Here is a 70,201-nt window from a genome sequence, read left to right as displayed (position 1 = left end):
TATATCTTGAAAATTTCTTAGAATTTTCCGTAGCAAAACTAAGTCTTCCACAATTGAGCTTGTTATGTTGGGCGACGGTTAAAGTCGGCTAAATGGATCCCGCATGACCTCATTTCCCGTATTATTGGTATCATGTGAGAAATGGGAATAAAATCATATTAGTAAATGTGGTATCGGGACTTTTGTCCCGAAATCATCCGGAAAATGGGACGAAACTGGGATCCCATTTAGTACCTTTTTTAAGTTGTATTTTTTAAATTGTAAATAAGAGAAATTTTTTTTTCAATGGCATTCACGATCAAAGTAAAAGATATGGAAAATATGAGAATCCCAAAACCGCAATTCTCGATACCATGGAAAATAGTTCCGAGATTTTCCGGTACCGTTTTTTACGATTTCGAGAGTCCAATTTCCCGCAAAATGTGGGACGTGACCAGAGGATCCTATTTCTCAGGTTCCACATGACCAGCTTTAGCGACGGTCGACCCGCAACAGTTTTATAATTAAGAGTCCACTAGGAAAATAGCCAACTTAAACGTTTGATACTGATAAATAGCCAACGTTTGGTAAATCTTGGGTAAATAGTCATTTTCATGTATTTACATACGTAAATCTTAGATAAATAGCCACCTCCATATATTAGGCAACGTCATTATTTACGGCTATTTACTTAAGATTTATCAAACGTTGGCTATTTAGCAATATCAAACGTTTAAGTTGGCTGTTTTTCTAATAATTTAATTTATCTCTTGTTTTTATTAAATGTAAAAAAAAAACCATAGTATATGCAATAGTGATTAGGGTTGTACAAAACCGAATAAAATCAATAACCGAAACGATCTAAAATCGTACATCGGTGCCACGTTATATAACCAAAATTTGGATTCAGATAACCGATCCATTTTAAAAAACTATACCAGATATTGATTAAATTTTAAAAAAAATTGATTGGATATTTAACCAATTATTTGTTATTAAAAAATAATATAAAAATAAATAATCACGCTAGGATTGTATGATTCATTTTACTCAGATTTTGATCATTGTAATAATTTTATAATAGGGTATGGATTTAAAAACCAGTTCTAAAGTGATTATGAATTTTAAGAAATGGATAACCGGTTTCTTTAAACCAATTTTAAAATTAGATCCGGATTTAGAACCGGATAACCAAATTTTGAAAATCGGATGTTAAAACTGGATATTGGATTTAAGAAACTGGGTAACCGAATGTCGGTTTTGGACTAGCTTGGAACGATTATTGGACCAAACTTTTTAAAACCGAAAATTTTGATTCGGATATGAAAAATTGTGAAAGCTAAACCAAATCGATTCATTTACAGCCCCATGATATTCATCAATGACAATAACGATATCGAAAATCGCCATAGTTTGTGACTATTTGGTCTATATAATATAAATCATTATCATTTAACATGTTGGATTATTAAAGGCTAATTTTCGTTGATGTCTCACACACGTGGGATCCACTCATGTGAGACCGCTTATGAAAATAAGTATTATAGATTATTAAAAATCGAGTAGGACGGATTTTTTATTTGTTTGAACAAGGCAGGCTAATATTGCAAGTCAAATAAATTTATCACCTTGTAGGATATTATGACTTAGCTTGAGTGATAAGACATATTTCCTCTAAGTGATTTATTTTGAGCGACCGAAAATGTAAACTCTATCGAATGTAAAAGGGAGTGTTTGCACGATAAAGAACCCTGAAGACAAAGCATCAATGCTTACCCCCATGATATTCATCAATGACAATAACGATATCGAAAATCGCCATAGTTTGTGACTATTTGGTCTATATAATATAAATCATTATCATTTAACATGTTGGATTATTAAAGGCTAATTTTCGTTGATGCCTCACACACGTGGGATCCACTCATGTGAGACCGCTTATGAAAATAAGTATTGTAGATTATTAAAAATCGAGTAGGACGGATTTTTTATTTGTTTGAACAAGGCAGGCTAATATTGCAAGTCAAATAAATTTATCACCTTGTAGGATATTATGACTTAGCTTGAGTGATAAGACATATTTCCTCTAAGTGATTTATTTTGAGCGACCGAAAATGTAAACTCTATCGAATGTAAAAGGGAGTGTTTGCACGATAAAGAACCCTGAAGACAAAGCATCAATGCTTACCCCCACCTAGGCGCCTACACATAAAATCACTATAATTGTAGCGAAGTCGAATAGAGCACACACAAAGTTGCACGATTTCTCACAAGCAAGCCAGTAGGCAGCCTCATAGATCTTCGCATCGCACCCTCTTTTTCACTACATCGAGATCAGAAAAATCATCGTCGTAATGTCAGTCGTGTCGAACAATCAACTTGTACACGCCGCCCGAAGCCCTGTCCGCCCGAAGCCCTGTATGAATATGAGTGAAAAGTGGCATAGAGATTTCAAACAGAGGCATGTCTGTATCATCACCCTATGTTCAAGATCTATTTTTCCACATTTGTTCATATAACTCCAATGGAAATAGAGTTAAGGAATAATGTGCTCGGTATATTATCTATTTTGAAAAATGTGACTTGCGTAAATTTAAAAAACAAAAAATTGGTTACGTAACCATCTTAAACGCTAGCAATTTGGTTTTAGCCAACCATTAGTTAATTCCCCGTAAATAGTCATCTTGCTTACGTGGGATCTAATTAATTGAATTAGTTTTACACATTTGCCCTTATTTATTTCGGCCGCCATTTTTAATTAGACAGTTTTTTTCTTTAAATTTTGAATCAAATATTGAAACCAAATAGGGAAGTTTTCAAATTTGAAATTTGAATTTTCCAGCAGATTTTGAAAGTTTCCAGCGCATTTATATTGTTGATTTGTTTTCTAATTTCGGTAAATAACATTAAATTACAATTTGAGAATATTTTCCATTTATTGAAAATCTGTTATTTATTTTGACTAGATCTTTCTTGATCCAATTTTACATTCAAAATTTATTCTTTCTTAACGTGTTTTTTAATTCTAGGTCCAAATTTCTTTTCTCAATCAATTGTTTCAGTAAATAACTCGTATTTATATCTTGTTAACATAAAGAAATCTATTTCTTAAATGTAAATAACTCTCTTATTTACATGACGACCAAACAACAATATTCTTATTTACATGATAAATGAATCAATTTACATTACTCTTATTTACATGATAAATGAATCATATTCTTTTCTATAAACAAACAAACAATTAATTGCTTCTAAAAAATATTAATATTGTGACGACCCGGCTTTCCGGACCGTTTTACTTATCTTACTTTTAAACTTTAGAAAAATTGAGATAATTTTTTTAAAACATAACTTGAGATGCAAATTTGAAAACTCACAACTTAAGAATAAAACGCTTAATTCATAACTCGATAAAATAAATAACTCAAACGTAGCAATTGCATAAACAAGAATTTAAACTCAAAATACGATTGTAGATAACCCCATAAATAAAATTGTAACCTTTTTCGAAATTGAAAGGATCTTAAAATACGTAATTTAAAACGATATAAATAAAACCTTGGGTTTATAATATAAAATTGAAAGCTAAGCGGAAGTCTTTTATTTTTGTGAATGGCATGTTGTCAATGGTTCCCACAAGAAGAGTTGTAGTCTCTATTTATGTACATTTGATGTAATATCGTCTTACGAAGACCCTTGCCTGTAACTGCTTATTCATTAATAAAAGTTGAAACGTTCATTCATTCTTCCTTGTCTGTTTGAAGCTTTATGGTAATCTATAGTCTTTAGTCCTTAAACAAACCTAACAACACATGAAGAGACAAATGTAGATTTGCATGAAGAAACTCTTCATGTTTTGCTTAAAACAATATATTCGCAATCTAAGGATCAAATGACTATTGATCTCTGTACGATTGTTAGGAAAATCTATGATGTCTGGTTATGGGACATTGAGAGTTTGAGACTCTATAGTTCTTCTAGGTATCTTCTGAAGGTACTGAATTGACCAGTGCATTCTAGAGACAGATTAAGAACAAACCATTTAACCTCTTATGTCTCGAAGTCACTATGTATGAATTGCATCATGCTTACCTCAATCCTGAAATGAGACATGTCATTTAATAGCTTACGTATTCTCATTTGAGAAAGTCAGAGTTCGGACTCACTATGTGATTCTGAACAAGACCTAATGGTGAAGTACTAAGTTATGAAGATGTCATGAGTAACTTTGTGAAGATCTCATAGATATGCAATTCATGTACAAGATTGCTGAAATGCAATGTATATCACCTCATGCTTTGTTCCTTGGAATGTGAATAAATGAACTGGCCAGTGTCTAAATTGAGTCATGACTCTTTTGGATGAATCAATGTGACTTGTTAGCTCCTCGTCAATACATTGCTTCTAACTCATCACAATTAAGTTGAATTCTTGAGTAGAAAATAAATTCATTTGAACTGAGAGATTCTCAGTGTCAACTCTTTAGTGGAGTCAGTTGACATTAAGCTAAACTTGGAAAAGGTTTGTGAAATTTTGAGTCCAAGTATTTTAGCTCAAGCTTTGTTCATTTGAATCCATGAGGTCACTGTCACAAATCATATCGAGTAGGAATAGTTAAACTAGAAGCTAAGTCAAAACAAGAACGAGACAAGTTTTACGAAAATTGTCTAAATGGTATTTTTGTCTTTTTGGAAATAGGACGAAATGAATGTCAATAAATTTTTTTTTTTTTTCTGACATTGTCATATGATGACAAATGATTTAAACCACTCGGCCATATTGATGAATTTGGGCATTGAGGCTTAATTTCATTTCATAGAATTTTACTTGAAAATTCTTAATGGGCTTTTCTTATGTTGTCATGAACAAATGAAGAAAAATCTAGAAACCCCTTCTAGAAGCCAAACCATTCATACCATAGAGAGAATGCGAGATTTATTTTGTGCATCGATGTATGAAGATACTTGCCAGAAGAAAAAGAGGAAACAAATTTCCTTTAGAAGGAAAGCTAATTTGGGCCAATACAAGGCAAGGGAGAAGCAAACAAAAGATGAAACAAATCCAAGGTGTCATGAACACTCCTTGGCCGTGTGACTAAGGAAATAAGGGGAATATTGGTCATGAATATGTGATATTCTATAGAAGAGGAAACTACCTTGTTGAAGGTAAATCCTCTCCTATAAATAGAGTCCTCATTCCTCTCATTTTATTCATTCCACATAAGTTATAGATTGAGAGCTTCTCTCTCTAGACCTTGTGGCCGCCAACTTCACTAAGTTCTTTTCGTTTTTGTTTTGGCACCTAGGTCCACATTTGACCTAGTGTTTTAGCTCTTCGACTCTTAGACTTGTTCTTGAGTCGTCGTGTTTAAAAGTGTCCACACACTAATTCCTTTCTTTCTCGAGTGATTCTTGTGATAGAAACTTTCGTGGTTGCTCGAGTTCTCGATGAAAGAAGAAAGACGAACTGCGTGGGGAGACGAACGTTTCAACCTTACAAAGGCTTCTCAACGTTCAAGCTACACAAATGTTCGTAAATGAGTAATGCTTTTAATAGTTTTAAATTAACATGTACTTGCTCTTTGTCTAGGTCACTAAAATCGCTTTACTTGTTTAAAAGAAATTTTTTAAATTCCGCTGCTTGCTCGAAGTGTTAAATCTTTCTTAACCCTAGATCAATTCCAACATGGCAACCATAACCCAACCCTCTCACTATCGCCGCCGCTGGTCTTCCCTTCTCATTTGTTCAAATATTGTTTACCTAGAATGAGCTAATGCTCAGCGAGAATAACTATAACTCACAAAACATAAGCAGATACACACACACACACACACACACACACACACATATATATATATATATATAATGAGCTAATTCCAGCAAGTATAACTATAACTCACAACACACAAGCAAATATACAAAGAATGAGCTAACTTCAGCGAGCATAACTATAACTCACAAAACACAAGCAAATATACAAATAATGAGCTAACTTCAGCGATCATAACTATAACTCACAAAATATAAACAATAAAAATGCATGAATCGGTTTTTAGTGTTTTAAGCTAAACCGTGACATAAGATACCCTATTATAAGTCTATCATATTTTAATTCGGGGGTCCCCTACACTACTACAAATAAGCCTTTCTGGTGCGGAAAGGTATTAGGTGCGACTTGTCGCACCTAAAAGTCGCATCTAATTGGGCATCAGGTGCGACTTGTCGCACCCAAAGGGCTCCAGAAAAGAAAAAAAAATTCGCTGATTTTAAGTGGTATTGGGTGCGACTAGTCGCACCCAATAGTTTTGAAAACTTTCAGGAGCGACTAGTCACACCTGAAAGTCTAAAAAAAATTAGCCGCTCAACTTCTCCCACTCATTTTTTTCATTTGTCTGACGTGGAATTAATTTTTAGATTTTTTTTTTACTTTCAGGTGCGACTAGTCACACCTATTAATTTTTTAGGTGCGACTAGTCGCACCTATTTGAGTATCAGGTGCGACTTGTCGCACCTGATTACTAGGGTTAGTTTATAAACTCAGCTTCGTCTTCTTCATCTTCTTCACTTCTTCACAGCCTCTCTCTCTCAAACTCTGACTCTCCCTGTTGGAATCGATCTAGGGTTTAAGAAAATAATTAACGCTTCGGTAAGCGGCGGAATTTTAAAAATTTTCTTTTACAAGTAAAACCAGTTTTTACTAACCTAGACAAAAGAGCAAGCACACGTAATTAAAAACTATTATGAGCTAAGAAGTTTACTAACCTTTCTTGAAGCTTGATCTTTGAGAAGCTCTTAGAAAGTTGCAACGCTCGTCTCCCCTCGCAGCACGTCCCTCTTTCTTTCCTCGGCACCTCGAGCAACCACGAAAGTTTCTATCACTAAATCACTCGAGAGAAAAGGAATTAGTGAGTGGGCACTTTTAAACACTACGACTTAAGAACAAGTCTTGAAGTCGCAGAGCTAAACTGAAGGTCAAATGAGGACCTAGGTGCCAAGACAAAAATCGAAAATAAACTAGAGAGAGAGAGAGAGAGGAGTTCGGCCAAAGTTCTAGAGAGAGAGTCTCTCAAATCTCTTAAACTTGGATGAATGAAAAGTGTGGAATGAGGCTCCTATTTATAGGAGAGGTCTTACCTTCAATAAGGTAGTTTCCTCTTCTATAGAATATCACATATTAATGAGCCAATTTCCCCTTTTCTTCTATGAGGCACACGGCCAAGACTTGCCAAGCAAGTCTTTGGATTTGTTTCCTCTTTTATTTGCTTCTCTCTTGACCTTATTTGGGCGCCCACATGTTTCCTCTTAGGGGAAATTTGTTTCCTCTTTTTCTTTTGGCAAGTATCTTCATACATTCATGCACAAAATATTCTCTCTTTTCCTTGGGTATTTGGGCGCCTATCCTCATCTAGAAGGGGCTTCTAGAAGCTTCTTCATTTGTTCATGACAACATGAGAAAAGCCCATTAAGAATTTTCAATAAAATTCTTATGAAATGAAATTAATCCACAAGGCCCAATAATCAAGTTATGGCCGAGTGACATTAAGTCATCAAATGAACTTGTCAAAAAATTTATTGGCATTCATTTCATCCTTTGTCTCAAAAGATAAAAATACCCTTTTGACTATTTTCGTTTTTGTTTTGACTTAGCTTCCAGTTTAACTATTCCTAATCGATGTGATTCGTGACAGTGACCTCAATAGTCCTTTGACCTTAAGATTGCGAATATATCGTTTTAAGCAAACTACGAAGAGTTTGTTCATGCAAATCTACATTTGTCTCTTCGTAAGTTGTTAAGTTTGTTTATGGACTAAAAGACTAAGGTTTTATCATAAAGCTTCAAACAAAAAAAGAATGAATGAACGTTTCAACTTTATTATTAAATGAATAGGCAATTACAAGCAAGAGTCTTCATGAGACTTTATTACATCAAATGTACAAAATAAAGACTACAACTCTTCTTGTGGGCACCATTGACAACACTCCCTCCCTCTCTCCCTCCCTCTGCGAGCCACCACCATATATCTCACTCCCTCTCTCTTTTCCGAGCCACCACCATCTCCCTCCCTCTCTCTTCTCTGAGCCACCGCCATCTCCTCCCTCTCTCTTCTCCGAGCCACCACTGGGAGTTTTTCGAGCCTTCTCCGACGTCCAAGTCCGCGCGCCGCTCCTCCTCAGACCGGTCTTCTCCTCCTCCGTTGGTTATTTCCTCCGCAGCCGGTCCTTCGCGCCGGTCCTCCGCGCCGATCCTCCGCAGCCGCTCCTCCGCACCGGTCCTCTCCTCCGCCTAAGGTTATTTTTTTTTGTGTATATATATTAATAATTAGTATTATATATATATATGAAGAAAAAAAAACTTTAAATGGTTTAGTATGTTTTAATTAGTAATTTAGTATGTTTTAATTAGCATATATAATTAGTATTAATAATTATTAATTAGTTTTAATTAGTAATTTAGTATGTTTAGTTTCAAATTCTATATGTGTTTAGTATGTTTAGTAGTTTACTATTTACGTTTCAAATCAAATAAATTGTTAGTATGTTTAGTTTGATTTTGATTGTTAACATGTATTAATTAATGTAATTATAGTTGTTAATATATATAGTATTTATAATTAGTTTAGTAACATGTATTAATTAATGTAATTATAATTGTCAATATATATAGTGTTTATAATTAGTTTAGTAATATGCTTAGGTTAATTTTTAGTTGAAATCAACGTAATTGTAAAAGTTTAGATTAAATATTATTTTGAAATTGAAATTGTAATGGAAATCAAATTGGTTAATAAGTTGTTAGTTAGTTAACTAATTAATTTGTAGTTTAATTGTTAACACTTTGTACTTAATAATGAAATTGGTTATGTAACTAATTTTAAATTTTAAATGTTAGTTTAATTAAGATTGAAATTGGTTAATTGTTTAAACTATTCTATTAGATTAGTTGTTTATGATATTGTAATTAATTAATTACTGAGTGATTGTTTTATAGTTTTCATTGATAAAATGTTGTGACCGAGCCACGGAGGCTCGGTTTAGGACTTAGTTAATTAATATGATAGTTTCTGGATGAATTTTAAATGTTTTTAAATTAGTTTTAAAATCGTATTAGCTGCGGACTTTTAGGTGCGACGTTTGCCGCACCTGATGCCCATATTTGTAGTAGTGCTAGAGTAGTCGTACCATTTTCAGTGCGCACTTTGGATACGAAGATATGGGGTTACAAGGTCCCATACTTTGCTCCATCATTTAAACTTATAACATATGAGAAATTTTTCCATTTGGGCCCGTAAGTCGGCTCGAGAAATTCTCTGTAAGACCTCCATAGCTCGAGGCGGTACGACTCTCTTAATTATCTTTTAACTTGATTATTTTCATTACATATATGAATGACATATAAAATAAACATACATAATAAACATATATGATAACATAGCTAGAAATAAGAACATGTTATAAATATTCTAATTTACAACGTATCATCACATAACACAATATAACATATCATATCACCAACTCGACATATCATAACATTTCACATACTAAACTCTTATATCGTATCATATCATAACATTTAACATACTAGACTCTCATATCGTATCATATCATAACATTTCACATACCATGACTAACAGACATGTCCAAACAAATAGACATATCTAAACAAACATATCCGAACAAATCACACAAATAAAACACACACTCTATCTAATTCAGATCATATAGTCAGAGTATTTATTTTCGAACAAATCCGTGTTGCAGTGAGATTATTCTCACCTTCGTTTCGGAAGGTACGACCGTTGGTCGTGGACGGCTCGGGAAAACTAGACGGCTCGGAAAAGCTAAGCGGCTCGGAACCTAATCGACAAAAGAGATTTTCGAGAATCAGCTTAGAAACGGATTTCAAGACATACTTTAGATTCTGGAAATTTTCATAAACGAAATTCAACGTGAAATTACTAAAATACCCTCGGCTACTAGGGTTCCGGGGGAAAAATAAAACTCTGTAAAAACTTCTGTAAAAAAAAGCTAATATAAAACATAAATTTGAGCACTTTTTGTAAAGGCATCACGGCCAAAAACATCATTTAACTATTTTTTAAAAATAAAACAAGTATAACATGTTACTTTAAAATCTTGTGAAAAACTGGTATGCGGACCGATCGTAAAACAATTAGAAAATATTATGTATAGCATGAAAATATTTTTTGATTACTTTTTTAAAAATAAAACATGTAAAAATAGCGTTTCCAAAAAGAATTAACGCAAAATAATAATTTTTGAATCCACAGTAAACGTTTTAAGTCTGAAAATCGGAAATAGGTCATACTAGTGAATCAAGTCTGCGCACTGATTTGAAAATAATCTGAAAATATTCTGTATTTCATAAAAATATTTTTCGATTATGATTTAGATAGAAGACAATTGAACCTAACATTTCCAAAAAGAATCGATACAAAATAACGATTTTTGAAACCACAGTAAGCGTTGTAAGAAACGATCTTTATTGAATCCGAACCAAATAAAAGAAATACATACATTTTTTTTAAATGATTGAGATTCCTAACTAGAGCTACAAATTTTGAGAGAAAAAGAGGAACGGAAGAGAGATGATTTAGAGAAAGCGTTAAAAAAAAGGTCGGATGTTATATATAAGGCTTGATTAAACCTTAAAAGCTCAAACCCTAAAAGCCCAAAATTAATCCTACTTCTATTTTTAAAAAAAATTAATTATTATTATATAAGCATATACACATGCGCTACATGTGCTGATGTAATGTACATATTACTAATATTATGTTATATTATATTATATAAGATAATGGAATATATATATATATATATATATATATATATATATATATATATTACTTACGTACATATACATTACCCTTAATTTATAATAATATATATGCTTATAATATATGTAAAGTATATATATATATACACAAATAACTTATTTATAATACAAAAAATTGGCTACGTAAGTCACTTAAACTATAGGAATTGTAAATTAGTCAATCTTTGGTAAATACTTTGTAAATAGCCAATTTGCATACGTGGCAGCCTATTAACTACCTAAAATATATGTTTTGTTGTGTTAAATAAGGCTTTTATTGATCTGTTAATAAGTTTACTTGGCTATTTACAAGAAATTAACCAAATGTGGGCTATATCTCAATCCACTATATCCGTGTGACTATATAACTTAATAACCCTTTATAATATATAACTTATATATATTATATCCATATTTTCTCATCTAAAGAGCATATTAAAATTCAAAAACACTCTAAAACACACATAAAAAAAAAATTCAAAAACTATCACGTAAATAAATTATTCACTACTACTTTACTTAAAAAATAATAATAACGTCACTCGAACACAAATATTTTAGCCTTTTAATTAAGCTTAAAAATTTTGAGATTTCACAAACATTAATCGCTTCTCAAACAAATCGAACTAAATCTGCCTTCCTCAGCACCGACACACGACGTCCCAGACCTCGGCGTTGTCGGCCCGACTTCGATTGTTGGCGAGAACCCAAGACCGGCGTCAGATCCCGATCCTCCTTCGCTCAGTGCTCGGCATAACGTTTGAAATTGCTATATAGTCAACGTTTCGTAAATCTTAGGTAAATAGTCATAAGTATGATGCGACATTCTTAGTTTGCCCTTTCATTGAAATAAAAGAGTGGAGTATTTATGTCAATTTATCTAAGATTTACGAAACGTTGACTATATAACAATGTGAAATTGTAAATATGATTATATATCTCATAGACCCATATATATATATATATATATATATATATATATATATATATATATATATATATATATATATATTGTTGATATGTAATTCTTACTGATTTTTACCGATCGAGAAGTAAATTTTATCTCTATGTCGCTTCCATACGAAGATATGCTAATTATATTTGAATTATGGTTGTATGTGACTAACTCGTTCTTTTTAACCACTGATATGATACAGTTAGTTCATAGCTCAATCAATACTCATAATTTAACGAGGATAAATTTCTCGCGATCCAAGCAGCATTCTTTCTCCCTACTTGATCAGATTCTCGGTTCTATAATATCACTAATTAATGTGTATTTCTTTGCACTAGCATACTAAATAATATGTAAATGATTATTCGTCGTTATCTTTTGTAATATTTCGCGGCGCCCTAATCAAAATATCAAATATGTATTTAACAAGAATGTTCAAATAGGCAGATTCTTCTGTCCTGTGGAGAACAAGCAAAAATTGTGAGTGATTAATGCCGACAATGTGGACCTTACATTGAAAAGTATGGCGTTGTACAAGTTCAATAACGTGCACAAATAAATTGAAATATTGAGAATGTAGAACTAAAATTAATTGTTATGGTTGTGCTTGTATAGTATAATACAATGGCTACAGGCATATGTCAACATCCCCTTTACTCTCCCAAAGTCCCAAACATATGAACTAACCTACTCCTCTTTATTTTCTTCAAAGCTTTAATTAACCACAATATGCATATCGAAACCGTTTTCTTTTTTTATTAAACAAATAAATAAATTTTAGACCCCCTAAAAACTTAATTTGGGTGACAGGACTTCTATGTGAAGTGACATGTAAGAAGACAAGAATTCAATTCCTAGGAAATATAATATTGACATTTGAAGAATAAATCTTATAATTTGTGCTTAAATATTCAATATAATTGATGATATGATATGTGATATAAAATTAGAAAACAAATGTAATACTCGCTCCTTTATTAAAGTTATCACGATAACTTATATAAGCATGTATTTAGACATTCAAAATCAATTATTTCTTGTAAGCAATATTTAAACATGATCATTTTTTAAGAAATTCTCAAATGTATACTTACAATTAGTGTTAATCTCCAACAAAAATAGTGCAGTTTTTGCACCAGTTTAAAAATCTGCTCCAATGCCATTGGAGTGGCTTTTTCGCCAAATGAATTATCACACATATACGATTATACGATTAGTATAATTTTTCATTGTAAATAGAATTTTATAACTAAGTCTAATTAAATTTTAGAATTTTAATGTGGCCTACGTTTCAAATTTTTATGATATCTAGTCATTATGTTGACATGACATTGATTAATATTGGTTGAAAGTTCCATTATATCATTGTTTAATGTTACGGTTTTATTGGTACCTAGGATAGCCTAGTGGTAATTTCACACCACCTCCTGTGTGGAGGTCGTGGGTTCAATCCCAAAAATATATTACGGTTTTATTTTGAAATTAAAATAAACCTTATTTTATATTCAAAATTACTTAATTGTAAGATCTCTCTCTCTCTCTCTCTCTCTCTCTCTCTCTCTCTCTCTCTCTCTCTCTCTCTCTCTCTCTCTTCAAATTTGAATCTCAAAACAAGCCATATTCCAAAACGATTTAAAAAACATAAAAAATCCAATCGGACCAAAGTGGTGGCAGCGATGCCAAAAATCTCAAGGCTAAGCTCGGACAAGGTCTACGTGACAATGGTGGCTCCATCATTAGCGGAGCACTCACTGGTGATGAATCATCAGCTTTTGGTTCTGGAGGCCGGATTTTTTAAGAGAGGCGAGTTGAAGTGCGACAACACGGTGGAGATTGAGGAGCCGGAGACATCATAGCTGACTACGTCGGGATATTATTTTATTTTTTTGGTCGTCTGTGGTGTTCCATCCAGAGGGCTCTGGGTCCACTTCCCTTAGCATTGCTTGCAAATTTCTTAGCTCGTTTGAATGCCATCTTTTCATTTTTCATCTTTTTAGTCTACATTTTTTCGCTGGTCCAGATTCATTAATTAACAAATCTTGATTTGTACGATTTTTAAGTTAATGTTCTATTATTGTTCATTTCGGGGTTTTTTCTTCAAATATGGACAGTTCATAATTAATAATAATTGTGATTAATATACTTATTTTTTAGGATTCTATGTTTTCGCACTGTTAATATTCCTTAATTATTATCAATTGGCAGTTGTTCATCTTCTTCTTCAGTTATGGATTTATGAACAATTAATTATCATAAATTATTGGTAATACGTGACCCGTTCATCTTCTTTAGAAAAACAAATTATGCGTTTTTTTATTTGGATAGAAAATAATTATTTAGCTGATTTGTTGCTTTGTTTAATGGGTCCTTATTATTAACATTTATTTTTATTATTCATTGTCTTATTTCAAGCAAGAATATTGTGTGAATGGGCTCGAATATTTATAAGGGAAACTTTGTCTTTTTCTGTTGGATAATAATGGTTGTTGGCTAATTAATAAAAAAATTATCTAAACAATGGCTACTTTGTAATTTTAAGTTTTAGAATGGTCAATTAATTGAACTGCCCTTATAAATAAGGCACTTCAGCTAATTTTTAAATCAAACATATGTTTGCAAAATAGTGTCCCTTTTGTATACATAAAAATAAAATAGCCATTAACAATTTTAAACTACTTTGGAAAGACATAATTACCTCTCTTTCCGAAATAAAGCAATAAAAAACAATAGCAAATTACTTTAAAATAAGAAAAATTTGTTGCAACTAGTTATTCCACTAACTCATTTTAATTGAATTAATTTTTTAGTTAATTTAATTTACTGTAGACTGGTTGATTAATATTTAATAAAATAAAATTTGAGTTACATTTTTTTAAAAGAAAATAAAATATTGAATTAATGATTTTATTGCCCTTAAAAATAGCCATAAAACATTGCACAGTCGTGAGTCTACGTGTGTTTTTTTTTTTTTTTGTCTCACTCCCCTTGCCCCCCGCCCAAAAAAAAAATATATAGAAAACACAAAAATATTGTCGGATGTTTACTATTACTCTTAAAAAAAAATGATGATTATAATTATTATTAGCATTAAGTAGTTTATTTATGCCTAGTCAAAGACAAAGCGGTACATCCTCACATGCTTCGAATTATACATGTGATGTGGGTCTATTGTGTCATGGTGTTTCATATGTCACAAATTTATTTCGAGATAGAAAATGTGTAAATGACAATATGTAATGCGGTTAAAATTAGATTCACTGAATGCCACACTACGGTAAGCCAATGAAGTTGTTAGCCAGTAAATTATGTTAGTTTCGACTTTCGCCATACCCTACAAAGTGATACAAATGATGTGGTTATCGCATATACAAGATAGCATGAGCATGTTGATACATTATTCTCTCTCGTTAATAATCATGATTCTTATCAATTAAATGCATACTTTTTTTTTTTTCAAGTGCATAACTGGCGATGTACGTAGACCTTTATTTTTGGAGTAATTTAACAAAATAACCGATTTAAACGTTGAAAATTGTTAAATAGTCAAGATATGGTAAATATTCGTGTTTATATATTTACAAACGTAAATATTAAGTAAATAGTCACTGCCATATTAAGTCACGTCATCATTTATGACTATTTACAAAACCTTGGTTATTTAACCATATCAAACGTTTAAGTTGTCTATTTTTCTAATTTTTTTGTTATTTTTTTAAAATTTGGTATCAATGTGAATATCTAGATTCTAGATGACTATTTTAACACAAGTAAACATCTATTTTGATGCGTGATATGTTTTAAACTAACTTTGGTTAAATAAAAAATCAAATACATACATATTTTAACAAGATTTAAATAGACATTTATTTATTTTAAAAAATTTGTGTTTATTTTCTTTAAGAAAGTGACCTTTATTGGACATTTACATCCACTTAACTCTATTTTTTGTTTTGTTTTTTCTTCTACTTTTTCAAGTGTTTGGTAAAGAAAATTATAAATAAAAAGTTGGATACTAGCCCAATTTTCAATTTTTAGTTTATTTATATTGTGCAATTATTTTCTATCATATATTAAAATAAATTTGCATACTACAGATTCTAATTAGAATTACATTAAATAATTTCAAATATATTATTTTGTTACAAATGAGAAAACGGTGGATAAAAGGTGTAAGTTAAAATAATTATGGAATATATTTGAAATTGAACAAACAACTTAAATATAATAAATCCGTACTCCATGGTGAAGTTGTATGTATTTCAAGTTTCACTATTAATTTCTTCCAAAATAGAGTTAAAAAAGAGATAAATTTAGTGACATTTCAACTCTATTTTGTCATATCAATATCTATTATAGAATATGTTTGATATATTCTACCATATCATCGAGTAATATGTATACTTAAATAATTTATCAAATTTTTATAAGAAATAAAAATAAAACATATTCATATTGATTAATATTTTCGTCCAATTATATTTTTCGTATAGAAATAACTATAGCCTTTTAGGCATATAGTCTCTATCTTAAAATTCGCTTAACTATCTAATAATTAAACAAAGAGAAAATATCAATTTATTTCCTGCGTTTTAGTCAAATGTTATATCTATACCCTGAATTTTCAAGTCTATCAAAAGTAAAAGGATTTGATTTCAAGTGGCTAATTGAAATAATATAATAAAGTGATAATATTGTTTTTACTGAATTGTAAAATATGAAATATTATAGACTAGCAACTCGACAAAGAAAACTATGAATGATCGCAAAGATGAACAATAATTGATCGCAAGAAAGGAAGGATTTCAATTTATGCTTAGCTAGATCTCTATATTTATAGGTTGTTGCTCATATGCGAGCTATGCTTTCTTTGGAGGATAGATAGACAATGTCTGACCTTTTTCACTCCGCTTGCGACATGTGTGTCTACTCTTTGGAAGAAGCAGAACAATTTCATACTGAGTTGAGCGAGCTGCGATCTGCGAGCTGCGAGTTGCGAGCTGGGAGTTTTGTTTCGTTTTAATTAAAACTAGTTGGTTGTTACATTTACACGTGTTCCTTTCTTATTTGTTCCTTTATTGTTGATTTTATTGGGATGTGTAATATATATGTAATCACGCCCAATGATTGGGTTAACTGAGTTTTTATGAAAAACGTCAAGTCATTGATGACTGATGTGAGGTTTATTCTCCCTTGCTTCGCCCTCTTTTTCTCTCCCAAGAACTCTGTTCCTTTTCCTTTGTTGATCGACATTCAGGTTGAATCCCAATTGATTCTTGAAGCCTTTCTCAGAGCTTCGATTGTAATATGGTATCAGAGCTCAGTTCCGCTCATTCTTGATCGATTGTTCCTCTGAGAATCTTCTCCTTGTCGTCTCTTGTGTCACGCCTCCTAGCCAATCTTCAGAGCCATGGCAGAACAAGAGAACAACAAATTGCTTGCGGAAATTGCATCAAAGGAGGCCACGATGTCAAGATCGCCGATCGATGATCAGACGAGTCCTTATTATCTTCACTACTCCGACAATCCAGGTGCTATTATCGTCACTCAGCTTCTTGATGGAGACAACTATCCATCATGGAGTAGATCTATGTTAATGGCTTTGTCTGTGAAGAACAAAGTCGCGTTCATTGACGGCTCCATCACAAAGCCATCGTCGGAAAATGCCGTCCTTCTCAACTCCTGGATGCGCAATAACAACATCGTTACGTCGTGGATCTTCAATTCGGTCTCCAAAGAGATCGCTTCAAGCATCCAATTTGGCGACTCGGCGACAGCCATATGGAACGATCTTAAGGAAAGGTTCCAGCAGAGCAATGGCGCCAGGATCTTTTAGCTCCGACGACAAATTGCGAATCTTCGCCAAGAAGGCCTATCTGTGGCTTCCTACTTCACCAAATTGAAGGCGCTTTGGGAAGAACTCCACAATTTCAGGCATGTCTGCTCTTGTAAGTGCGTTTGTGGTGGATCTCATGAACTGACGAAATTCGTCAACAATGAGTACGTCATGGCCTTTCTCATGGGCCTGAATGACGCTTTTAGCACCATCAGAAGCCAGATCATCATCATGGATCCTATTCCACCTATCAACAAGGTTTTCGCCATTATCACTCAAGATGAGAAGCAAAGATCCATCAGTGATGGTGAAAGATCAGTGGATCTTGCAAGCAATCTCGCAATGGCGGTCAGCGATGAAGGAACTGCCAAGAAGACCTCCAAGAAAGATAAACCTTTCTGCACTCACTGCAAAATGACCGGACACACCATTGAGAAATGCTACAAAATACACGGATATCCTCCTGGATACACTCCTCGTTTCAAGAGTCAAGCCAATGCTGCTGAGGTCAATCCTGTGGAATCTTTGTCTAATGCACAACTTCACCAAATGATTGAGCATCTCTCGGCAAAGCTTACCTCTACCACTCAGGCCAATCCATCCAGTGTCAATCTCACCTCTTTCAATACAGGTTTTTGTTGTTTAATTGAAACTTTTAATGTTGTTCCCTGTTTCACTAGGCAATGGATCCTAGATTCAGGAGCTTCAAGGCATATTTGCAACACAAGATCCATGTTCATTTGCCTAAAACCTCTGACAAAGTCAAGTATCACCTTACCTAACTATACTAGTATTCATGTTCACTACTTTGGGGATGTTAGAATTAACTCCACCTTGATCTTGCATGATGTTCTTTATGTACCTAACTTTAAGTTCAATTTAGTATCTGTGAGTGCAGTTACTAAGGACTTAAAGTGTGAAGTTACTTTGACCTATATTGGCTTTGTGATTCAGGACATGTACAGGAAGAGGATGATTGGCAGGGGTAAATGCATTGGCGACTTATATGTACTTAGCACAGAAGATGAAGAGACTCAGGTGAAGGCCTCAATCAACTCTATTTCCTCTAGCACATGGCATGCGCGCTTAGGGCACTTGTCTCATGAAAGACTGGAAGGCTTGAAGGCGGTTCTGAAACTCAATAGTGTTGATAAGAGTACCCCTTGTCTCATTTGTCCTCTGGCTAAACAAAGAAGATTGACTTTTCCTAACTCTAGTACTGTAAGTGAGTCTACTCTTGACCTTATACACTGTGATGTATGGGGCCCTTTTCATACTGTTTCCAGGTCTGGTCATAGATATTTCTTGACCATTGTTGATGATCATAGTCGCTTTACATGGGTTTATTTGATGAGACAAAAGTCTGATGTCCTGCAAATCATTCCAACCTTTTGTAACATGGTCGAGAACCAGTTTTCAAAACAAATAAAGCGCTTCAGATCTGATAATGCAAAGGAATTACTTTTTGTGGATTTGTTTGCAAGCAAAGGGATTATGCATGAATTCTCTTGTGTTGATACCCCACAACAAAACTCTGTTGTGGAACGCAAGCATCAACACTTGCTCAATGTAGCCAGGTCTTTGTTCTTTCAATCTCATGTCACTGCAGATTTTTGGAGTGATTGTGTACTCACTGCCGCCTACATAATCAACAGGACCCCCACAAAAGGTTCTAGGTAACATCTCTCCCTTTGAATCCTTATTCAACAAGCCTGTAAATTATGATCATCTCAGAAGTTTTGGTTGCCTTGTTTTTGCATCCACCCTAAAAGCTAATAGAAGCAAGTTTGACCCTAGAGCTAAGAGATGCATGTTTATAGGCTACCCTAATGGGATAAAAGGTTATAGACTGTATGACTTGGATACTAAAAATGTTTTCATATCTAGGGATGTTGTTTTTCATGAAAATGTTTATCCTTTTGAGAGGATAAATCAAGAAACTAATTGTGACCCTTATGTCACAACTGACCATCATAACTATAATGAAGTGCTGCCATATAATTCAAGTAATCTCCTAACACTTGACATGGGAAAAGACTCTCATAGTCCCACTAGTGTCCATATACCTGAGGTGAATGCAGGTAATGATGAACATGTAGAACATGGCATTGAAGAGCCTCATGCAGCTGAGGAAGGTGAACTTGCAGTTAGGAGATCAACTAGAAGCAGACACAAGCCTTCATATTTGAAGGATTTCCATTGTGACGTGGCGGCTGCAACAGGAATCCCTAGAGCTGATGATCATCAACACCACAAGTCTCCTCACCAGTTGGCAGCTGTGATTAGCTATGAAGGACTGTCAGACACCTACAGGGCCTTTGTACTGGCTGTGTCCATGGAAAGTGAGCCAGAGTACTACCATCAAGCTGCCAAGCATGAGCATTGGAGAAGTGCTATAAAGGAAGAGTTAAATGCCATGAAGGCAAATGAGACTTGGTCCATAGTTCCCTTACCAGAAGGGAAAAGAACTATAGGATGCAGGTGGTTGTATAAGAACAAGTTCAATGCTGAAGGTGTCTTGGCCAGAAGGAAAGCCAGATTAGTGGCAAAAGGCTACACTCAACAGGAGGGACTGGATTACTTTGACACTTTTTCACCAGTGGCAAAGTTGGTGTCTGTGAAGCTGCTATTAGCCCTTGATGCGTCCAAAAATTGGCATTTAATCTAGTTAGATGTGGATAATGCTTTCCTTAATGGAAGCCTCAGTGAAGAAGTTTTCATGGACATCCCTTTGGGATACAACTTGCTGCAAGGTGAAGAGTTAGCCAATCCTAGTGGAAGCCATACTAGGTTGGTTTGCAAGCTGCACAAATCTATATACGGTTTGAAACAAGCATCAAGGCAATGGAATATCAAATTTACTGAGGTTCTTGAAGGACTTGGTTTCAAACAGTCAAAATCTGACTATTCCCTCTTCACCACCGGGGTTGATGAAAATTTTGTGGCAATTATCCTCTATGTTGATGACATCATAGTGGCAGGACCTAGCATGGTTCATATTGAACTTGTGAAGGCCAAACTGATGAAGGTGTTTAAGATGAAGGACTTGGGAGTGCTGAAGTTCTTTTTGGGTCTTGAAATAGCTAGAGCTAAGTCAGGAATCACAGTATCTCAAAGGCAGTATGCCTTGCAGATACTCTCTGACTATGGTTTCTTGGACAACAAGCCAACAAAAACACCCATGGATCCCAGGTCTTCGTTAAGCAGAGATCAGGGTGATCTGCTTGAGGATCCTACTGTGTACAGAAGGCTGGTCGGCAGGCTCTTGTATTTGACCATTACAAGGCCTGACATAACCTTTTCGGTGCATCAACTGAGTCAGTTCATATCTGCACCAAGGTCTACACATCTCTCAGCTGCTCATCATCTCCTGAGATACATCAAAGCTCAGCCAGGTCTAGGCCTTTTTTACTCAGCATCCTCGGCTCCACGGCTCACAGGATTTTCAGATGCTGATTGGGCCACCTGTCCTGATACAAGGAGATCTATTACCGAGTTTTGTGTGTTTCTAGGAGATAGCCTTATCTCCTGGAAGTCGAAGAAGCAAACAACGGTTAGTAGATCGTCTGCAGAAGCGGAGTATAGAGCTATGGCAGTATGCACAAGCGAGTTGCTTTGGTTAAAACAGCTGCTTGTTGACTTGAGAATCCAGGAAAGCAACACTGCAGCTTTGTTCTGTGACAACCAGGCAGCTATTCAAATTGCTTTGAATCCGGCTTTTCATGAGCGTACAAAGCATATCGAGATTGACTTGCATTTTGTTCGTGATCATATTCGAGAAGGTGATTTGAAGTTGCTTCCTGTCAAGTCGTCAGGACAGATTGCTGATGCTCTGACTAAGCCTTTGGCGTCTCCTTTGTTGCGAGTGCTCATGTCCAAGATGGAGCTGCGAAACATCTTTGCTCCAACTTGAGGGGGCGTATTGAGTTGAGCGAGCAGCTGCGAGCTTCGAGTTGAGCGAGTTGCGATCTGCGAGCTGCGAGTTTCGAGTTGAGCGAGCTGCGAGTTGCGAGCTGCGAGTTTTGTTTTGTTTGAATTAAAACTAGTTGGTTGTTACCTTTACACGTGTTCCTTTCTTATTTGTTCCTTTATTGTTGGTTTTATTGGGATGTGTAATATATATGTAATCACGCCCAATGATTGGGTTAACTGAGTTTTTATGAAAAACGTCAAGTCATTGATGACTGATGTGAGGTTTATTCTCCCTTGCTTCGCCCTCTTTTTCTCTCCCAAGAACTCTGTTCCTTTTCCTTTGTTGATCGACATTCAGGTTGAATCCCAATTGATTCTTGAAGCCTTTCTCAGAGCTTCGATTGTAATATTTCAAGAAAAAACAACTGAATAGCTATTTTCTCTAATGTTTGAGGCTGCTTATTGAATGATTCTTCAAACGTTTACTAGTTTTCTTGATCAGTTTGAGATATTTGGCAAGTTATGTCAAGATGCAAGGAGACGAACACCTAGCTACGAAGAGGTGGACTCCGAGCTCATGAAATGATGGGCCACGAGCTGCTCGGGGACAAGTTGCGAACTTGATGGGCTTGTTTCATAAATTCTTCAATTGAGCTACAAATTCGAGTGCCTTTTATGACTCAACAACTTGTAGATCAAGAAGGAAGTAGACTTCCACCAACAAATTAAATTATATAAAAAGTACTAACTATGGTTTAATAATATTTATATGTTAAAATAATAATTTCAAGTATAATAAATGTTGTGTTTTTTTTTCTTCTTTTTCTTATGCTTGCGCGTTTAAAGGCTTGTGTTGTTGTCGTCGTCATTGTGTTTTAGCTGCTTTTTTATTTATTTATTTTTTTCTAGTTCTTATCTTTTAATAAAGACATTTCAAACTTAAGGGTGATTTTAGTTAGGGTATTTTGGCTATTTCATCTTTTTTTAATTTATAAAGTAATTTTTATTTATAAAAGAGTAATATGTACGCAAATATAATGTTTTTAAAGAATAACTACGTCATAAACATAAAATTATAGAAACATATATGATATTTCTAAAAAACAAAGAAAACAATTATTCAATATTGCTTTCATAATAATAATGATTCAATTATAATAAAATGATATAAATACTAATTACATTTTAGGTTACAGTAATAATTTTTATTTTCGAATTTATAAATAAATTGAGTTTGAGCTTTTATGAATTATTTAATTTTATTAATATCCATTGAAATAATCATGGATCTAAAATAGTAGAAAATATATTAATGGGTATCAATTGAGTTGTTTGTTCAATTTTTTTAATATGAGTAAAAATATAATAGCAGAAATGGTGTGTTTGATTTGAGGTAATTGAATGTCACATTTTTTGGACTCTCATTAAGGTAATCGCATTCCAAAAAATGTAATGTAAGCTTGCAGTGTTTTTTATTGTAAAATTTAATCTTTTAAATAAACTCATGAGAGTAGTATCTAATATAGTCTAGTTGGTAATTACGCACTACCTTCAAAATAGAGATCATAGATTCAATCCGGAGTAACAGTTAAAAAAATAAACTCATGAGAATATTAAACTATTGAAATTGATTTGACAAGATAACAGATTGTGTAATAAAAATAAGTCAAATATATTTCTATAATAATTTATAAAAGAGATAATATAAAAGAGACAAACATAAATACAAAAAAATGAAAAATTTAACTAACAATATAATATAGTTAGTAATGTCTATCTCCATATAGACCTAACTAACAATCTAATTTATCTTCTTTTTTTTATAAAATTAACAACGTAATATATATATATATATATATATATATATATAATACAATATGTAATATTAATTAGGACTGTATATGTGTACAATTTAAAAACATGTAAATATATATGTATATATACGTATCTACATATATATTAATATACATAGTAATATATATTAATACCTCTTTATACAATTTTCACACTTTTCTATTTCTCCAACTCTGTATATACTGGTTTAAAAGAAAATGTATGTACGTATGTATAAAATTAGAATTAGACAGATATTTCATTTTAAGATAATTTAATCGCATTCTCGAAAATCAGAATTTTTTTTAGCACTTATTTACCCCAAACAAAATAATAAGATACTGAGAATATAATTAACATTACCCCGTACTAACCACATATCTCTCTAGAATCCAATTCACTTATTATTAGTTTATTACTACGTCCATCGTATTAAATTTTATTATTATTTCCTTGTTATATTTTGTGACTATTTATTAAATTTTATTATAATCAGCAATTTTTTTACCGCTTTCGTTATAGCGTCTCTCTAAAAACAAAACAAGCAACCCCTCTCGTATTTCTCTAGATCCACTGTCTTCTCATGCTTCTTCTTCTTCTTCGTCTTCTCCTTCAGCCTTCAGATCACTGACTTAGGGTTTCAACTATCTCGTTCTTGTTTCCATGAACTTATCTCTGTCTCTCTCTGCATTTCTCTTTCTCTCGGTTGCTTGGACCGACCAGCGCATTTATTAGCACAAGAAGAGCCGTTTTGGAAGGTACTGCTTTGAATTGAAAGATTCTAATGTTTCTCCCTCAATATTTCTTTTTCGCATTTCTCGGAGTTTAGGGTTTTCACTGGCTCCGGAGAGTCGCCAATCTTTGTCTGCTGGAGGTTTTAGTGGACGAGAGCCAGTTATGCGACGGTGCTAGAGCTCTAATTTCGGAAGATATTGGAGGTTATAGGGTTTAGACCGGAAATGTGTTGAATTTGCAGCGATGAGTGAGATTTGTGGAGAATAGTGGGTAGGAAGAGAGGGGTTTGGTTTTGGGTGAGGCATGGGTTGCATCTGCGGAAAGCCGTCTGCCATCGAGGATAGCAAGGAGAGCCCTCGGGAGCGGGTGTCCAGCAAGACGGCCTCGGCCTCGGCCTCGGTCTCGAGGAGAGAGGAAGGCTCGTATTGGGGCAGAGACCGGTACGGAGGTAGCAACGGCGAGGGGAGAGCAATGCTGGTCGAGAAGAAGATGGTCTCCCATCCGGCGGCCGGGAGCGTTCCCAGGGCCTCCGAGGGGGAGCAGGTGGCCGCCGGCTGGCCCTCCTGGCTGGCCGCGGTCGCCGGCGATGCCGTCAATGGATGGGTGCCTCGCCGCGCTGACTCCTTCGAGAAGCTCGATAAAGTATGTTCCTTCCCCGTCTACTCATTCTTTTTCTATGCTTATCCACTGAGTTTGTACTGTTATAACCTAGAGATGTCCTATAATACAACAACCTCTGTTTGTGCAGATTGGGCAAGGAACTTACAGCAATGTCTATAGGGCTCGTGACCTTGAGCAAAGGAAAATTGTCGCGTTGAAGAAAGTCAGGTTTGATAACCTTGAGCCTGAGAGTGTTCGGTTTATGGCAAGGGAAATTCACATCCTACGAAGGCTTGACCATCCAAATGTAATAAAACTAGAAGGCCTAGTTACTTCAAGGATGTCTTGCAGCTTGTACCTTGTGTTTGAGTACATGGAACATGATCTGGCGGGGCTTGCTTCACACCCTAGTTTGAAATTCACTGAAGCCCAGGTAATAATAAAGTTTTGAGTTTTATTACTATTTCCATTTTTCGGCTTTTATGGTCGATCTCTTTCCAAAAATTTGGCCTTGGTTTGTTCTGTCTGGCATAAAAGTTGGTATGAAACTTATGTATTATATGACCCATGTGGCATTCATGCACAGCTACACATTGTTTTTTTGTAGGTTAAATGTTACATGCAACAACTTTTATGCGGGCTTGATCATTGTCATAGTCGCGGGGTTCTGCACCGTGACATTAAGGGTTCTAACCTTCTTATCGATAATAATGGAATATTGAAGATTGCTGACTTTGGTCTGGCAAGTTTTTTCGATCCCCATCAAAATCAGCCTCTAACTAGCCGCGTTGTAACTCTTTGGTACCGCCCACCAGAGCTGTTACTTGGTGCTACATATTATGGCGTTGCTGTAGATCTATGGAGTACAGGTTGCATTCTTGCTGAGTTGTATGCTGGGAAGCCTATAATGCCAGGGAGAACTGAGGTATATCCTATTCTTCTTTTTCTTTTCTGTGGTTAAGTGCACATCAATAATTTTTAAATCATTTTCTTCTTTAAGAGCATTGGATGAATGTGCCTGGGATTCAACTGCTGGTTTGGGACAATAGTAAAAGAAGATGCTAACCGCTGAGATATCCTCTCTTCTTCTCAGGCTTAGTAGTTGTAGTTATGAATTTTACTACTTTTTTGGACTAGGACTAACTGAACTTGCATTTCAAAAGTTGAATGGCGAGCCAATAATCTAATAAGCACCGCTTCGATGATCAAAGAGAAAATCTTGATTTTTTTTTTTTTTTTTTTACATTTTGTAGAATAGGTTTGGTTCCTCACGGTTTTGTTTTCTTCTGCCTCGTAGGTGGAGCAGTTACACAAAATTTTTAAGCTTTGTGGCTCTCCTTCTGAGGATTATTGGAGGAAATCAAAGTTGCCTCATGCAACCATATTTAAGCCTCAGCAGCCCTATAGACGCGTTGTTGGAGAGACTTTCAACGAGTTTCCTGAACCGGCTTTGGCGCTCATAGAGACCCTTCTTTCCATCGACCCCTCTGATCGTGGATCTGCAGCATCTGCTCTCATGAGTGAGGTATGGACTTCTTAGCCGCCCTGCGCAGCATATTCATACTATACTGCTTTCTATCATCCTGTATCTACTCTGATGGTTGCTTCTTGTTTCTTTTCTAGTTCTTTACAACTAAACCTCTTCCATGTGATCCGTCAAGCTTGCCGAAATACCCTCCCAGCAAAGAGTTTGATGCAAAAGTACGAGATGAAGAGGCTAGAAGGTGAATGAAAAGTTCTTTACTCGTAGAGTTAAATCTTCCATTGTGGTTGCAATGCACAAAAACATATCGTTCGGGTTTCAGATTGGGATCTAAGTTATGTTTTTGTTTTGTGAACTGAACTTCTGCTACATAACTTGTTATATATGGATAAGCCAACACTTTTTTTTTTCTTCCTCTTGTCATGCGACCAGACAAGGAGCCTATGGAAATAAAGGCCAAAGACACGATCCCGAGAGAAGAGCGAGAGAGTCCCGAGCCATCCCGGCGCCTGATGCGAACGCTGAATTAGTTTCGTCCATGCAGGTGAGTACTTAATGATGTGATTTAACCTGAAATTCTTCCTTTTATATTGACCCTGCCTGAAGCCATTATCTACAATTTGTCAGACACTCCATTATACTTTTCTGCCTTCACGAGTCATTTGACATTCTTGTTTTCAGGACTTAAAATTTTATATTATTTTTCATTAAAAACACAATTTTTGTTACCGAAGGCCCATATAAGGTTATGTAATTAATAATGTGACTTAACCTGAATTTATTCCTCTATCTTGACCCTGAAGCCATTCTCTACAATTTGACACACACTCCTTTTTCTGCTCCTATGTATCATCCTGCATTCTTGTTTTCATTAATAATACATTTTTGTTATCTTTTTTTCTAATTACAGAAAAGACAAGCTCAATCCAACAGTAAGAGCCGGAGTGAGAAGTTTAATCCTCACCCGGAAGACGTTGCTTCTGGATTTCCGATTGATCCACCACGACCATCACACGCAGTTGAAGTAGCAGCCGACTCACAGAACCTTAGCCATAAGAGGGGATCGCACTCGGGCCCTCTGGCACATCGGGCTGCATGGGCTAAGGCCGCTAAGAACACCGATGATCCTCCTAAGGTCTCAGCCGGAGCCGACTCATCAACAATGTCGGGTCTAGCAGCAGCAAGGAGGAGTTTACTGGCCGAAGACTATAGAGATAGGTCTAGCTCTTCTCAACCACAGGTTCCAAAAGTAATCGCAAGGTTTCCAGGCTCGTTCAAAGAGACCTCGGATTCATCGCTGCAAGATCAAAAGCCTCACATACAAGTCTTTGCACCCAATCATAAGGAAGATGGGAGACGCAACTGTAAAGATCCCGTTCTTGTGAGTAATTCGACTCTCGCTCCTTTCACTTAACATTGATGTTTTGTTTGCTTGATTTTGAAAATAAGTGCGACATCTTAGAATCACACCCATAAATTTCAATTAAAAAGTTATAATCCTGGAAATTGATTCATGCTCAGTGTTTTTCATATTCAAAACATGATTTTCATTGTTTGATTTTAGGTTGGGTATGGATCAAAGGGTCACAAAATTCACTACTCTGGTCCATTGTTGGTCCCGTCAAGTAACATGGATCAGATGCTCAAGGACCACGATCGCCATGTCCAAGAAGCTGTTAGACGAGCACGACATGACAAGGCTAAGGTCCGAAAAGCTCAGGCCGAAGGAAATCACGTTTCAACCAATTCATTTTTTGTTTCAGGGCGATAAGAAGCAAAAGGGCAAACATGAAATGAAAGTCTCATGCAAAGATAGTTTGGTGAAGTTGGGTTAGTCGTTTTATTGGTTGGCATTTTCTTTTTGTATAGGGGCCTTATTCTAGAGCATAGGTGTGGCCTTCTTTAGGTTAAAAAAATTGTTACTCAAATCTCTCTCTTTGGTTCCACTTGGCACTTATTATTTCCAAAATATGGCCCAGTATTGTAGAGCTTTATATTAACCAAGAGCTATAGAGTATGTGGGAAATATGACTCATTTGTAATGAGAAAATAAGATAAGATTATTGCATTTGGCCTAACGAAGTGAGTTTTGGTTGGTGCTTTTTACACCAAGTTACACGTTTTTTTGACTCAGCAAGCTCCCAAGTCTAGAACGAAAAAAAAAAAAAAAAATGGTGTTGCTTTTTGAATTTGAAGCAAGTTATGTGTTTTGGCTCTTTCTTTATGTGAACAAAAAAAATAAAAAATAATGTATTGTAAATGTAACACGACCAAAGAAACACGCCTCGTGATCTTGTTTCAAGAAGATGATGATCAGAAGAGAAAAAAAAATGTGACTTTCATCCAGTCTTACAATAGCTTGGAATCCTTTTGATCAAACTTATATATCACTTTGGAAACAAAACATTGCTTTGATCACTAGCTTGATTGATATTTATTTTAAGATATTAGTTTATTAATTGAAAATAAATAACACATTCAAAACAAATAAAAGGGTATAAGTTGTAACATATTTAAAATATACAAAAAATGTATTAGTATTTATTAATTGAATTTACCGTTTTTTATTTATTTATATTATTTCAGTAAAAAAAAAGTAAATTAATAATTTTAACACTACTTATTAAATTATTAATCGTAATAATTTTTTTTAATCTATGAGGAGAGATATTTTTCTTATAATTTCGTTTGGATTGTAAAATGTAATTAATTTTATTTACTTTTTTGTATTATAAAATTATATAATTAATATTAAATTAGTTTTAAAAAAATATTATTTTTTTCATTAAATTTGAAGCTACTATGGGGGTAGAGTTCGGCCCTCTAAAATAATTTGATATTGGACAGCCCAGCCCAATAGACACCAAATCCCATTTCCACAAAACGACTTAAGAGATTAGTAAATGATGTTTAACTGTCGTTATTTATTATTTGTTGTTTGTATTTAAGAAATTGTTTGGGTCTGGCCACGAAGTCGAGGTCGGAGTAAGATATGCGATCTCGCCTTGAAACCCGGAGAGTTGACGACTTCCACTAAGCCAATTCAAACGAAGAGGCGACGTGGCATAAGAAGAGGCAATGACGGACGAAGTCGCCAGCACGTGTCTCCGGAGATATCGCGCCTCACCGTAGTATAAATTCTTTCTTCCAAAGAAGATTTGCACGTTCTTTTCCCTTATTATTATTCGTTGACATTTTCTCTCTCTCTCTCTCTCTCTCAATTGTTCTCTCGAGCTTACTAATCATTCTTGAATTGTACTTGAGCTCGGCATTTGTGTTGTGTTCTTCTCTTTTTCTTTGAGTTATTGGTTTAAAGTTTAGCTTCCGTTTCTTAACAACGTCTTTTTGATACCCACAAAAATAAATAAATCGAATCAAACACCTTTAATCTTTTTGTTTTCTTCGCGGTTATTGAGGCTTGGAAACGACATCAACGATTTGGCGCTATCTGTGGGACATCAGATCAGAAAGACCAACTTCAAAAGAAACGAGTTAAGCTCGACCAAAAAAAAATCATCAACTTCTCCAAATCGTTACGAATTGGGTTCCGAGTAACGTGTGACGTTCTGCACTCAAAAATAATTTCCTTACTGAAAACTAGAGTGTTGTGATAAGCAAGGGTTGAACTCGCAAGGACCTAGTTTAATTAAATGAATAACTAATTTCAAGAAAAATAAAAGAATCGGGGGGTTTTTGAAAATTATAAATTAACTAAGAATATCAAATAGGAAAAAATTCACGGTTGACGGATCATTCGTAGCAAGTGACAATTATTTCAAAATTTGGCTTCGACAAAGTTTTCAAATCTAAACATGCAATCAACATCCATTGAAAATCGACACAAGCGGCCAATAATCTCTGCAATCCTCTGATTAGAGGTAATCATGAACATTGCGCCGATAAAAAAATTTGTTATACAATCTAGTGAACACGTGCCCTAGATTTAATCTAACAACAAAAATACGATTAGAAAGTGAGATGATCGGAGCGATAAAGATTTAACATGCGTGATTCTATCAATTCCAATTTCTATTCCTCACTAGAATTACTAAACCGTTACACGAATCGTAACCTAGATGTGCTCAATTTACCAAAGCTCATAACAATTACTGATTAAGAATTTCAAAATGCTAGTTAATGTATATTGTTCTTTGAATTTTAGGCGCAATAGAAAGGAATGTTGTAACCGGGGTGGGTGAAAGCGGAAAATACAAATATTTCTAGCTAGATGATTAAACAAATTAGAAGCATAAATATTCATAAACGGGTAAATTGTGCCTTTCATGGGAACGTCGTTTCTCTCTGGGTCTTCTGTTCTCCTCTTTTGCCCTACCTCGCTGAACTCTTGCCTTTGTCGCTTTCCATGGGAGAGTACTGGTAAGAGGGAGGCGTGATTGCGGGTGCTGAGGAGGAGACAGATTTTTGGCCCTTTCTCTGCCTGTTGGAGTCGTTGTGGGTGCGTTCCCCGCTGGGTTGTTTGTCATGGAAGAAGTATGCATGAAGTGGTCAGGGCTGGGTATTACTAACGAGGAAGACGAGGTGGTTGCCATCGAAGGGAAGGATCTGGACCTGAGCCTACTGTCAGGCGAAGGGGCTCTTTCTGGGAAACTTCTTAGCACAAGATGTATAATAAGAATGCTCTGAAGGCGGTCATGGGTGGTCTCTAGAACACTCGCGGTGGGTTGGAGATTAGGGATTTGGAAAATGGAATTTTATCCTTCAGGTTTGAAACCTCTTGGATAAACAGAAAGTAATGGAAGCTGGTCAATGGCTCTTTGACAAAGCCCTCCTTATTTTATTTGATCCGGCGAGATGTGAAAGTGAAGAACCAAACTCTGGTCACGCTGAATTCCGGGTTCAATTTCATAGAATCCCTCTTCTGGCCCGTACAGCTAGAATGGGAGAGATGATTGGGAAACAAATTGGCAAGGTCATAAGGGTTGACAAGGATAAAGAAGAAAGGTGCAGAGACAACTTCGTCTGTGTTCGTGTGGGAATTGATATTAATAAACCTTTGAGGAGGGGTATTAACATCAAAATTGGGACAAACTCTACCAATGTTTGGATCGATATTTGGTATGAACGGCTGCCTGATCTATGCTTCCACTGCGGTCGTTTGGGCCATGGTTGGTGGTCCTGCAAGGATAGAGGAGAGGAGTCCGTGAAACCAAGCGAGCAACGGTATGGTCCGTGGCTCAGGGCCGAGGCACCCAACTTCTTTGCCAACAACTCCTTCAGAATTAAAGGATCAGAGAAGGTGAATGGGATAGGGACTCATAAACCCATTTTTAAACCAAACAAGAGTAAAACTTCGGAGAAGCCCACTCATGATGAGGCTGCTGGATCGCCACCGGAGACACCATCGGAGCAGGAAGGTCATACCTCTAGGGGTTTGGGTGTGAACCAAGAACCAGGATTGGACATTGCTGAGGAATTGAAGACGGTCACGAGGCCCAATAATCCCTCACACGTGAGCATTGATGGAGACGAAGAGATGCTCATGGACAAATTTCCCAATGCTCAGGATGTCGGGAATAATCATGAAGGGTTGAGACTTTGAGGAAATTCCCTGCGACACACGCGCACATCAGTCCCAATATTCGAGCCAAAATGAATGCCTTCATTAATTCTACCCCTAAACAAGGCCATTCCTCGACTAGTGCAGATTTGGGCCGCGCTCGCTCTAATGGGCCTGGTTTGACTGGGTCAAAAAATGATGAGCCGGTTTTGGGAAAACTTCTTCAGGCCCAAACCCAGACCAGGGAAGCTGTGAGGAGGCTTTGTATAAATAACCTTATAATGAATTTTCTTTGCATCATTAGCCTAAAAGGTAAACAATTTGCAAGGCTAACTCTCCCCTTTAATGAAATAAATCAAATACCTATCATACCCTTTTCTAAAAAAAATGTAAAATAAAAATAGTAATCAGATTTCTTTATTATATTATTTTTTATATTAAAAAAAAAAAAAACGAATTTGACCTAAAAAAAATATTTAGGTCATAAGCATTTCATCCTCTCTAATGGAAACTACTCACCCTAATCTAATCCAACTTTTTTTTTCCTTAGTCTTTCTTCTTCTTTAATGGAAATCTCACCCTAATCATCATTTCCAGCTTCAAAATTCGTGAGAAAGAACTCAAGGCTTCCATTGTTGAGTTCAACAAGTTGAAGAAATCAAATATTTGTAAGTTTATCTCAAATTTCTTACTTTAAATCTCTTATTTACGGAATATTTATATTACTAAGTAAGTATTTTGTAGTTGAGAGTTTAAAAATACTTAAAATGTATCAAATGTGTGATTTATATTTTTTCTGGACTGAAAGCTTGAAAGTTTCGGAAGTTTTCGAGGAAAAACGAAGAGGTATGACCAGGTCAACTATTCTGGAAAATTTCTCAATCGGCTTGGTCGACTTGGTTGAACCGGTTGATTTGGTCGATCTAGTCGATCCAAGAACTCATATTGTGAATTTTTTTTTATATTTTATTTGTAAAAGTCATAATTTTTTTTTATTGATCTTGTTGATATTTTTTGTACTCGGGTAGTGAAATTTTATATATTCTAGTTGCTAATAATTTTTGTTTTTGAAGGTTATGGCGGAGAGTGTTGTGTATTTTCAATATGATGGTGAATGGAGAAAGAAAGACGGAGAGTCATACGAATGGAGTTCAATGAATGAAGACTTAAAAAGTATGATACTAGACGACGTAAATAATGTTACATTCTCTTGTTTTGTTGAAAGAATACGTGAAAGGCTTCTTGTGAACACATCAACAAGGTTGAAGTTGAGCTATATATCTTTGATCTCAAAACCAGCGAGACCTAAGTATATTTTGGATGATATTGACGTCAAGTGTTATCTTTTAGACCGTTGTGCCGTATCTCATTGTCGAAGTGTGTTGTATGTCGAGCTTATTGAAGAGAGCGAACGTAACGAGGATGAAGCAAATGAAATGCACGAGAAGGAGATAGAAGAAGAAATTCGAGATGACTATTTTGATGTTCACATTGAGGCTCCGATATCGTCCGGTGTTCCTTTTACATCCATCCAAAAAGGTAATCTTCCAAGTGAGCCTACTTTTGAGCACACATCCGATCGGGATGATATGACCATACGTTCAAATATGGGTATTGAAATAGATCACTGTGAGATATTAGAAACCAATGATGATCACTGTGAGATATTAGAAACCAATGATTGTTGTGCGGCATACAACTATGAAGATGGTCTAAATGTTTTCATCGGAGAAGAATTCAAGAGCAAAGAAGACGTGAAGAATTTGGTCATCGATGCCTCGCTAAAAGCTTGTTTCGATTTCAAAATTATAAAGTCGACGAAGACATTGTTTGTGGTGAAGTGTGTAGTTGAGGATTGCGAATGGAAGTTGCGAGCGGCGATCGTCCCAAACTCTGGTAATTTCTCTATCCGAACATACAATAATATACATTCATGTTCTTCTAATGCCGTGGATAAGAGAAACCGACAAGCGACTGCGAGTTTAGTAGCCGACATGTTGAGAAAAGAATACCCGGGCCAACTTGATACACCGGTTCCGAAGGCGATCATGAATACTATGAAGAATCGCGGGGTGAAAATATCGTACCACAAAGCTTGGAGGGCTAAACAAATGGCAGCAAGTGGTATTAGAGGTGCACCACACATGAGCTTTACGTTACTTCCCCGTTACTTGCACATGTTGAAAAAATTAAACCCCGGAACGGTCACACATTTGGTTGTAGACGATAATCAAGTGTTCAAGTATTTTTTTCATGGCGTTGGGGGCATGCATTGAGGGTTTCAAGGCAATGAGGAAGGTGATTGCCGTGGATGGTACTTTTTTGAAGACTAAGTATAGAGGTACAATGATTGTTGCCACAGCTCAAGATGGTAACTACCACCAATATCCTCTCGCATTCGCGGTTGTTGACTCGGAGAATAATGATTCATGGAGGTGGTTTATGACAAAACTACAAGAGATAATACCTGATGATGATGAGTTGGTCTTCATCTCAGATCGACATCAAAGTATACTCAATGCAGTGGCCGAGGTCTACAAAAAGTCAACACATGGATTCTGCGCATGGCATCTTTCTCAAAATATCAAGATACGGGTTAAGAGTAAAGCACGTGACGACCCTGAAGTTGATAAGGAAAAAAGAAAAAAGGGTAAGACATATCGTTCTGTAGCAACTAAGTTCATGGATATTGCTGAGTCATACACAATATCAGAATTCAACCAACTCTACGGTGACTATAAAAGTAGGTATCCAAAAGCAACGGAATACCTTGAAAATAGTGTTGAAGTTGGAAAATGGGCTAGATGTTATTTTCCGGGTTCTCGTTACAACATCTTAACTACAAATGGCGCCGAGTGCATCAATGAGGTGTTGAAGAAAGCAAGAGCGTATCCTTTGATACCTTTGGCCGATGCAATTGTGGAAAAAATTTCTGAATGGTTTAATAGGCATCGGAAGGAGTCATGTTTAGGATCTTCCTCTCAACTCTTAACTCCAGCGATTGAGAAGGAATTACATTCAAGATACAAGAAGTCGACGTTCTATGAAGTTCGAGAGTTGAACATGAGTACTCTTGAGTTCCACGTAACAGGAGAAGATGGTAGTTTTTTAGTGGATTTGGAGAAGAAAACTTGTACTTGTAAAGTTTTTGATATTGACAAAATTCCATGTGCAGATGCCCTAGCTGCTTTCCCCGGTGGTCCAAACAACATGTATACGCTATGCTCGAAGTATTACTTGAAAGAGTTATGGTCATTGGCTTATGTTCAGACAATCTACCCTGTTCCAGAATTGTCAGAGTGGATAGTCCCAGATGATGTGCAAGACATAAAAGTCTACGCTCCAGAGTTCAAAGCCAAGCGTGGAAGACTCCAACAAACGAGATTTCCTTTAGTTGGAGAATATCGAAAGCGTAAGATTAGAAGTTTTGGTCAATCTAGTTGAAATTTGACATGATATTGTGTATTTCTTAACATTATGTTATTTATACTATTTTGTTTTATTTGAATGTTGAACTTAATTAACTATTTTCATGATATTATATTTTCTACTTATTTATTTATTGTTTAGTCTTTAGTTTTAAATTTTGAAAATATTTGATTAACCAGGTCGACTAGTGTTGAGTTGAACCTGTTTTCTAAATTTTGAATGAAAAACAAAGACAACCACAACCTAGTTTACGTGGTCGTCCAAACAGAGAGCACACTAATCTAAATATTTGTTCGACCGGAACTACCAAAGACCGGTTGAATAAGTCGCCTAATAATGAACAAAAACTGGTTCATAATTACTAGTTCGACTGAGATGACTAAATATACGTCGAACTAGTCGTCCTAATAATGAACAAAAACTGGAGTATTTTTCATGCCAACGAGTTCAACTAGTTCGACATGTACAAGTGGTTAGGTTAGTAATAGAGTGGTTCAACTAGTTCAACGCGTCAAAAATGGTTGCCTCGGTCGACTTATGAAACTACTAGTAAATTAATCAAAATATAGGTGTGATCATCTTAAAATATGTAAGTTAACTTGAGAACTTGGATAACTAGAGAATAGTCGACTAGTTGTTATAGACGGTCTTTCTTGTCGTACTAGTCATCTATTGACAACTCGATGAAAGTCGTTCTAGTTGGCTAGTTCAAAATTAGACAACTAGTAATAGTTGAACTAGTTGCCTCGGTCGACTTATGAAACTACTAGTAAATTAATCAAAATATAGGTGTGATCATCTTAAAATATGTAAGTTAACTTGAGAACTTGGATAACTAGAGAATAGTCGACTAGTTGTTATAGACGGTCTTTCTGGTCGTACTAGTCGTCTATTGACAACTCGATGAAAGTCGTTCTAGTTGGCTAGTTCAAAATTAGACAACTAGTAATAGTTGAACTAGTTGCCTCGGTCGAATTATGAAACTACTAGTAAATTAATCAAAATATAGGTGTGATCATCTTAAAATATGTAAGTTAACTTGAGAACTTGGATAACTAGAGAATAGTCGACTAGTTGTTATAGACGGTCTTTCTGGTCGTACTAGTCGTCTATTGACAACTCGATGAAAGTCGTTCTAGTTGGCTAGTTCAAAATTAGACAACTAGTAATAGTTGAACTAGTTGCCTCGGTCGACTTATGAAACTACTAGTAAATTAATCAAAATATAGGTGTGATCATCTTAAAATATGTAAGTTAACTTGAGAACTTGGATAACTAGAGAATAGTCGACTAGTTGTTATAGACGGTCTTTCTGGTCGTACTAGTCGTCTATTGACAACTCGATGAAAGTCGTTCTAGTTGGCTAGTTCAAAATTAGACAACTAGTAATAGTTGAACTAGTTGCCTCGGTCGACTTATGAAACTACTAGTAAATTAATCAAAATATAGGTGTGATCATCTTAAAATATGTAAGTTAACTTGAGAACTTGGATAACTAGAGAATAGTCGACTAGTTGTTATAGACGGTCTTTCTGGTCGTACTAGTCGTCTATTGACAACTCGATGAAAGTCGTTCTAGTTGGCTAGTTCAAAATTAGACAACTAGTAATAGTTGAACTAGTTGCCTCGGTCGACTTATGAAACTACTAGTAAATTAATCAAAATATAGGTGTGATCATCTTAAAATATGTAAGTTAACTTGAGAACTTGGATAACTAGAGAATAGTCGACTAGTTGTTATAGACGGTCTTTCTGGTCGTACTAGTCGTCTATTGACAACTCGATGAAAGTCGTTCTAGTTGGCTAGTTCAAAATTAGACAACTAGTAATAGTTGAACTAGTTGCCTCGGTCGACTTATGAAACTACTAGTAAATTAATCAAAATATAGGTGTGATCATCTTAAAATATGTAAGTTAACTTGAGAACTTGGATAACTAGAGAATAGTCGACTAGTTGTTATAGACGGTCTTTCTGGTCGTACTAGTCATCTATTGACAACTTGATGAAAGTCGTTCTAGTTGGCTAGTTCAAAATTAGACAACTAGTAATAGTTGAACTAGTTGATTCGGTCGACTTATGAAACTATTAGTGTGTCTTTATAGTCAAACTTAATCAACCATTAATTGGTGTAATCATTAAAGTTCAATTTTGGTCGACCGGTCCAACTAGATAATAGTTGTACTAGTCGAATCGGTTCATTTAGATCACTTTGGCTCTGTCTGGGCAACTAGTTATACTAAATCTTGGTTGTTTCAGTTGGCAAAAAAATATTTGGTCGACCGGTCCAACTAGCTGATAGTTGTATTAGTCGTACATGTTTATATAGTTTACTTTTTCCTATGTCTAACTAATTAGTTAGATTATATCTTGATTGTTTCAGTTGTACGTGTTGATAAATAAAATAAGAAGTGTAGAAAAGAGTCAATAAAAATTTAGATACTTGTTGCAAAGTTCATACATCTTCAACTCTAATATTTAGTAGAAAAGTTCACGGATCATCGAGTCTAATTCTCAACCCAAAAGTCATACATCTTAAACTCTAATATTCAATAGAAAAATTCACAAATTTTGAAGACAAAACAATAAACCAAACAACTTTACGGGAGCCAATGATCATGAAAAATCTCAACCGCCATCTTCTCTCGATAAAACATCATAAGTGAGTCATCCAACGCGTTATAGCCACACCCTTGCATGTCGAACTCGATGAACTTGATTGTATAGACGCCACAATCTCCACTGCAATAATATACAATTAGTTATTACGTAAAAAAAAAAAAAATTATACACATACCGTGTATTATGAGGAAGGTTGCGAGGGCGCCGATATTGCCATGGAGCATTAAGAGAATCCGTAATATGCCCAAAAAAATTTGAGTGCCGTAGGATCAAAGGAATCATCGTCCTAATTGGCAACATAAATTTCTCCATTTCACTTTTGGAGATACATTCTAAATTACAATCGAACACAACAAGCTCAGTGTTTATGATATCAATCTTGATAGCAACCCAATGTTTCTCACCAACATTCAAAGGAAAGTATATGGAATTTGCTCCACGCCACGATCTCCCAAATTTGTGAGATGTTCCATCGAAATACTTCATGAATGCGACATCGATTACGTCTTTGTTACTTCCATGGTTGATTCTTATAAATTGGCCAAAGATCTCATCCAATACAACACAATCTTGCTTGATGATATCATGATATTTGTTTTGCCTTTTCCTAATTCCATACATCGCTTCCTCTAAGTGCTAGAATATTAAAAGAAATTCCACGTCAGATTATATTGTATAATAACAAAAAATTTCCAAATGAATTTTACATAAACACATACCTCACTCTGAAGCCAATCGCGCGTTAAAATTTTTTCGAAGAATATCCACGGTCGACTTTCGAGACCACAAGAACGTGGTAATTTAGATGGAGAGTCGTAGTATTCCTTGAAAGAGCTTCGCATATCATCCGGTAAACGCATCGGATCATATACCTTTATTGCGCCTTTTGCGAAACATTTTTTTTTGCAAGGATCGGTATATGGATCTTCCATATATCTAGATCTCTTACTTTGCCTTTGTGGTCTTTCATTCTCATCAACATGTAGACGTTTGTCCACCCCATCACCGTCACTCTCATTTCCATTATTCGCGTTATCCATCGAACAAGTTGGAGTAATATAAAATCCATCATTTTCTTTCTCGGAGTAATGATTTAAAGAATTACCTTCGTGCTCATCCTGAATGTCAACCGCAACATTAGACGAAATGAAGCTTCTACACGCTCCTAGAACTTCATTCATTTTGGCCTCCATTCGTCCCTCCAATTGCTCAAAACGAGAAATGACCTCTAGTCTCAGCACTTCAATCGCTTGATCTACTTTTGCCTCCAATGCTACCTTCAATTGATCAACTTGAGAAGTAACATGCAACTCTAGTTGTCTAGTTGCTTGAGTAGATGACTCAACGCCCACACCGACTTGTTCTTCTTGTTCATTTGTACCATCTCGCTCGTTACTTTCAGTTTGAAGAAACGTGCGTCTTCCAGCAATATCTTCATGTCGTATATCCTCCCAATAAAGCTCAACTCCGGCTTCTAAGAGCGCGGCCCAATGGTCAATTACGTCATCAGATTTGTCAGGAAAAACCACGATATCATGTATGTGCGATCCTTCATCCCCATCTTTCACCGCGAGAAAGCTTTTTATATCCTATTAATTACATATTTTATTACAAAAATAAGTAAAGAAAAATCAATTAATGTCGATATTGTATTTGAAAAAATTCATACAATAAACGCTAACCTTTGTGTCTCCGAGTGCTCTTAAGACTTGTTCCAATGGAGGAGATTTTTTTTTCTCAGACATCCATCGACAAATTTTAGGCTCAAAATCTGAGACCTCATCTCTAAGCTGTAACAATTCTGGAGAAAGTGATGGAATGCACTCAAAAGGCAATAACTGCATAAAAAATATATTATTATATAATAAGATCCAATAAATTATCCACATAGCAAATATATAAACATTAATTTTTTTAATGAAACTTACTGTGAGTGGGAGAATGAAACCCGGTAAATTGCATGTAGCTTGCTCGGCTTTATTGTCAAAAACCGCAGACGATTTACCCTCCAAGTCCATCCTATGTAGATTGTCCATCAAATAGAAAAAAGAAAATGTCCCCCAAGGAAACTTTAAACAAAAATCCGAATCATCAACCATTCTCAAAATACCATCACCAATGTGGGCGCTATCTTTTTCTGGGTGCGCCAAAACTGAAGAGATGAAAAGCAAGACCGTCATCTTCTTTTTTTCCAATTGTAGTGCCGCGGCCCTCTTTTTTCTTGCAGCAGCACTTAGCTTCTTTTTCGGACTTTGACCTTCTTCAGAAAAATCACTCAACTCTAACAATCTATCCCTCACATCCCTATATGAAATCACCTTTTTTTTCTCAAAATGCTTCTCCCTAAACGAGTTAGTACCGATTTTTTTCCATCCTTCGGGATATTTTGAACACGGTAAACCCGATATCAACGCATACTCGATCATAGAAAATCGAATTAGTTTACCGTTCACAAGAAATCATACTTCCATTTCCTTTTTTGATTGTATTCGACGACATAACATCATCCACAATGGCGTCAAATTCATGTCCAAGTATGTGGGGACTTCAATCAAGTGCCCAAATTGAGTCTCTTTGAACCAATCTCCTTCATTCTTCTCTTTATCATAAACTGTTTCGAAAACTTTAACGAACTCCTTCAATCGACATTTAGTTGATAATTTACACTTGAAGTTCATCCTCTCTGGAATCAATCTCCATTTGGGCCGAGGAGCATCAAAAACCTACAAAAATACACCTAATGTTTTTTATTTGCAAAAAAAAGAAAAAAAAATTAGTACAATAAAATTGGATGAAAAAGTTACCAAATTTGTATCGTCACGAGTGCCATCTCCTTCTCCATCTTATGATCTATCTCCAGATTCCATATTGCTTCTAGCAAAAAATAATAATAATAATGATAAACTTGCTTGTTAGTCTACTAGGTTGGCATAATTCGTGGTTAACCTCTATAATTTCGTCTATAACAACTAGTCGACTATTCTCTATTTCATAAGCTATATATTTAAGGACAATTTGGTTACAGTTTCATCCATCGTTGCTATGGATTCCTTATAAATCTTGAAACGTATTTTTTAATTTAGCTAAATAATTAAACTCAACACGAATCCAACTAACCGGAAACGTCCTAACACGAAAACGATCACAAAAAAAAACTCAACCCGAGGCTCAGAAATATCATACCACAATCAGATTAAATCAGCCAAGAAGACAATAACGCTCACGGCCAAGCAACCACTCAAACCAAAATATTCAGATTCTCAATTTATCATCACAGCCTCAACTAACATTTCCAACACCATTCCAAATCAAATCTCAGAATTTCCTCAAATAAACACACACGGCCAGATTAGCAATCTCAACGAAAATTCGTCCAAAAATCAAGCAAAATTCAAACAGCCATTTTTAATCAAAACCCAAGCACTAAACAGGTTCATAATAGTTCCAACCTCATCAAACTATCCTCAGAAAGTAAAATCCCCAAAAATTAACGTCCATAACCCTAGATTATGAAAATTTCGGCCAAAACCATACCAAACCAAAGAGAATCGAAATAAATCCTCAAATTCGAGCTATAAACATCAATAATCGAGTCCAAACAACATATAAACCCAACCAATTTCACTGAATTAAACCCGGATTCAAAACCCCCAATTTTTTAATCTAAGAACCCTAGATTCGAATCTAATCCAAGGAAAAGAAATTCTCACCTCAACCCGTGAGATTAGCTTCCTAGGAGGGTTCTTACTTCCTTCCCGGTGTTTTTTCCTTGCTCCGGCGTCACGGCGGTTCTCGGCGGCGTTGTTCTTCCTTAGCCCGGGGCGCGCGCGATGGAGGCTCGGCGAGAGTGATGGCGCGGAGTGAAGAAGAAAGGAAGAAGGGAGAGAGAAGTGGCGGTGATGGTGAAGCTCGGCGAGAGTGATGATTTGAGCTCGAATTTGAGCTGGTTAAAAGAGGTTTAAAAGAGGGAACAAAGAGGAACATAACATACGGAATTTAGTCTGGTTAAATAAAAGAGCTGTACTCAAAAACCAAAAAACCAAGTAGAAAAAAAAGGATAATTTAGTCTTTTTATGCCTTTTGGAATTTAAATTGAATAAATTTAATTGTAAAAGGAAATGAGGTTTATAACAAGTCCTTACACGCAAAGAGAATAAATTTAATTGTAAAAGGAAATGAGGTTTATAACAAGTCCTTACACGCAAAGAGCAGTAATGAGAAGGTTATTGGTGCAAAAAATCCTAAATCCAAGCTGTGAAGAGTTCTGTTTCGCCGACTCATACCATGTCGCGTTCCATTCCTCATGCGACCTTCATTGATGGGGAAAGTACTGCCCCGACGGCCACCATGGAAGAAGGACTGGGACATCGACGATGGAGAAGAAGAAGGTGACGATCGCTTCGAATAAGGTTCGCGGCGATGGAACCAATTGGAAGAAACTCGCTAGGGCTGATTCCGGTGCTACCAGATTACCTGAAGCGGACAGTGAGAAGAAGGACAAACTGAAGAGTGAGAAGGAGGAAAAATTGAAGAAGCCGTCTACCGAGCCGAGGCCCACAACTTTCATTTCCATAGCGGAATCGATTGTTTTCTTGGGGAAAGACAGTAGTGGAGGAGTTGCGTCGAGGGTGGTGAATGAAAGAAGGAAGAAGAGAACCCCTTCCGGCTGCCCATATGAGGCAGAGACTGAATGGTAAGAGGAAACAACAAGATGGCGGTACGTGTGAATCTGTGGAGAAGATGGCGCGCCTCTTTGACGGTGAATTCGACGATAAACTTATCTTGGCTCCTGGGGGTTTAATTGAAGCCCCCAGGTGGTTCTTTTGGCGGCTTCAAAACCCAAAACAATGGCGTCCGTTTCTAATTCCTTGGATTCAGGCGTGGTCTATCCTAGATCTGAAGCGGTGCCCCTCGGAGGTGAGGGCCGCCGAGCGCCATGATAGGCGTTATTTGGAACCTCCAGGGATTGGGAAATCCCTAGACAAAGACAGCCCTCCGGTTGCACTCTCTCTCATATAAGCCCGATTTAATCTTTTTATCGGAAACTAAAATGAGAAAGAGTGCGGCTGAGAAGGTTCGTGTATACTTGGGTTTTGATGGATTGCTTTACGGTCGAGTGCATTGGCAGAAGCGGAGGTCTCATGGTGCTTTGGAGGGATTCCATAGGTTTTGCAGTTCACTCTTTCTCGAGATACCATATTGAAGGGACTGTGACAGATGAGAATGGCAGTTCTTGGAATTTTTTGGGTCTTTACGACGAACCGGTGGCAGCTCACCGGAAATGTTCTTGGGAGCTTGTTTGGAGGCTCAGACTGGGAGCAGACTTGCCATGGCTTGTGGTTGGTGACTTGAACAAGGTTGCTCTAATTCAGAGCTGAGTGGGGATCATTCTTGTGCTCCGGGTTTGATGGAAGCATTCCGATTAATGATGGAAGATTGCAACCTTCTGGATTTGGGTTTCGAGGGAGATGTCTTTACCTGAAGGCGAAGTGATGACCCGGGCAGAAGCGAGGGACAGTTGGATCGCTGCCTTATGAATCCCAAATGGGTGGCCTTGTTCCCGGGAGAAAATGTCCACCATTTGGAGTTTCGGGGTTCGGATCACGGACTGCTTCTTCTTGCTACTTCGCATAACTCGGACAACGTCACTAAGAAGGTACCCCACCGTTTCTTCTTTGAGGAAGCGTGGTGTCTTGAAGATGAGTGTGGCCAAAAGGTCTGTAGTTTGTGGGAGGGTGCTAGACACGGCTCGGCCAGAGCGAAATTGGAAGTTTTGCTCCGTATGTGCCAAAACAACTTGTCGCAGTGGGGCTCGGCCAAGAGAAGGGAGATGAGGGACCGAGTCGAAAAACAGAAAGAGGTCTTCCGTGCGATTAGCAACTCCAATACGGGGAGGAACCCTGAAGTGATCAGACGTGATGAACGGAAACTGGATGCTCTTCTTGAGAAAGAAGAGTTGTATTGGCGCCAAAGAAGTCGAGTTATATGGATGCGATGCGGAGACAAGAACTCGAGGTTTTTCCATCGGAAAGCTTCGGCGAGGAAAAAAACGTAACACTATACGAGGTTTATTCAACGAGGCTGGTATGTGGATTGAGGGGACACATGAGATTGAAGATGTTATTTCCTCTTACTTTGTAGATCTCTTATCTTCTTCTAAACCGACTCCGGAGGCTATGGATTTTGTTTGTGAGAAAGTGGCGCTGAGAATAACAGAGAGCATGAACGTAGAGCTACCCCAACCGTCCACCGGCGATGAGGTGCAGAGGGCAGTGTTTGCCATGAACGCTATCAAAACACCAGGAGCGGATGGTTTTCCAGCCTTGTTTTATAAAAAATACAGGGATGTGGTCGGGGGTTGGTCAAAGAGGTATGCCTCGGGGTGCTTAATGGGGGTAATTTGGTGAGCGAGCTGAATAATTCGATTATTATCCTCATTCCGAAGGTAGATAAACCGGACAAAGTAAACGACTTTAGACCTATTAGCTTGTGCAATGTCGTCTATAAGGTGATCTCGAGATGCTTGGTCGAACGCCTTAAAATTGCTATGGATAACACTATCTCAGAGAATCAAAGCGCTTTTGGGAGGGGGGGGGGGTGGAAAATCTTTGACAATGCAATGATTTTCTACGAGGCGATTCATACGATGATGAAGGGAAGATTCGGGAATGGGTCTTGTGCGGCTATGAAGATTGACATGGCTAAGGCTTACGATAGAGTGGAATGGACTTTTCTTGAAGCCATGATGAGGAAACTCGGTTTCGATGGGCAGTGGGTGGAGATGATTATGCGGTGCATTACATCGGTAAGCTGCTCCTTCAACATCAATGGATCGATCCGTGGTCACGTGATTCTCGAGCGAGGCCCCCGGCAAGGTGACCCGCTTTCTCCATACCTCTTCCTCTTTTGCTCGGAAGGCCTTTTGAGTCTCCTTCATGCGTGCGAGATTCAACGTAGTATCTGAGGAGTCGGCTTTGGGTATAAGGGATTCTATGTGTCCCACTTGTTCTTTACGGACGATAGTATTGTTTTCTTCGATGCTAATGAAGAGGAATGTGAAGTTGTGGCTTGGTGTCTTTCGGCGTACTCGGCTACCTCGGGACAAATGATAAACTACTCGAAATCAGGTATATGCTTTGGGTACGATGTTGACGAGGCGTTTGGGGCCGACTTGGCGCGCCTCTTTGGAGTATCCGTTACCCCTTGCATTCAGCAATATTTGGGGCTGCCTACCTACACGGGGAGAAGAAAGATCGACGTGTTTGCTTTCGTTCGCGAGAGGGTATCGGAAAAATTTAAGTCATGGATGGGACTTTGGTTTTCCCAAGCCGGGAAAGAGGTCCTAATTAAAATGGTGCTCCAAGCCCTTCCACCTTATCGATGGCATCCACAAGGCGGTGACGAGTTTTTGGTAGGGTGACATGGGTGAGGATAGGAAGATACATTGGTGCAAATGGAGGGAACTCGTCATTCACAAGTCGGAGGGTGGCCTTGGCTTCCGAGATATTGGTAAGTTTAACCAAGCCCTTCTTGCTAAGAGATTTCTTCGGAGAACGGACAACCTTGCTTGTCATGTTTTCCATGAGAGTTATTTCCCGGACGGAGATGTGCTCCATGCTACGTGGGGGTCTAATGGTTCTTAGGTTTGGTAGAGTCTTTGTTGGGGAAAGGAAATCACCCTGAAGGGCTCTAGGTGGAAGATTGGAGTTGGCGAGCTTGTTTCCGTGGTGAGTGATAGGTGGATTCCAAGGCCCCCGAGTTTCGGCCTTTTGGATCCTCCTCCGATTCCTACGGAGATGAGAGTCTCGGAACTCAAAACCACGAGTAGAGAGTGGAATACTTCGCTCATTTATGTCATGTTTTCAAGAGACGACGCGCGGGCCATTCTTAGGATCCCGGTTAGCCGCTCCGGAGGTCCGAATATGCTACGGTGACATCATACAAAAGATGGCGAATACTCGATTAAGAGCGGGTATAGAGTGGCGATGTCCTCGGAGGTCTCGGCGGGCCCTTCCTCGCCTTCCCAGATTATTGCATGGTGGAAGAAATTATGGGACCTTAAATTTCCACCAAAAGTAAAACTCTTTACGTGGAAGGTGTGTAGAGGTTGGACTACGGTGCGTACCTTGCTCGAGCGCTGCCACGTCACGAGGGATTCTCGCTGCCCGGTCTGCTATGTCGGCACCGAATCGATTGACCATGCCTTTTGGAGTCGTACTTGGGCCTGGAAAGTCTGGAAAACCGTGAGCTTTGACAAGCTGGTTAAGAGCTATCGTGGCACATACGCGATCGGTCTATTCTTGGAAGTTATGGAGTCCCTCAAGGTACGTGATCTTGAACTCTTTATTGCTTTGGTGTGGGAATTGTGGAACCATAGGAACAACATTTGTGCCGGAAAATGTACGTGGCAACCTTGCGACTTGGTGGAATGGACCAGTGGCTTCGTCGAGGAGTACCGATGCGCTTTGGGTGACAACGCTCCGGCAAAGAACTCTGATTTGGCCCGAATTAGGAAGCCGCCGCCGGAGGGTGTCATTGCGATATCGGTCGATGCAGCCATAAACGTGGACGAGGCTATGGTGGGCTTTGGGTGCATTGCTTGGGACTCGAGGGGGACCGTTCTTGCCTCGGAGATTGTTGCTAAACATTAGAGCCTCCCCCCTTCTAATGCGGAAGCCACAACGATACTACAAGGTATGCTTTTTTGCTAGTGAGATGGGCTGGAAAAACATTGTTATTCAATCGGATTTTTTGGAAGTAGTCTTGGCTATTTAGAATGACACCGCGCCGATTATGGAGTTGGGCATGATTATTAGCGATATCAAGATTCTTTCTTCTAATTTTCTTGGTTTGAATTTTCTTTTTCATACTCGTAATTGTAAAAAAGCCACTCATAATATGGCTCGCTATGCTCTTTCTCATGCTCTGGGCGTCCGTTGGTTAGGAATCGTTCCTCTATGTGCTTTAACATAGGTGGTCTCCGACCGACGTGATATTAGTCTGTGTTTGTAACTACGGTATTCCTCCGCTATTTACGTGAGGGTTTTAATATATCTTTTCGTGGTCCCGTCCACATTTCCTCAAAAAAAAAAATCATAAACGGTAATCCAATAGAAGAATAAAAATAATCACAAACAATAGATAATTCAAACAACGACTAAGCCAGTTTCATTATTTTATATTACAGTTTGAAATCACCCTCAACTGTTTAAATCTACCTAAAGATAATTAAATAAAAATGATAAAAAAGAAGGAAAGAGAAATAAAATAGAACACGATCGTCGCAATGATGGCTTCCTCAAGTCTGTCGGCTCTCTCTCTCTCTCTCTCTCTCTCTCTCTCTCTCAAGTGCCGCTCTTCTTTTGTGCGACTCCTTATACAAAATGTATCTCTTGATGGGCCTGGGCTTATATATTGAAAAGCCCATCTTCTTGATTCCAGTGATGTTGCCAATAAATTTGCAATGTGAATTGGCCTAATGCTATTACTTTGGAACGTGGATTATCAACTAGTAAAAGCCGAAATGATTTGTGCCCTTTTCTCTTTGGATCTTCTCGCAGAGTGTAGGCCTTGTGTACAAAGTTCCCAAACTTCTCTATTCCACGCTCTGATTCTCGCCATTCACTCTTCAATGCATAAAAATAATTAAATCACAAAAATATTATTACGAGTGCAATTATGAGTGATTGAGACACAAAATATGTTTGAAAATGATCTTATATAATTAAGAAATAAATCAAATATCACCGAAATCCCTCTGAAGATTAGATCCATGTTGGATATGTCGATGAAAAGATTCGACAATCAGAAAGAGACCAACTGGCTCATCCAAGTCCGATTGGACACTATGACCATCCCACGTCCACCTATTCCCGGCCAGCAAACCGAGACAGGTGACAGCACTGTTCGGCCCAGGGTGCAGCTACTACAGCACATGCAGGTCGGACTCTCGCACTTGATACTTGCTTAGACTTTACCGGGCTCCAAGTCACTTCGGCATGGGAGATCGATTCATACTCGATCTTCCAACCCGAAACCACCCATAGACCGCTGGAGCATCCACTTTGGCTGCCCGTGGATTTAGGAAGGTTGCCTCCACCCCTTCTAGGTGGACCCCTATCAAGGATAGTCTCACATCGACTGGGTATTACGATCCTTGGCTCTTTATAAGGTTTGTGGGTTACTCCTCCAATTACCAAGCTTGGTTTTAGATGGAATCCCACACCTTTAAGAACCCCTTTCTAGATCCTCTCTGGCCGGCCTCGAAGCGATCTCCCCAAGAAACCAACCGGGATCCTCCTCCTAACTGACTGGAGAATCGGACCGGACGGTATCAGACCCGATCGAACAGAATATAATGACTCCGACATGGTTGGCATATCAATTCCCCCCTGCCGGAGATCCCAGTATGAACGAGTTCGAAAAATTTAAGGAGTCCGTGGCAGCCGAGCTCAGAGCTGTCCATACAAGGTTTCACAACGTGACGACTTCGAACCCGAGATCGATCAACTTGTCGCCGAAACGGGACGAAATCCCTTCACTGAAAAAATAACTATGTGTTCATCGAGGATGCCGAAAAAGTTTTCCTTCCAACGTTGCGGTGGCACATCAAACCCAAAGCTCATATAACATCTTTCAGAATCGATGTGGGTCGAGCTCAATTGAGGGAAAACGAGCAAGAAGCAGACTACTGCCATCACCACCACCTTCCCGATTATTGACCCTTCATAAAAAATCTTAGAATTTGTTGTCATTACTCAGTCTTAACGCCATATATAGCACCACTTTCTTTGAGACCAAAGGAAGACAATCGCCTCTCTTACGACGTACGTAATCGAACTCCTTTGCGATATGTACGTCACAAATGTTATGCAAAAAATCGCATCAACAATATTATCGTCCTAAATATTTAAAAAAAACAAAATTTTCAATATGCTTTAAAAATCATAATTAATTTGGAAAGGAAATCTAAAAAAATGTTAATGTTGTAATTCTTTCGGTATTACATACATTCATAGATAATTATGAATGATACATATCAACAATGATGAAATCCATCCTCAAACAAAAACGGCGACCCACACCCAAAAAAAGAAACAAAGATTGTTAGTCATATAAATAATAGCAAACCAATCATGATGTTAACAAAAAAGTAGCAAACCAATCTCAAACGATCTAAATAAGGCCAAGACACACAAATACAATACATCTTCCAGACGAATACTATAAAATAAATACAAAATGCGAGAAGCTGTTACACATTTTGTATTGTTTCATATTTCATTTCGTTCGCGTGCCTTTATAATAATATAAAAAATGCGAAAGAGAAACAATGATACAAACAGATCCTTTTAATTCGAACTGTTTTTTTTTCTTCTATGCATGGGCTTAGTTAACTACGGACGCTTATTTTAGTGTTCTTTTTGTATGTTTGTCTATTTGCTGTTTTTTTTTCTTTCTTTTCTTCCGATGATATATTGAATTGAGATGGTTTTTGGATGTTGAATGTGCATGAATATCTCACGTACTAAAATAATCATTTTATAATAGCTTCAGCAATGATCATGCTTGATCATACATAGATTATTGATTAATTGAGTTACCATAACATAAACAAGAATCACTGTATTTCTATATTATTAATTTATTCTAAAACCTTTATCTCCGTGCTTTATACATCACATGATCCACATATCATTATTTTATTTTATTTTTCCTTAATTGATAGCTCCAGCGTTATATTTAACTGGTTTTTTCTTTTGACTCCAATTCGAAGTTTCTTTCTTCTTTAAGATTTAAAGTCACTTATTTTTCAACGTCCATAAATGTTTTCTCTACCGAATCGCACGACCTAGATAGCACAGCACAACACTTTATTTAGTCAAGCAAACAATAAATACATATTTTATTATTTTCCAAAAATGTCACTTTGGGATTGGGGCTACGAAGTAATATAATATTCATTTGTTTTATTTATTAATGTTTTTGCCTCTTCGACCAAACTAGTCTCTAGACTTTCTAGAGGCCGAGAAATCGCCACGTTGGTTGCTTTGGGAATAAAGCGAGAGAAGATAATAAAGAAGATATTGTGTAACGAAACAAAGCCAATAAAGAAATGAAGAGTAATAAAAGGTAATAAATTAATAGTGTTTCGTGGCTAGAAAGTTAGTAACTTTACATGGCATTTCATTGTTTATTATTGTTTAATTTTTCAGCAACAGAAGGGGAGAATATTTTATTCGGGGCTTGTGTTTTTTTATGTGGGCGAGATTTTTTTGCAGTTTAGCCGATGCAAAAAAAAAAAAAAAAAAGAAAGAAAAATAAAAGAGGAATAATATTATGAGGTTCACATTGTCTGTGTTTGAGTAAGTACCACCCAAAAGAGCTTTGTTCTTTTGTGTGGTCTGTCTTCAGTTTCTTCTAGCAGAAACAATGATCTTTCTTTCTCTCTCATCATTCTCACTGGTACTTCTCTCTCCCTCTGACATTTATTATTGATGGGTGTTTTGACTCCACTGTGTTCTTGAAAGATTTCATTTGTGGGGTTGTATTTCCTTGCTGCTTTGATCCTCCTTTATTTGGGGCATTAAGCAATTTTTTTTTTTTTTTTTTTTAAATAATTTTTCAGTGACTGTGAATTGATCTTGAAGGTGTAACGAGGATATATATATATACATTTTTTTTTATCCTTTTGAGGAAACTTGTTTCTGTACTGTTCTCCTTGTACTACTTCTCGTCTTGTCGAGTGTGATTTCTGCTCAAATTCAGGAGCACCAAAAGAAAAAAGGAAAGATAAAACACTGCTTCGTTAATAAGTTCAAAGAACTCGGTTTTATTTTTATGGCTGGTCCATGGAGGAGAGAGAGAGTAGTGTTGAAAGCGAATTCAAAAGCGGAGTCTGATCTCAGCCATGGCAGACATGCAATTCTAGATGGATAGAATCGAGAAATGGGAGGGTCATCCGATTCCACTCGTAAAAAGCCCACTCGCTCCACGGAATTCAACAACAACACTGGTTCTAGGGTTTCGAACTTCAATTCCAGGCTCGTCCATGGCGGCAATAGAGTAAGTACGGACTCAAGCTACAACAACAACATCCACAACAACAACAGCAATAATCGGAGCGAAAGAGAAAGCGATAGGGTTTTGTTCGGCTATGGCGGCGGTTCGTCCGGGGTTTGTGACGGCGGCGGCGAGGTCAGTCTCCGGGAATGGCTTGACCGGCCGGAGAGACACGTGGAGGCGTCGGAGTGCGTGCACGTGTTCCGGCAGGTGGCGGAGATAGTGGGATCGGCGCACTCGCAGGGGATCGCGGTCCACAACGTGAGGCCCTCGTGCTTCGTCATGTCTCCGATGAACCGCGTGTCGTTCATCGAGTCCGCCTCCGACTCCGACGACGGAGAAGACGCGGCTCCGGCCCCGGCTCCGGCGGCGGCGGGGTCGTCGGAGGCGAGCTGTATGCAGTCGGAATCGAGCTATGCGGATCGAGAAGACAAAAGCCGACTGTTTCCGATGAAGCAGGTCTTGGCTATGGAGGCCAGCTGGTATTCCAGCCCCGAAGAGTCCGACGGCGCTCCCACTTCTTGCGCCTCCGACGTTTATCGCCTCGGCGTTCTTCTTTTCGAGGTTAGATATTTAGTCCACCTTTCACTGAATATCGCTATTGGTATCAATTTGATTGAAACACGAACACATACACTTGATTCGAGATGGAGATCCCAATATGCATAGTGTAGAGAATGATGTTTGTATGGTTGGGGCAGTTATTTTGCCCGTGCGGAGCGAGAGACGATAAGAGTCAGACGATGTGTAGTCTGAGGCACCGAGTTCTACCTCCGCTGTTGCTTCTCAAATGGCCCAAAGAGGCTTCCTTTTGCCTGTGGTTGCTTCACCCCGAACCAGCCAGCCGCCCCAAAATCAGGTAATTAACAATATGTCATGTACTCTGGGCTAAGTGTGTGTGTGTGTGTGCTTACATGTCGTTTTGTTACCCAGCGAATTACTGCAGAGCGAGTTCCTGAGCGACCAAAGAGTGGAGCTGGAAGAACGAGAAGCCTCGATAGAGGTGCGCGAGGGCATCGAGGAGCAAGAACTGCTTCTCGACTTCCTGCTCGTGATGCAGCGCAGGAAGCAAGAGACCGCGGACAAGCTGCAAGACACTCTCTCCTTCCTCGCCTCCGACATCGACGAGGTCACGAAGCGCCAGAACGTCCTCCGGAAGAAGACGACCGGCTCGTGCCCCGACCTCACAAAGCTCGAACACGAACTCGACGACAGCTTGGGCTCCCGCAAGCGGTTCCGGCCGGGCCTCCGGCGAAGCCTCGACTCGGGAGAGTGCGCCGAAAGCGACAGCGTTCTCTTCCGAACGTCGAGGCTGATGAAGAACTTCAAGAAGCTCGAGGCGGCCTACTTCACGACGAGGTGTCGGCCCGCGAAGCCGCCGCCGCACCGGAGCGCGAGCGGCGGGGGATCGGCGGTGTTGACCGAGAGAAGCTCGGTCAACAGCCGGGCGGTCTTCGGGGGGAGGCGGAGGAGCGGGTGGATAAACCCCTTCCTCGACGGTCTCTGCAAGTACTTGTCTTTCAGCGGCCTCAGAGTGAGGGCCGACCTCAAACAAGGCGGCGATCTCTTGAACTCCTCCAACTTGGTGTGCTCGCTCGGCTTCGACCGCGACGGAGAGCTCTACGCCACCGCCGGCGTCAACAAGAAGATCAAAGTCTTCGAGTGCGACCCCATCATCAACGAGGAACGCGACATTCACTATCCGGTCGTCGAGATGTCGAGTCGTTCCAAACTCAGCAGCATTTGTTGGAACAGCTATATCAAGAGCCAGATCGCCTCCAGTAACTTTGAAGGCGTCGTCCAGGTAGAAAAATAAAAGGATACTGGGATCTCTTTCTCGTCTTCAGACCTTAGAATTCGGCTAAGATAATCAAATAATTATCTTAACTTAAACAACAATCTCTATGGACAAGACAACCCTCTTTTATACTTCCACCATGACAAAATAAAAAAGACCTGGGGATTCGTGCGAATTTGATCTTGATAAATATTTTAAAACATGTAAATTTACCAACACAGTTATTAACCTATTTAATAACATGAGTTACTGTGAAGTTCGCGGGTTTATAGTGTTTTTTGTTACTTTTTTATTTATTTAATGTATTCTGTAGAAGTTAATTTTTTTGCGTTGACCATGGACAACCTTTTTTTTTTGTTTTGTTTTTTTGTTTTTTTGTTTTTTTGTTTTTTTGTTTTTTTGTTTTTGTTTTGGGAGAACAGGTATGGGACGTGACTCGGAGCCAAGTGCAGATGGAGATGAGAGAGCACGAGAAGCGCGTGTGGTCCATTGACTTCTCGTCCGCAGACCCCACGTTGCTCGCCAGCGGCAGCGACGACGGCTCCGTCAAGCTTTGGAGTATCAATCAGGCGTGAAATTCTACTTTGATATAATAAACCCAAATTAAAACCAAACGTACTCTTGAATATATTAGCGTTCCGCGCAAAAAAAAAAAAAAAAAAAAAAAAAACGAAAAAAAGAATCATAACGGTTGTTTAAAATGTTGTATGGTTTTGCAGGGAGTGAGCGTGGGTACGATAAGAACGAAAGCCAACGTGTGCTGCGTTCAGTTCCCGACGGATTCGGGGCGTTCGATCGCATTTGGGTCGGCCGATCATAAGATTTACTACTATGATCTCCGGAACGCCAAAGCCCCGCTCTGCACGTTTGTGGGGCACAACAAGACGGTGAGTTATGTCAAGTTTTTGGACTCCACGAGCCTCGTCTCGGCTTCCACTGACAATACGTTGAAGCTCTGGGACTTGTCTTCTTGCTCGTCTCGGGTCGTCGATACCCCTCATCAGACCTACACAGGTCACACCAACGTTAAGGTATTGCATCCGTTTTCCATATTTCATGTATCACCTGATTCCTCTAGTCTTTTTTTTTTTTTCTAGTGGCAGTTAGGTTTTATGTGTTTCTTGAGTCGTAATTGACATGCCATGAAATCTACATCGTCCACTGTATCTCCAATGCTCAAACAAACTTTGCAACTTTAACTTTCATCTCTCAACTTTTAACTTGTATCAGCTGATTGCTATAATCTTTTCTTTTGGTTGATACATTTAAGGGTTTATCTTTTAATGTTTTCATGAGAGAAAATAATACTAGTTTTTCCTCTACTTGTAACCATTTTTTTTTGTTGGCTGTAGAACTTTGTAGGGTTGTCGGTTTCGGACGGTTACATTGCTACAGGATCCGAAACGAATGAGGTAATGGCAAATATATCTTATGAAATCTACGATTGACGAGTCTTTAATACGATGATTAAGGTTGTGTTTTGCTTCAGGTGTTTATATATCACAAGGCGTTTCCGATGCCGGCGTTGTCATTTAAGTTCAACAACTCGGACCCGAATTCGGGCCATGAAACGGACGACTCCGCTCAGTTTATTTCGTCGGTGTGTTGGCGAGGCCAGTCCAACACTTTGGTCGCCGCCAACTCTACCGGCAACGTTAAAATTTTGGAGATGGTTTGATTACAAAAAAAAAAAACTTATTGATGATTATAACTATTCACCTAATCATTGTTTAGGAAATGAAAAGGAAAAGAATGTGAAGATAGTCTCATAGAAAGGGAAAAGAAAAAAAAGGGGGAGGGGACAGAAAAAGGAAGGTAAAATTTTGTGAAGGAAGTGAGCGCACATTCTTGTTGGGTATTTTCTGTAGATAAGATTCAAAAGGAAAAAAAAGGAGTCAAGTTTGTTGAAAAGAGATATCTATTACAATAATCAAATGCTTAGGGTGAAAGATCCATAGATATTCATACATACAATACTATACAACTTTGTATGTTACTGCACAAAATGTACTTTTATTTTATATGTAGATTAAAGGAGGGTAAAAGATGAAGAAGATTTGAGTATTTAACATTCTACAAGATTGATAAGATAAGAAGCGACTAGAACAATATATGGTGGATGTCTATTTGATGTTGAGGTAAAAGATAACATTTGTTTGTTTGCTCGCCGCATCTTATATGCAAGTCAACGGAGAACAGTGACCTCCAAAATCATGGAGGCAATAGCATACTGTTCTTACGTGCTCATGCGTACTCTTTAATATGCAAAATAAGTTAAGTGTTAAGAGGAGATATAGAGTAAGAGTAATTAAAAGTAATTTATATTATTTTATAGATTAAATCTTGGTCGACAGAACTCCATCAAAATCTTTCACCGAATTTTCATCTTATCCGCCAAGAAACATTGATCATCATCTACAACGATTCTCAACAATTATCATTGATTTACAATACAATGAGTGCATACATGTTACTCGTTTGTAATACTTATTTGTTTATTATTTTAATGGAATGAAACATCTATATAATGGACTTTCAATAATTTTATGTCTATCATTATTTATTACTTACTTAATTGTCCATTAAAAATCTTAGTTGACTAAAATATATAATTTCTTCTAATTTTTTGCTGATTTTTTGTTAGTCAATTTTAGAGATAAGATTACCTTCACGCAAGGTCTGCCAATCTATTATGTGGCCTTAGCAAGGATGAAAAAAATTAGGGTTTTTTATTGTAAAAATAAAAATTGGTCCTTATACATAGTAGCTTCCTCTCCCAATTATTTGAGCTTTTTTATTCTTAAATTTGAGAATTTGTTATATAAGGAAGAAACTATTTGGACCTTTTTCTCATTTACAAATTGAGGCCTTAGGTTATTGCTTAAATGGCTTAAGGCTAAGGCCGATCCTACTACCACCGTACACGAAAGCTTTCATCTTTTTTCCCTTTTTATTTCGTTGGTTCGAAATCACCTTAGTTCTATTCCGAATAAGGTGATTTTATAGTCAAAATAGAAAAAAAAAAATTAGAACATAGATGTTTCAAACAAGAGAAAAGATAAAAAATAAAAAAAAGTAAATGATGTTTGTGTACTATAATAGTTTTCCAATGTTAAGAAAATTGTTAAAAAGAAAATATTAGACTAAAGGATATATACGAGTCATTAAAAATAGGGTTTTACAAATAACTAGTATCAACATAAATATTGCAAAATAGCCATGAACAAAAAATTATTGTAGTCCTCATCTATTTGTAATTGTTTATAATAGTTATATGTTATTGTTATTATTTGACGTAAATTCCTTTTTAGTAGTGACATTACTCTCTCTCTCTCTCTCTCTCTCTCTCTCTCTATATATATATATATATATATATATATATATATATATATATATATATATATATATATATATATATATATATATATAAGTAAAGTATCTTGACTTTTGTTTTTCCTAACTTCTCTCCTTTTCTCTCTATTTTTTTTCCCTTTAATTCGTAGCCCCTTTATGTGTTTCTAATGGTTTATCGTGGTTAATATTACGATTCTCACTGAACTTTATCTTTTTTATACCAATAAAGTACATGTCGTGTCTATAACCGTTTAAAGTGGTTAATATATCGGAAACCCAACGAATAAAAACAAACATATTCAAACAAGTTCAATAAAATCTGTATACGTTAATAACTTAATTACAAAGTGATTGAAACCGAAACACCCAGGAAACTAGTTTATTAATACTCATCCACACAATTTTTTTTTTTTAAATCGAACATCTAACCTTAAACATCGGCTCGTCGAACTTAGCCTCTACCTCATTATTGATCCTTTTAACTCACTAATACTGCATAAAAAAATGAGAAGAAAAGAAAAAAAAAATGATAAAATTATTAGGAATGTTGCCCCATAGATAGGTGTTGTAATTACTTTTAAGGGTATTATTGTAATTACTTAAAGATAACATTTAAATAAAATATAAAGACATAATCAACGATAGAAAATATTAGTTACAAACCTTTATAAGCAACAACATTCGACTTACCCATAGCCCTCTGGCCTCTGCATTATCTAAATATTACTATAGAAAATATTAGTTGCAACATTTATAAGCAACAACATTCGACTTATCCATAACCCTGTGCATTAACTGAGATTAGATCTCTACATCTGATGTAAGAAATATAAGTATCAGGTGGAGCACTTAAAATGGTCAATGATTAGTCTATGCCTGGGTAGGTAGACATGAAATCACATATGCGACTCGCTGTATACTGGATCTGACAAGTGAGAGCATTTTGTACATGACCTGGATAGGTTGCGATTAAGTACATCATTTAAGCGACCGTTATGATGAGACGTATCGCAATCACAAATGATGGTCGCAATATGCATCAACTATATCCCGAGGTGCTTCTAAAAATCAGGGTTATATACTTAGTCTTTGATTCATTTGTTCACATCTAGAATGATGCTTATATACTTATATTTTGGGAGAACGAGGTATAATCAGTGATAGAAGGGAAACATCAAAAGTGAAATCCAACTCTAAATATAGAGAGTCAATGTTTGATCAGCTGATAGCTGAATTCAGAATCGATCGATTGTCGACACTTTTCTGCTATGAGCAGCGAATAAATATTTCGTTAGGGAATCAGTGGAACTCAGGGTTCATAAGACATCCGAGGGTATAACGGTATATTTGACCTTTCGTGTCACGAGCTGAACTTGGAGGGTAGATACTTTACGTACTGGCTATATCATTGGACACTTATCTATAAGGATCAATTAAATATAATTATGATAACTTTAAGAAGTTCGGTCTTGGGATTTTAGTGGAATATCACCGAGATTTGATGAAATGAAAGAACAAAGGTAACGGTGTCTACGCTCTCGCTCATATTCATCTAGCTTTGAATTATTGGGTCCATAGTCCCCGAGTTGGCTTTGGTAAAATTAGTTAGAATACTCTTGTAGTAAATATGTGAATTTGTCTATAAGCTTACTACTGAACCTTGATTGCAATATCTTTCGCATTAGTAATAAAATACTTTACGAATAAGTTATAAATTGTTAAGTAACTTCAAAATATCACTAGATTTAAATGAGCCCGTAAATGACCAATTTAAATTAGCCCACAAGGTACAATTAGACTTGTGGTAGGCGTGTACAATAATGTACATGGGCCTTAAATTTGTTTGATCAAAATCCAATAGGATTGAGACTTTTTTCAATTAAGAAATAACAAGAAAGAAGTTTGGATAATTTTTAAGATATCGTGATGACCTAAAACTAAAAAAATTACAGATTTCATTAGGAATAGAATATTCTGTTCCTGAAACGGACGTAATTTTTACCTAAAGCAGAATGAAAATCATGTTACGACACTGTTAAAAAAATTAAACGTAAAATCTTCTCTTATTAAAAAAAAAATCGAAACAATACGAACAAAATAGAATTTCAGTTTCGCCAATCTTCCGAAATATATAGCATAGAGTCATAGATCAAATATATTGGAACCGGAACAAAAATTTATATTTCCTTTATCGAACATTGTCCTTGTGGAACGGACATGTTCAAGTTTAAACCCTATATATATATATATATATATATATATATATATATATATATATATATATATATATATATATATATATATATATATATATATATATATATATCATTTCCCCCTTATTTATTTATTTATTATTATTATTTTTTTTTTTATGATGTTACAATTTATAATGGCGTTATTTTAATAAAAGCGTACTCCACTCCTTAATTGCATTGTGGGGGTCGCTCTCTCGTCTAATCCTCAAGGATTGGGGACATAGTTGGGTGCCTATTTTCAACTTCCATTTTTCATACTGCGCTTACTTCACATACTACACACAGTTACTCTCTTCACAAATGTGTTTTCTTTTGTGATTTAATTCGACGATTGAATGTCTCAAACAAACTAGGATAATTCAATCCATCATTGTCCCTTTCACCATGAACACTTGCAGTGAATTGAATGAAAATTATGGTAACTATCAAATTAATCATCAACGGTATAATGTTATAAACAAAAACCTACCTAGAAAAAGCTTCAAAACAATATAATGAAAAAAAAATGAGAATTATGTGTTGATTATTGATTATGAGATGACCACCCATGAATAATAAAAAAATGAATTCTATTTACACTGATTGTGGCCGAAGTTGGAGGTGGAAACGAGCCTGGCCAGTAGTCGGCGAAGCCTGTAGGCCCCGGGGCCGGGGCGGAGGGTCTTGGGGTCCCCGACCTGGGAGCACTTGGGGGTGCCGGCGCACCAAGCCCCGGGAGTGAAAACCCCAGCGTTGTCCCTCCGGAGGAGAGTGCGGTCGATGTGGTCGAGGACGGGGTCGTCTTTTCTGAACTTCCTCCCGAAGGCGGCCCCGCTGGCGACCATCCTGGCGGAGTCGTTGAGGGACAGGGTGCGGGGGTGCTGCCTCGGGGGGTGGTCCCACGAGATGTAATGCAAGTCGTGGTTCACCACCGTCTTCACAAACTCGTCCTCGTTGCACACCACCGTCTGGAAATACCCCTCCGGCGACGACACGAAGTTCGTGTAATACATCAGAACCACCCGCGGAAGATTCTCCCACCCCGTCACCACGTACTCCACGAATGACCGCGATAGCACCACCCACGCCGACCCTGCCCAAAACATAACATAAATACCCTTCCCGTCCCAGAAATATATGCCCAGGGAAAACGAGTATACCCGTGAATAACTTGAACGCCGTCGGCAATGTCCGCCTCGGCGTCACCATGAAGATGTCCTTTTTCGTGTTCGAATACAAACCCGGATCCACGATCAAAGGCATCGCCCGTTTTTCCCTGCAGATTTTCACCCCCCCGGATCGATGATTTACATTAAGAGCTTTTTCTTTCCCGGGAAAAAAATAAAATATAAATATATAAAGAACGCTTACGCTTTCCACCCGAGCTGGCTCGTGTGCTCAATGAAATTCAGACCCCGATCCAACTTGGAGAATGTGTGAAGAAGATCTGCAGAAAAGAACCACCTTCAGCAAAAACAAAAAACATGGACGATGATGATGGTAAGAGAAGGCCATGGTTATTACCGTCTTGAGTAACGAGGGGATAATCGGAGGCGCTGAGGTTGATGAACCAATCCCAATCCCTGTTGTTCTTGAGGAAGATGGCACAGGCGTGGAGAGTGTTGGCGACCATGGTGGGCCCGCGGTAGGTGACCATGTTGGCCTTGGCGATGAGGTGGACGTTCCCGACCCGCGAGAAGACGGTCTGGTTGCGGACTCGGGCCGCGAGCTCGAGCCTCTCATGGGGCGGGGACTCGAGGTCCAGGTGGACTATGTAGTGGTTCCAAGGGTGGTACAGCGCCGTCAGAGTCCTCCACAGCTTGTCCGCGTCCCCCTTCGACCCCGATATCAGGTACGCCAACCGCGGGACCCGCACAGGTGGCGGCGGAGCCCGCGAGATCTTCGCCTCCGCAAAGGCTGGGCCGGTGCGGTTGGCGAGGGACGGCTGCGATGGTCGGGACGGGAAGACCGAGAGGATCGAGTTGATTGTGTGGAGGGAAGAGAATAGGCCCATGTTTAAGGAAGTTGCCAACAGAAGTGTGCAAATCACTGAGCTTATCATCAGAGGGAATATCCACTTCCTTTCCATGTTTATTATTACTGACCCCATTTTCATTGCCTTCTCATGGGTTTGCTTCTTTCTTCTTCTCAAAACTTAATGAAGCAAACTCAAAGGCCCAAGAAAAGACCTTTCCTTGCCAAAACTATTCAGACCCTACCCTACACACAAGAAGTTCACCAAACAAAATAATAAAAAAAAATTGATTTTTTTTTTTTTTCGTTTTTTTTTTCAAAACTCGGAGATAGACTAAATTTTGCTTCTTTCTTCTCAAAGCTTAATGAAGCAAAACTCAAAGGCCTGAGAAAATACCTTTCCTTCGTTAAAAACTATTGAGACCCCCACATACTATTGAGACCCCCACATAGAGATTGACCAAATAAAGATTGGATTTTTTTTTTCCAAACCGAAATTAAGGGTGTTTTGCTTGTAAACAAGGTTTGTTTGAATGGGAAAAGGGGAAAAAAGAAAACGATTTTTGTGATTATCACGATTGCTACACACGAGCATAGAATTTAGCTATTGAGAAACAGAGGAAGGACTTAGTTTGTTGTTTGTTACTTTTGGGCTATAATAAATGGAACATCTATATGAATTATACATACATACATAATCATGATGTTCACACAAGAATGGAAAGAACAAAATAAAGGACCGATAACGAGAAGGAAGAATCTCGATTGCTTCCATTGTTGGATTGGTGAAAGTGAAACCCTTTACTAATAGTAAAAAATAAATACGGATTTATTATTGCTTTCTGATTTAAAATTGATGCATATATATAAATAGAAGAAAACCCAGATCAGAGATTACGAGTTCCATTTAAAACTATCTCGATGATTCAAATCAGTGGTATCTTTTAAATAAAAGAAAAAAGCACTTACATTGAATTCAGAGAGACAGAGACAGAAAATACGAGACGAAGCAACGCATAGCATGAATGAATGTGCGTAAAAGATATCAAACAGAGCTAAATCTCAAGCACTTCGTCTCATGTGAATACATTATATATATATATACGTATTGAAGAATGCGCAGGTAACTCGGAGCCCCCAATGAGTGCAAATATAATTTGTAAATATAAAATTTAGAGAAATCGAAAAAGATTATCTTTTTAATAAATATGCATGATATGATGGTGAGAGGAGAAATAAACACCTGGACAGATATAGCCAAATAGCTTTTGCACGTTCAGAGTAAAATAATATATTTATTTATGTATTTATTCATTATGCCGAGGACGTGTTTGCTTTGTACGTGACGTGACTCTGTGTGTTAAATAAGTTAAGATTAGCATAAGTTTGTTTAAGGAAAATTTATGTTCGAGTATTTATGCGTGTGTATATTTGAATATATACGTGTATTTATTTATAAAAAAGTTGGCTAATTATTATTATTATTTTTTTATCAGAATAAAAAAGTTGGTCATATGATCTAGGAGATTTCTGTTACGTGGGACTAATCGATTGACCGATATTCCAACTAATCACTCACTAACCAATTAAGTTTTTATTTTTTTTTAATTTTTTTTTTTGGACCTTTGCAACCTTTGCAATTTGGATGTATCTCAAATATTATGTATATACTACCTGTTATTTTTAGAAATAATAAACGACAGATGATAGAAGCCTTTCAAATATTCCATGATCAAGAACCTTGGGTGAAAGACAAAAAAAAAAAGTAATTTCTATCGTGATAAAATTAATAAAATAAAAATAATGCATATATGAAAATAAATTTAATTATTTTGTATTTATTTGTTACTCTAAGTGGTTTTTTTTGGATTTCGAATATGATAAAATCACTTGAAACAATTATAAAATAAGAGAAATTTTTTTGTAAAACAAGGTTTTCTTTGTTAGATTTTTTTTTTAAATCAGAATAGGATAGATAATTAAGGTATTATTATAATAAGTTTTTTGAAAAAAAAGTAACTATTACTCAAATAATCCGAAACGGCTAAAAGGGTCCTCGGAACGCCGAGAACAAAAGGAATTCAGACTAGAGTTCGAGTCAAATAGGCATGAGAATTCACGAAAGATAAGAAACGATTCGTTCATAAATCAAGAACGGCCCCTACCGAACATATATTCGAAGAGAAGAGAAGGTGATATGTCAAATACTAGTCAAAATAAATCAAACACATGTAAATAAATAAAGCAAAATGCTCACTTCGATGGTTACGACCAAGGAAAGCATGAAGAATAACCACCCACTAAACGCATAAACATAAAGAAGCCGAAGTGGTAACCGTTAGAGACGTGAGATTGATCACCCCACGTTATCGATTCAAGGCAACTATAAATAGAAGAAGAACTCAAATGATAGAGGAGGGAACTTTTTACGAGCAAGCTTGTCATACCTTTTACTTCTTAAATATCCCCATTATTTACTTCCTTGTACGAGATTCGTCTGTATTTTGGAAATGTCTTGCCTAAACACTTAGCCTTATCGAGACTTTCGTTCTCGGAACTCAATGTATTTCGTGAGATATTGTTGTACTAATTTTACAGGTCAACAGTTTGACGCTATAAGGAGGGGGAAAGAATGCATTGGCGATCAATGGCAAGCTCATCCAACCCACCTGAAAATGTTGCCGGTCGAGAGATCGAACACCACAATCGCACTCTGCCGCTTACAGAAGAAGAAATTGAAGAGCTCCTCCACCAGCCTAGTTTAGCCGAGCAATTCATGGAGATGCAATAGCGTCTCCTAGAATTGGAAGCCAGTAACAAGGAGCTGAGAGGAAGGCTCAAGAAAAAGAAGGTCACCCTGCGAAGCGCTGTGGTGATTCCAGATGACGAACGCTCTCACCGGTCAGGGAAAGAACCCATGGGGCAGGAGCAAAGGGCTAAGAAGTCCCGAAAGCACGCCAAGGACCGCTATGAGCGAAAAGAAGACGACACTAAATCTGAAGGGTACCCAGCTAGTAAGGAAAATATTCCTGATCGGTATCAACCCTCTACTGAAAAGAGCCGGTCTTCGTTCATGAAAGATCATGAAGAAGGTTCGAAAACCAGGGATAGCGCAAGCACCGAAGAAGCCAACTTCAAAAGGTTGGAGTGTCGGATTGAAGAAGTTGATCTGGGTCAGAAAGAGCCTACCCCTAAAATAGGGGAAGCTGTGTCTCCATTCACGGCGCGGATGTTAGAGCATCCACTGCAGGATCGCTTTAGGATGCTAAGAATCCCGGTGTATGATGGAAAGACAGACCCGTGAGATCACCTTGATACCTTTTCATCATGGATGCTTCTGTATGGAACAGGTCCCGAGGTGATGTGCCAAGCTTTCTCGATCACTCTGGCAGGATCAGCCAAAAGGTGATACCGAAAACTCAGGCCTAACTCGGTAGGGTCCTAGAAGCAGCTAGCGAGAAAGTTCATGGAACAATTTGTTGGCTCAAGCTCAGGGAAATCTCCCAAGGAAAGGCTTCTGACGGTGAGGTAGGCCCATGATGAAATGCTGAAGAACTACATCAACCGCTACTCGGAGCAAGCGCTTCAAGTTGATGATTTGAACGAAGATTTCAAACTCTTCGGCATCACCTAAGGGATCCGAATAGAATCAAAATTCTGGTGGTCCCTCCAAAAGACCAGTCCTCGGGATTACAAAGACTTCCTCAAAATAGCACATAAATACATCAATGACGAGGAGGCCAGGCAGGCGGCACGAAAAGTCAAAGCTCCGAAGCCTTGGCTGGAAGAGCACATGAGACATGTTGGAATTGATCTAGGGTTAAGAAAAAATTTAACGATTTGAGCAAGCGGTGGAATTTAAAAATTTTCTTTTAAACAAGTAAAACGATTTTACTAACCTAGACAAAGAGCAAGCACATGTTTATATTTAAATTAAAACTATTAAAGAGCATTATTCGTTTACTAACCTTTGTGAAGCTTGAACGTTGAGAAGCCTCAGGAGGGTTGAATCGTTCGTCTCCCCACGCAGCTCGTCTTTCTTCGTCCTTCGGGAAACTTGAGTAACTATGAAAGTTTCTATCACAAGAATCACTCGAGAAAGAAAGGAATTAGTGTGTGGCAACTTTTAAACACGACGACTCAAGAACAAGTCTAAGAGTCGAAGAGCTAAAACACTAGGTCAAATGTGGACCTAGGTGCCAAAACAAAAATGAAAAGAACTTAGAGAGAGAGAGAGGGAGAAGGGCGGCCAAGCTAGAGAGAGAAGCTCTCAATCTCTAAAACTTTGGAATGAATAAAATGAGAGGAATAATGGCTCTATTTATAGGAGAGGAATTTCCTTCAACAAGGTAGTTTCCTCTTCTATAGAATATCACATATTCATGAGTAAAATATTGCCCTCCTTCTCTTCCATTTGGACGTGCAACTATATGGTGCAAATCCTTGGATTTGTTTCCTCTTTTATCTTGCTCTCTCCTTGCTTGATTGGCCGTGTGACTCTTTCCTCATAGGGGAAATTTGTTTCCTCTTTTTCTTTTGGCAAGTATTTTCATACATTAATGCACAAAATTGGTCTCTCTTTCTCTTTGGGTTGGACGGCCAAGACACCTTCTAGAAGGTGTTTCTAGATTTTTATTAATTTGTTCATGACAACATAAGAAAGGCCCATTAAGAATTTTCAAGTAAAATTCCATGAAATGAAATTAATCCTCAAGGCCCAAAATCTTGTCATGGTCGAGTGTTTATATGTCATCATATGACAATTTCAAAAAATTTATTGACATTCATTTCATCCTATGTCCAAAAAGACTAAAATACCCTTTAGACAATTTTTGTAAAACTTGTCTCATTTTTGTTTTGACTTAGCTTATAGTTTAACTAATCCTACTCGATATGATTTGTGACAGTGACCTTATGGATCCAAATGAACAAAGCTTGAGCTAACATACTTGGACTCAAAAGTTCACAAACCTTTTCCAAGTTTAGCTTATTGTCAACTGACTCCACTAAAGAGTTGACACTGAGAATCTCTCGGTTCAAATGAATTTATTTTCTACTCAAGAATTCAACTCATGAATATCATCATCAAGTCAGGATTTACAAAATTACCATTTTACCCCTCTAGCTGTTATTTCCTCAACTCCTTTGTAGCTTGTGAATAAGTTAGAAACAATGTATTGACGAGGAGCTAACAAGTCATATTGATTCATCCAAAAGAGTCATGACTCAATTTGGACACTGGCCAGTTCATTTATTCACATTCCAATGAACAAAGCATGATGTGATATATACGTTGCATTTAAGCAATCTTGTACATGAATTCCATATCTATGAGAGCTTCACAAAGTTACTCATGACATCTGCATAACTTAGTATTTCACCAATAGGTCCTGTTCGGAATCACATAGTGAATCCGAACTCTGACTTTCTCAAATGAGAATACGTAAGCTATGAAATGATATGTCTCATTTCAGGATTCAGGTAAGCATGATGCAATTCATACGTAGTGACTTCGAGACATAAGAGGTTAAATGGTTTGTTCTTATTCTGTCTCTAGAAGTGCACTGGTCAATTCAGTACCTTCGGAAGATACCTAGAAGAACTATAGGGCCTCCAACTCTCAATATCCCATAACCAGACATCATAGATTCTCCTAACAATCGTACTGGGATCAATAGTCTTTTGATCCTTAGATTGCAAATATATTGTTTTTAAGCAAACCATGAAGAGTTTGTTCATGCAAATCTACATTTGTCTCTTCATATGTTGTTAGGTTTGTTTATGGACTAAAGAATAAGGTTTTATCATAAAGCTTCAAACAGACAAGGAAGAATGAATGAACGTTTCAACTTTTATTAATAAATAAGCAGTTACATGCAAGAGTCTTCGCGAGACTTTATTACATCAAATGTACATAAGTAAAGACTACAACTCTTCTTGTGGGCACCATTGACAACAAACGCCCACTTGACTCAAAGAAGATGTGAGTAGTCCTTCATGCCCAATCCATCCCGATGTTGGTCGAAGACCTTGTTCGCTAGGGCCTTGGTGAATGGATCTGCTAGATTGTCCACCGTTGAGATCTTCTTCACCTCCACGTCTACGTGCTGCACGATCTCTCGAATAAAATGGTATTTCCTCTCAATATGATTAGAGCGCTTATGGCTTTGAGGTTCCTTTGAGTTAGCGACAGCCCCACTATTATCACAATAAAGGGTCATGGGCTCGTCGACGTTTGGAACGACTTCCAAATACTTAAGGAATTTTCTAAGCCATACAGCCTCTTTGGATGCTTCACAAGCAGCCACATATTCTTCTTCCATTGTGGAGTCAGCAATGCAAGATTGCTTAATACTCCTCCACACAATAACTCCACCATTAAGGATGAAATAGGAAAGAATGAAGGAGAATTAAATATCTCTAGGATCTTCCTAGAATATCTCATTTCTACCATTATAAATAGGGGTCGAAGAGGAAGCAAGATACACAGTTTTGCAGAGGCAAAAATTTTGCCCATCACACCTAGTGTGGACGAAATTCTCTCTATCTCCATCTCCCTCGGAATTTCGTGATTTCATTATCATAAAAACGGTACGATCTGAAATCATAAATCAAAGTCTTAGTGAGATTCAGAGTGTGCCCACACTGTATTCTTGTTCGTCCGGAGATTACATTTTGGAAGACTAAGGTGTCATCAAGTCGAAATAAAGGAGATCCTGAGAGTTTCAGAGACATCCCAGAGGGATAATCGTAGAAGATAACGCTGAGAGGCTGAGACGAGACGAGAAGAAGACAATGAGCTCGAGGAGATCCCGATTCAGAAATGTTAAGGTAAAACCCGTAAGTTTTCTAATAACCCGTCTCTTTATATTGGTTGCTTGACACATATGCTCTAATGGTTAAATTAATTAAACAAAACTAGATCTTGTTTTAATAACCATTAAATTGATTACCTTAAGATAGCGTAATTAATTATTTTTCCTCACGGTTATTATAATAAGGTGAATAATCAACAACTCCTGGTGTCAGAGCGATTGTTCGTGTTTGATATCAACCCGGTTTTTCACCAACAAGTGGTATCAGAGCTAGATGTTTTGTTTAATTAATTGATTCGTTCTTGTAATTAAATATGGTTTGAATGAAATTATATATGGATACGAGTTTCATGCAGTTCAATATATGATTATGTGAATTGTGATTCGCGGTTTGATCATAGAATATTTGATTCTTGCTTTTCTAGATTTTATGTTATACCCAAAATACAAAGGGTATAAGTTTTATGTAATTTTTGTTATTATTGTTGTAATCTGACGAGTGCGACGTTCTTGATCACGACGACCGTCGAGAGATGGACTCATAACGAAGGACCAAAGAGAGCCTCCACGACTGCACACAATGACAGTCAATAATAACTGTCCTTCCCATTACTCCGAGACGCGGCCTCTCGGCCGTGTTCTCGTGCCGGGCCGCGCCCTCGTGGCGGCGGCGGTCCAGTGTAGCCACAAACTTCCTTGCCCTAGGGCAAGTGAAGTGGATTCTTCTAGGCCTGAACCCGGAAACCCTAGTGAGCCCACGGGCCCACTTATTTTAAAAAAAAATTATTGATTTTTTTTTTAGTTTTTAAATGTTTTATCTAATTAATTGTATGGGCTGGGTGCTAATGATTTTTATTTAAAATATTAGAAAATAAATGATTATGATATCGATTTATTTTTCAATGGGACATATGAATGAGCCCTTACTTAATTAACTTATTTTTCAATAAAACTAGAAAAATCAAATAATTTGATATTGATTTATTTTTCTAAGGGACATATGAATGGGCCCAATTGAATCCATGGGCCAATATGACTGGGCTCATCTTGTTTTATTTTATAGAGTCAAATAGGATACGATCAAACCGAATCAAACCATGTTTGCTATGCTTATTTATTTATTGGTTTATGTCATGCTTGATATAACTTAGAACTTGCTTTGTGGGTTTTCATGGGCTTTCATTCATTTGAAATTGTTGGATGCTTTAGAGGCCTTCACTCCCTCCGAGCGAGCTACAGCACGAACGGCCTCGATATCGGCGCGATGCGTCTCTTCGAGCTCCGAACTGACCTTCTCCACCTCGGCCCTAACCGCATCACGCTCCTTGAGTAAGCTATCGTTCCTCTTCTTGAGCGAGTGAAGCTCGGCGCCAACCGTGTCCACTAGACTCACGGCCCCAGCAAGAGCCTGCGCAAAACCAAAGCAAAACATAACAAAAACCACAAAGGTAAAAGTCAACAAAGAAATAGGCACATACCAAAGCAGTGGCCTCGGTAACCGACTCCAGGCAATCCGCGGTCGCTTTCGACCGCATGGCCCCGATATCATGGTCATCCTGGGCGCCGCCCCCTGTCTCTTTGGATTGGTCGGGACGTCAGCTAGGGCTGCTCTTTTTCTTCCCATCTCTGTAAGAGACCAGGTAAAACTCACTAATTAATAAGGTTAGTAAATTTCAAAAGAAAACAATAAGATAAGAAATCACCTACTTGAATATGGACTTAAGCAAGTGTCTAGATCTTGGAATTTTGATGAGGTTATCAAGGTCTAGAGTTTCGAAAAAAAAACCTTTCTGGGCCTTGTGTTTACAAGTACTCAAAGGGAAAGGTAGTGGTTTTCTTAGTGCTTTATGTAGAAGATATCCTCCTTATAGGAAGTGATATTGAGATCATGTCTGACATAAAAGTATGGCTGGCAAAGAAATTCCAAATGAAAGATTTGGGAAATGCAACTTTAGTTCATGGAATCCAAATTTTTTTTATAGGAAGAACAAACTACTAGCTCTGTCTCAAGGTACTTATATTGATAAGGTACTTGCCCGCTTGTCGATGAAAAATGCTCATGGCGCATTGTAGCTGGAGCGATTGCAAACTCGAAAGAACCTCGCATCCATACGAGCAGAAAGCATATAGAGCGAAAATACCACCTCATAATGGAGATAGTTCGGAGGGGAGACGTGGCTGTCATGAAGATCTCGATGCTGTATAACATCGCGAATCCGATGACTAAGGGACTTCTTGAATGTGTGTTCTTGAAACACATAGAAGGGATGGGCCTTAGATGTATGCCACATCTTCTCTAGGCCAAAGTGGGAGATTGTTAGGAATTCTTGCCCATAAGAAGATGCTTTTGTAAATTCTCGCTGAATTATCAATAAAATAAAGTTTATCATTTATAATTTATTCGAATCAAAAGCATTATTTCTTATATATTAAGATTTATCAAACATCCATCAACTCATAGTCTCCGTATCGAACTGAGTGACAGGCACGACATCTAAGCTTGGGTGGTGAACTAAAACTGGTCGATGATTATTCAAGCCTGGGTAGCTGAATCTGAACTCATATATGTGGAACACAAGTTAAGGTTGATCACTTAGTGGGAACATTCTAAGCTTGTGGTAAGTGTACGATCCAGACAGGTCTTGGTTGTAGATATGTCGTTTAAGGACCGTTATGGCACACTAAATGAGGTCGCTAATGATGGTCACAGTGAGACTTGATCTAAATCCTGAAGTGATCATGGACAGTAGATCATGTTACCGCACTCTTTGACTCATTCGCTAAAAGGTCACTATCATGCTAATCACAACTTATATCTTAGGAGTTTCGGAACATGGTTCGAGTAGGAAGTGATTTACAGACATGGAATCCAGCTTTCTTGAACGAAGGTAAATGTTCTCTCACCTAAGGGTTGATTCCAGAACCGATAGAATGCACACACTTCCAAAGTTTGTAAGTTCGGAAGAATCTTTCGTTGGGAAGCAACAATGCTTAGGGCTTATAGGTTTCAAGAAAAGTATAACAGAATAATTGACTTTTCTCAACACAGGATGAACCTGTAGGATCATGATCACGAACTGACTATATCAGTGGACACTCGTCACGATGAGTAAATATAATTCTAGTACCAAGGAGGATTCAGTCGTTGCTTGCAAGGTGGATTTTGACCAAGATTAGAACAATCAATGTGGAAAAGAGAAAGAACTTTTTCGTGTTTTCATCGGATT

General features: G+C 37.5%; 7 protein-coding genes across 13 annotated transcripts; 5 read left to right on the top strand and 2 right to left on the bottom strand.

Moving 5' to 3' along the window:
* Positions 1–17,181: 17,181 nt before the first annotated feature.
* LOC149401675 (uncharacterized) lies at positions 17,182–20,275 on the top strand. Its single transcript, XM_089610836.1, has 5 exons — positions 17,182–17,573; positions 17,706–18,238; positions 18,506–18,683; positions 18,894–19,184; positions 19,495–20,275. Exons 1-5 carry the CDS (start codon positions 17,182–17,184, stop codon positions 20,273–20,275), a joined length of 2,175 nt encoding a protein of 724 aa, XP_089466962.1.
* Positions 20,276–23,858: 3,583 nt separating this feature from the next.
* LOC149401674 (Protein kinase superfamily protein) lies at positions 23,859–28,299 on the top strand. Of its 2 annotated transcripts, XM_089611257.1 has the most exons (9): positions 23,859–24,110; positions 24,182–24,729; positions 24,836–25,120; positions 25,295–25,612; positions 25,985–26,212; positions 26,311–26,411; positions 26,603–26,714; positions 27,081–27,551; positions 27,735–28,299. In XM_089611257.1, the coding sequence occupies exons 2-9, from the start codon at positions 24,391–24,393 to the stop codon at positions 27,939–27,941; spliced, it is 2,061 nt and encodes a 686-aa protein (XP_089467383.1). In that variant the 5' UTR covers positions 23,859–24,110; positions 24,182–24,390; the 3' UTR covers positions 27,942–28,299. The 2 variants fall into 2 exon arrangements, with proteins under 2 accessions (XP_089467383.1, XP_089467382.1); XM_089611256.1 differs by having other exon boundaries at positions 23,859–24,729.
* Positions 28,300–33,977: 5,678 nt separating this feature from the next.
* LOC149401673 (uncharacterized) lies at positions 33,978–35,132 on the top strand. The gene has a single exon (XM_089610835.1). It carries the CDS (start codon positions 33,978–33,980, stop codon positions 35,130–35,132), a length of 1,155 nt encoding a protein of 384 aa, XP_089466961.1.
* A 2,410-nt stretch (positions 35,133–37,542) lies between these two features.
* LOC149401672 (uncharacterized) lies at positions 37,543–41,718 on the bottom strand. 5 transcript variants are annotated; one of them, XM_089613907.1, is made up of 7 exons: positions 41,448–41,718; positions 40,542–40,611; positions 39,666–40,460; positions 39,420–39,575; positions 38,457–39,326; positions 37,913–38,373; positions 37,543–37,857 (listed from the first exon to the last, which is right to left on the bottom strand). In XM_089613907.1, exons 3-7 carry the CDS (start codon positions 40,161–40,163, stop codon positions 37,716–37,718), a joined length of 2,127 nt encoding a protein of 708 aa, XP_089470033.1. In that variant the 5' UTR covers positions 40,164–40,460; positions 40,542–40,611; positions 41,448–41,718; the 3' UTR covers positions 37,543–37,715. The 5 variants fall into 5 exon arrangements, with proteins under 5 accessions (XP_089470033.1, XP_089470036.1, XP_089470034.1 ...); XM_089613910.1 differs by having other exon boundaries at positions 38,142–38,373; XM_089613908.1 differs by having other exon boundaries at positions 40,542–40,608.
* Positions 41,719–45,722: 4,004 nt separating this feature from the next.
* On the top strand, positions 45,723–46,388 carry LOC149401671 (uncharacterized). Its single transcript, XM_089610834.1, has one exon. It carries the CDS (start codon positions 45,723–45,725, stop codon positions 46,386–46,388), a length of 666 nt encoding a protein of 221 aa, XP_089466960.1.
* Positions 46,389–50,038: 3,650 nt separating this feature from the next.
* Positions 50,039–54,408, top strand: LOC149401670 (protein SPA1-RELATED 4-like). Its single transcript, XM_089611522.1, has 7 exons — positions 50,039–51,363; positions 51,501–51,658; positions 51,733–52,603; positions 53,020–53,166; positions 53,317–53,628; positions 53,950–54,009; positions 54,087–54,408. Exons 1-7 carry the CDS (start codon positions 50,686–50,688, stop codon positions 54,273–54,275), a joined length of 2,415 nt encoding a protein of 804 aa, XP_089467648.1. The 5' UTR covers positions 50,039–50,685; the 3' UTR covers positions 54,276–54,408.
* Positions 54,409–58,698: 4,290 nt separating this feature from the next.
* On the bottom strand, positions 58,699–61,309 carry LOC149401669 (beta-glucuronosyltransferase GlcAT14A-like). Of its 2 annotated transcripts, none has more exons than XM_089613059.1 (5): positions 61,129–61,309; positions 59,710–60,405; positions 59,557–59,632; positions 59,346–59,461; positions 58,699–59,278 (listed from the first exon to the last, which is right to left on the bottom strand). In XM_089613059.1, the coding sequence occupies exons 2-5, from the start codon at positions 60,299–60,301 to the stop codon at positions 58,776–58,778; spliced, it is 1,287 nt and encodes a 428-aa protein (XP_089469185.1). In that variant the 5' UTR covers positions 60,302–60,405; positions 61,129–61,309; the 3' UTR covers positions 58,699–58,775. The 2 variants fall into 2 exon arrangements, with proteins under 2 accessions (XP_089469185.1, XP_089469186.1); XM_089613060.1 differs by lacking the exon at positions 61,129–61,309 and adding an exon at positions 60,557–61,110.
* Between the last annotated feature and the right edge of the window lie 8,892 nt (positions 61,310–70,201).

Source organism: Urtica dioica, chromosome 4 (assembly GCF_054948205.1).
Source record: "Urtica dioica subsp. dioica isolate 48M chromosome 4, U.dioica_male_clone48M_v1_H2, whole genome shotgun sequence".
Lineage (NCBI taxonomy): Eukaryota > Viridiplantae > Streptophyta > Magnoliopsida > Rosales > Urticaceae > Urtica > Urtica dioica.
This window is presented reverse-complemented; position numbering and strand designations above follow the sequence as displayed.

Bases quoted from the DNA above. Each gene is read 5' to 3' on its own strand.
- LOC149401671 (XM_089610834.1), top strand. From the start codon at position 45,723: ATGTCCTCGGAGGTCTCGGCGGGCCCTTCCTCGCCTTCCCAGATTATT.
- LOC149401670 (XM_089611522.1), top strand. From the start codon at position 50,686: ATGGGAGGGTCATCCGATTCCACTCGTAAAAAGCCCACTCGCTCCACG. The intron at 52,604-53,019 runs GTAGAAAAATAA...TTGGGAGAACAG, and splicing joins ACTTTGAAGGCGTCGTCCAG to GTATGGGACGTGACTCGGAG. The intron at 53,167-53,316 runs GCGTGAAATTCT...ATGGTTTTGCAG, and splicing joins AGCTTTGGAGTATCAATCAG to GGAGTGAGCGTGGGTACGAT.
- LOC149401675 (XM_089610836.1), top strand. From the start codon at position 17,182: ATGGCAGAACAAGAGAACAACAAATTGCTTGCGGAAATTGCATCAAAG. The intron at 18,239-18,505 runs GTTTTTGTTGTT...CTGTGAGTGCAG, and splicing joins TCTCACCTCTTTCAATACAG to TTACTAAGGACTTAAAGTGT. The intron at 18,684-18,893 runs GCATGCGCGCTT...TACTGTTTCCAG, and splicing joins TCTATTTCCTCTAGCACATG to GTCTGGTCATAGATATTTCT.
- LOC149401674 (XM_089611257.1), top strand. From the start codon at position 24,391: ATGGGTTGCATCTGCGGAAAGCCGTCTGCCATCGAGGATAGCAAGGAG. The intron at 25,121-25,294 runs GTAATAATAAAG...GTTTTTTTGTAG, and splicing joins TGAAATTCACTGAAGCCCAG to GTTAAATGTTACATGCAACA. The intron at 25,613-25,984 runs GTATATCCTATT...TCTGCCTCGTAG, and splicing joins TAATGCCAGGGAGAACTGAG to GTGGAGCAGTTACACAAAAT.
- LOC149401669 (XM_089613059.1), bottom strand. From the start codon at position 60,301: ATGAAAATGGGGTCAGTAATAATAAACATGGAAAGGAAGTGGATATTC. The intron at 59,633-59,709 runs GTAATAACCATG...TCTTTTCTGCAG, and splicing joins TCCCCTCGTTACTCAAGACG to ATCTTCTTCACACATTCTCC. The intron at 59,462-59,556 runs GTAAGCGTTCTT...GAAAATCTGCAG, and splicing joins AGCCAGCTCGGGTGGAAAGC to GGAAAAACGGGCGATGCCTT.
- LOC149401673 (XM_089610835.1), top strand. From the start codon at position 33,978: ATGAGGAAGGTGATTGCCGTGGATGGTACTTTTTTGAAGACTAAGTAT.
- LOC149401672 (XM_089613907.1), bottom strand. From the start codon at position 40,163: ATGATCGAGTATGCGTTGATATCGGGTTTACCGTGTTCAAAATATCCC. The intron at 39,327-39,419 runs GTTAGCGTTTAT...TGTAATTAATAG, and splicing joins GAGCACTCGGAGACACAAAG to GATATAAAAAGCTTTCTCGC. The intron at 38,374-38,456 runs GTATGTGTTTAT...TTAATATTCTAG, and splicing joins GCGATTGGCTTCAGAGTGAG to CACTTAGAGGAAGCGATGTA.